The sequence below is a fragment of the Centroberyx gerrardi genome, chromosome 6 (assembly GCF_048128805.1).
Source record: "Centroberyx gerrardi isolate f3 chromosome 6, fCenGer3.hap1.cur.20231027, whole genome shotgun sequence".
NCBI classification, from domain to species: domain Eukaryota; kingdom Metazoa; phylum Chordata; class Actinopteri; order Beryciformes; family Berycidae; genus Centroberyx; species Centroberyx gerrardi.
The window spans coordinates 21,838,760-21,897,250 of record NC_136002.1 but is presented as its reverse complement, the minus strand read 5'-3'; the positions used below and the strand labels follow the sequence as shown (position 1 = coordinate 21,897,250).

General features: G+C 40.3%; 4 protein-coding genes across 4 annotated transcripts; all 4 read left to right on the top strand.

Moving 5' to 3' along the window:
* Window positions 1–9,123: 9,123 nt before the first annotated feature.
* LOC139930602 (extracellular calcium-sensing receptor-like) lies at window positions 9,124–13,892 on the top strand. Its single transcript, XM_078283933.1, has 8 exons — window positions 9,124–9,269; window positions 9,554–9,848; window positions 9,970–10,259; window positions 10,689–10,984; window positions 11,523–11,728; window positions 11,905–12,126; window positions 12,791–12,914; window positions 12,982–13,892. Exons 1-8 carry the CDS (start codon window positions 9,163–9,165, stop codon window positions 13,890–13,892), a joined length of 2,451 nt encoding a protein of 816 aa, XP_078140059.1. The 5' UTR covers window positions 9,124–9,162.
* Window positions 13,893–30,706: 16,814 nt separating this feature from the next.
* LOC139912309 (extracellular calcium-sensing receptor-like) lies at window positions 30,707–35,466 on the top strand. Its single transcript, XM_071900073.2, has 8 exons — window positions 30,707–30,852; window positions 31,137–31,431; window positions 31,553–31,842; window positions 32,249–32,544; window positions 33,072–33,277; window positions 33,454–33,675; window positions 34,348–34,471; window positions 34,556–35,466. Exons 1-8 carry the CDS (start codon window positions 30,794–30,796, stop codon window positions 35,464–35,466), a joined length of 2,403 nt encoding a protein of 800 aa, XP_071756174.2. The 5' UTR covers window positions 30,707–30,793.
* A 6,645-nt stretch (window positions 35,467–42,111) lies between these two features.
* On the top strand, window positions 42,112–46,894 carry LOC139912310 (extracellular calcium-sensing receptor-like). Its single transcript, XM_078283932.1, has 8 exons — window positions 42,112–42,257; window positions 42,553–42,847; window positions 42,965–43,254; window positions 43,676–43,971; window positions 44,509–44,714; window positions 44,891–45,112; window positions 45,793–45,916; window positions 45,984–46,894. Exons 1-8 carry the CDS (start codon window positions 42,151–42,153, stop codon window positions 46,892–46,894), a joined length of 2,451 nt encoding a protein of 816 aa, XP_078140058.1. The 5' UTR covers window positions 42,112–42,150.
* A 6,586-nt stretch (window positions 46,895–53,480) lies between these two features.
* LOC139930599 (extracellular calcium-sensing receptor-like) lies at window positions 53,481–58,126 on the top strand. The gene is made up of 8 exons (XM_078284027.1): window positions 53,481–53,629; window positions 53,966–54,260; window positions 54,371–54,660; window positions 55,091–55,395; window positions 55,877–56,082; window positions 56,260–56,481; window positions 57,011–57,134; window positions 57,213–58,126. The coding sequence occupies exons 1-8, from the start codon at window positions 53,523–53,525 to the stop codon at window positions 58,124–58,126; spliced, it is 2,463 nt and encodes an 820-aa protein (XP_078140153.1). The 5' UTR covers window positions 53,481–53,522.
* Window positions 58,127–58,491: the final 365 nt, after the last annotated feature.

Sequence of the window (58,491 nt, the reverse complement as noted above, 5' to 3'; positions counted from 1 at the left end):
GGACCCCGTGACAGTTCTGTGAGGACCATGACCCATTTCTGATCAATTAATGAGAATTAATAAGATTGACGGAGCATTTTTTTCCACGGGCACAGCTATAGACCTTAGGTGCAACTATAGACTTAGAAACTATATAACTCAGCTCATACGGTAATCGTTCAGTACGGTAATCGCTAGGATTGGTCACAGACCAATCACATGCGTCTACTTCACTGAACTCAGCCAATCAAAGCGATTGTTTACAGTGCATGGAGAGATTGCTAGGGAAACGCACAGAGAGCGAGAGAGAGACAAAAGCTACACAGAGAGAGATGACAGCATGTCTTGCTCCAAAATAAGAAAAGTAGATGCAGAAAATCAAGCTTTCAAGGATGAATGGACAGACCAATATGCCTTCATTCTCCCCGCAACGAGTTCTAAACCAGTTTGTCTCATATGTTCTGAAACCGTGGCAGTAATAGAAAGAGAAAAAGAGACATCAAAGTTCTGTTTGCACGATATCAAAAAGAGGCACTTTTTAGTTATTTTATTCTGAAGACTGTCTGGTTTTCTTTTACTTGAAACTAGAAACTCATTGTGATACTTTTATTTATGTTTAAGCTACTGATTTCTTTTCCACACATGTTCAATGTGTGTGCATGGGAAAAGTTCTTTAAGTTGCACAATAGTTGAACAATAAATGTTGTTGAAATGATATTGAAATGTACATGTTTATTTTATTTGATAGAAAGTCATACAACAACTACATATAGGCCTCCGAATCATAGCACAAGTTAGACATTATGATACTTCGGACCTTTGATGGAAAGAAATTTTAGTGACTGGACCTCCTTGAATTTTAGTTGAATACCCCTACTCTAAATGCATCACCTCTTCCTCAAGGGCTACCTGTTTTTTCTGTAGAGAGGTGTAAGAGATAAGGTGACCGTGCAAGGTGGCCTTAGCAGCATCTCACATAGTTGCAAGCGAGACAGGGGAATATTGATTGATCACCACCCCAAAACGTGCTTCCAAAGTTCGACTTACTGTCGCCATTAAGAAAAAAAAATGTCCCTGTCGGGTGCCCGACTTCACAGAGGCAGCAAACATAACCATAACATAACCTGATACTGGCTAATGAGGAACAAAAAAAAAAAATACATTCACATTAGCCTGTCAGGCAATTAGCCATTTAACTTTGGGTAGCCACAGTGGCATGGCCAGCCATTCTATCCAGTATTTCCTCCAATAAATCCAGATAGTGGTTCCACATTACAACAAGTCACTTCAGCGTTTCCATGAATGCGCTTGCAGATTCAGGGTCATCAAACAGGTGTAGTTTTCCGTCATGCAGGCACCAGAGCGGGGTTGGATATGCAAATCCCCGGTACATGTTCAGATGAGCCATAGCCTTCCCCACTGTATCAAACTCCTGTCTTTTCCGCAAGACCTCAGCAGATAGATCCGAGTAGAGTAGGTGTGATCCATTGTGAATTATATCATGCTTCTTCATCGCGGCTCTCAGAACAGTTTGTTTTTGGGGAGTAATGCAGAAAGCGCACCAATATGCTTCTAAGTGAGGTATTAGGGCCTGGAGCAGGGGCGAGGGATCTGTGGGCGCGTTCGATGTCCAAAGGAGGAAATTCTGCAGAGAGATCCAACCAGCCTGGTAGCATACCCTGGATAAATTTCAAAAGTGGGGTGCTACCCTTAGCATTTTCGGCTAGATTCACAATCTTAATGTTTTTGCGCCGACCGCGGTTCTCCAAGTCATCGACTTTCAGCTGTAACTGATCTATTGTTTTCTTCATGGCAGAGAGCTGGGTACTGTGAGAGTTATACCCATCATAGGTGGCAGAGATTCTGTTTTCTGCTTCATCCAACCTCTCTCTTTCCACCACCCTGCTAGTCAAGCTTGAAAGGGAGCCCTCCACAGAAGAGATCGAAGACTGTATTTCTTTCAGCAACCCATCTATTCCGTCCAGACGGGAACCCACCGATTCATTAATGCCATCCAAACCAGAACCCACTGCTTTGATTTCTGTTAAGATCTGCTCCACCATTAAAGCACTCATTTGCAGTGAGGGGCTCACGTCCACTTGGTCTTTGTCCTCGGTAGCACACGCAGGCGTTGGCAGAATTTTTTCTTGTCAGTCTGCGAATGGGTTGTTGAAAAAATTGGAAAATCGCTGTCTTTGTCACGCTGTGATTTTGGCATTGTTGTACTGCAATACAAATCGCTTTACAAAAACTTAACAGAGAAAAATGTAGCAATTATGTAAAAGTTTGGAGTGGAAAAGAGTTTCAAGCAGCTATCTTGCTTCTGGGTCACGTGACCTCCCCCGAGACAAGGTAGTTTAAAAAAAACAAAACAGGAAAAAGCTACTTCTCGGTCTAAGTTTGACAACAAGCTTTAGAAAAGTGGTGAAAACAACAACACAGCTGGCCTGCGTGTGTGGCTATTTGTTTATATCATTATGTCTTACGGAACAGTAAGACATGTACAATAAGAACTCATGGGATGTGAAGCAGTCCAACAAATTAACTGATTCCATTTCTAAATGGTGATGGTATGATATAGAAATGCTGACACACCGTTTGATAGGGTGAGTGTAGCTTAGCTACGAAGAACAAGACAAACGCAAACTGAAGCGGTCAGTATGTTCACAGTCCCAAAACATAGTCAAGGAGATAAGGTATTTCAGCTAAATTCATGCTTATTAGTTCACTCACCAGCTCCCCTCATAGATATGTAACAGAGCTGCCACCTGGTGAGCAAAGCATTGACTGGCCTTTAAGCTGGTTAAAAGACATTTTTAACTAAATGATTATATCAATGAAAATATCGAAGGATTGTGACTAAAATAAGTATATGAAATTAATTTAGTTAACATGTAAGAAAAATATTTAGACTGGAGATAGTAGGCCATTAGCTGAAAGTGAGCCACGAGTATCTCAAGCTCCTTTTGATCTACCAGATTTGCTGTTGAGTATTTTTGCATAATAGTCTATTTGACATTAAATTATTATATTAATTGAAGTCTTGGAGTACAGTGATTAAGCTAATTCAAAACATAAAAGGCAGAAATAGTGTATTGCCAGTAAAATAACATCCTGTACTCACAACAAAAAGGTCCAATTTTGGGATAAAAAGACCCACCCCTTTTGCTATGCTGGCTAAAGCCCTGTAATGCAGCTATATTTATATGTTAAAATATAAATATTTCAAACATTTCATAAATATGTAAAACCTTTTCACACATTTGTTACATTTTGGGGAAAAAAAACATCAACATTCATCAAATGTTAAAAATGAGTTTACATAATTGTTAAATGTTTAAAAAGTAGACATAAAACATTTATTTTTACTGCTATTTTCTAGGTCTTTTGACACACAATAATGTTGGGTTTTTAGAGCAAATGTCTGCTCCTCTTTTACCTAAATTTATATGCACTTCAAATTGTCTATGTCCTCTGCATGTGTGCATGTGTATGTATGTATGTTTTTTATATATGATGACGTGTATGTTCGTATTTTATTTTATTATTCATGAATAGCTCTTGGCCTTATGAAGTACATTGTATTGCTTTTTGTATGAAATGTGCTATGCAAAAAAAATTTGACTTGACTTGACAAGTTTTTCGACATAATAAAAGATGACAAAAGAAATCCAACATTTATTAAATGTGAAAAAACTTTTCACACATTTGTTAAATGCTGGAAAAAAATAAAACATATTTAATTGTGGAAAAACATATAACACATTTGTAACATTTTGTGAAAGAATTGATGATTTATTACATGTAAGAAAATTTTCATAAATGTCCAGAAATGGTTTAGACATTTATCAAATATTCTATTTTGCTGTAACATATTTAAAATTTCAATATCATATTTAATTCAGAAAAGTAATGAATCAGAGAAAATTAATGAATTTTGGCTAAAAAAAAGTTAGATCATTTATGATATTTGAAACCTGAAAATATATATAGTTTTTGTCACTTTTGTCACCCCATACTATAATCAGTACTTTGCATGGTTTTTGATAGTTTTCTATCAAAAACCACTGCATTTAAAGAGTAACTAAACCCCAATCCCAAATCTGTGGTGAAGCCTGACGCCTAATGGTGAAAAGTAGGGTACTGCACTGCTCATCTGCTATTGACTGATCTTTGTGCCAGGTGATGTCAGTCATTATTATAAAGTAATAATAATTCTCATAATAATAATATTGTTATTATCATTATTGTTATTACTGTTATTATTATTATTGTTATTACTAATGTTGTTGTTATTATTCTTGTTATTACTAGTGTTGTTGTTATTATAAAAAATAATAATCCTAATAATCCCAATCATCAGGGACGTGCAGAGAGTTCTTCAGGGGCAGGTGCTCAAATGAAAAAAAGGGGCATCTACAGTGTCAAACAGTCTGTGGAATAATCTCTGTTTTAGGAGTGCAGCAATGCGGTGTTGTTATAGTTCTTTACTTTACTCATCTGTTATATCTGCTTCCATCTCTAGTCTTTCTGTCCCACTGTCCTCTTCTGTCTCCCCCTCATCTCTCTGCATTTCTGTCTGGTTGTGCTAAATATGAAATAAATTTACATTTACATTACAACAAGAGAATCTGGGCTACTGGGCTAAGAAAGTCACTAGCAGCAGCATCAAGCTAGCTAGCAATAGTCAATTCGGTCCAAGTTTCAATTAGCTACATTGATTCATTGACAGCCTAGCCTACATGCTAAGAAATAATTGCAGGATATGCGATATATCGCCAGGTTCAACTAATGGCTGCAACTATATTTATTAAACTAACCGATACCTATCACAGTAGGTCTCCCTGGCTCGTTGTCCTCCTGTGATTCTGTTCATAGCGCAGCTCTGTCGGGCGGGGGGCGGGGGGGGATGTCCACATGTGAGAAGGACAGAGAAAGGGGCAATGCATGAAGTCGAAACACTGAACATGATGCTGTTGTTTTTTCTGAACGGATTACATTAGGCCTACTATAAATCAATGTCAAAGCAGAAAAGGAAATGCTTTTATCTTGCTGCTAGACATTTTGAGAATACTAATCTCATAGTTGCATGTTTTGTTGAATGTCTACTGATGCCTACTGAATCATTTCAAATTCTATATACTGAAAAAAAAAACAACCTAGTATACAATATAGTAGGTACCATAGCACAGGATTTGGACACATAAACAGGTAGAATGTAAATTGATATCTCACCTGCCATGGCTCCAGTCTCTGCAAAGTGGCACAGCTGTGTCTGCTGAAAGGCCCTCTGCCTGGCACACACTGCAGCATGTCATCAAGGGGATATGCCACGGCATACACAGCCTTGTACACATTGTACTCTGGCCTGAGGTCTGACACATCCGAAAAGCCAGTCTCCACATTCCTCACCTGAAGAAATTAGATGAAGATTAACACTAATTTTTGAGAAATTGTAAATATATAAAAAACAAGGTTAATAAAAACAATAGTATGCTGACAGTATGCTATTGATGTCATTTCAGAACACATTTTAAGGTCAAAGTCTCACTATGCTATTTCCATAGCTGTTGTTAGGGTCAATGTCAGGACGTATTCTTAACAGGAAGTCCCTGAGCCCTGGTATCTCTCCTCGACGGATGGCAATGCCCAGCGTGCCTCCCAGGTACGGCATGAGGCGGGGGGTCTGGAGCACAGTAGCTGCTGTCCAGGCTTCACTGGCCATCCACTGCAGACCTGTCACATTCTGCTTTATCACCTGTGGATTTTGTGCCAAATATATGAGTCCTGACTTCAGTGGCACTAATGTAATATCTGCTCAACTGAATTGTATAATGACTATGTAGTGTAGTATCTTGTTTATGTGATATAAGCACTGGTAATCCAGTGTTTTACAAGTTATTCAGAGGAAGGTGATGCACGTCAGTTGGAGTGGAGTGGAGTCTGCATATTTTGTCAAAGCTGTATTCACTAACAGTGGAGTTAGACAAATGGAAGTCAGTCTGTTAATGTAATCAGGATGATTATTTTTTCCAGCTGGCCCGCCCAAGTCCAGCCGAACCTCTTTTTCGCCATTGTCACGCCTAGGCTATGGAACAGTCTTCCTCTTGACATTAGATCTGTCAATAAGCAGCAGCTCAAGACCCATTTATACAGACAGGCCTTTGCTAATGTATGTTGTTGACTATACTTTCTTTTTAATGTTTTTAATTTGTGATGCACTTATGTGTGTTGCTTGTATTTTACTGTGTATGTCTTTTATGTTTTAACTTATGAAACACTTTGTGACACTCGTCTGGAAAGGTGGTATAGAAATAAAGTTTTATTTACTTACTTGTGCATCCTATTAAGATGATTGAGATGAAACTGTCCCTGTAACCGACAGGAAGAGGAAAGGGAGGAAGACACAGGGGAGAAAAAGGAGGAAGAGAACAATACCAAGATTAAGTACACACATAAAAATACATAGATGTCCTCATGATTGTTCTCCTCTGTTTATCCCTTTTCTAAGCCCAGTCATTTAATTTTATAGAAAGTGCTATGTCATCCCCTTTTCTGGCTTGCGTCATTGTTCTATCTTCCACACCACCCATCAGGGCAGAAGTCAGGGCAGAGCCTAAGAAATTAATATCAAATATTTCACCTAATATAAGCCATGAACTATATTATACATTTTGTAAATCACTTTAATGTTTGAGGTCTGAGTTGCATCACAGGCAACTTCTGTTTAGTGTTTCTCTTTGTTTTTTTCAAATGGCATAGACCTTTTCACATGTATGTTAAATTGTACATTACAATAGATACATTGCATGTATCACTGACCATTAAACCATCAATTTACCTTGTTTTGAAAGACAAATGTCTGCAGAACCAATGTCCATTTGGGCAGGTGCATACACTTATATGGAGAGCCTCTGCGACCTGTGGATAACAACAACCATCTGTTTGTGGCCCTAGATAGACCCATTTAAAATCACCAACTGCAGGGGCTTACATCCTTGATCATGTGGAGTTGTTCACTACCAAACATTCACTGAATTTACTATGATGTCCACTAGATGGTAGTAGCACACTGAGCCATTTAATAAGATTCTGTGTGTTCTTGAGGCATGTTTCACGAAGCGAGTTCAACATAGTCAGGCTATCTTTGCCTTAGCCGGATTCACAAAACCTAACATTGGCGATCCCGGATAACCGGTCTCACATAGCTGGTTATCAACTGGCTCTGTCAACCCAGGATTTACCTATCCAGATATGAGCGCATTCACATGAAAGAGGCGGAACATGAAAGAGGCATGGACAGATCCAGATCAGATGATTTATGATAAGATAAGATGAAAGTATTGATCCCCGTTGGGAGTCTAGATTGTTGCAGTGGGAAAAGTAGAATATGATTCAGCAGGGAAAAGAATATAGAACATAGGCCTAAGCACACAACTAGAATATAACAAAAAGCAATAGAAATAGTAGAAAATAAAATAATCAAACAATAAAAGCCATAGACAATAAATAGGCCTAATTATAGGATTATATAAGTCCTAATATATACTGCTGACATTTTCAACACGTTAAGCAGCCTAGACTATAAAAGTGGAATCAGAAAGAAATGGATTGTGCTCTTCTCTCAAGAAGAACAAACTAAATGTCAGCATTACAAAACATAATAGCGAAAAGTAACGTTGTTTCTGCTACCAAGGCTAGAGAGGATTACTGGAGGAACTGCCCCGGCATTAGGAGACAGTGGGAAAACTTTGTATTGATAAAATATGTTCAAGGTGTTTGTTTTGAGGAGATGAACTGTAAATCAAGCCTGATACCGAAGTTACTGGATGCTGGACTGCTGTGATCATGTTCACACCATCTTGAGAACCCCCTCTCTCCCTGGCTGCTTGCTTAAAGGATATTGGTCACATGCTATAAAGGGAATGGGAGAAATTAAAAAAAGGACAGCTGCACCCCCATGTCTCAAGAGGAATATAGAAGGAAACAGTTTGAGGATGATAGAGGATGTGAAATGGATGAAAACTACAACAGAGCGGGATGGAAAAACTGTGAAAAGGTGGAATGTTGAGAGAGTAAAACATCACTTCCTTGAACATCAGTTTGTTAACAATGTGAAGGCAACAGGGGAGAGGATGGAGGGGGTAAAGATCCTGTAACTGAACCCTCTGGAGTTTCCTCTTCCTCATTTGTGCTATCTGGATCTTTCTATTCTGTACAGCTGGCCTTGCCCGGGTTGCTGTAGCTTTTCTGGGAATTATGCAGATTAAGGATGAATTATACAACTGAGGTTTGCTATTCTGGCCTCCAGCTGTTATGTCTGCTTTCTCAAAAGTATTACATTATTCTGTTGAGGCCAAAAATTGTAACACTAAGCAGTATCTGATGCTGAAAATGTAAAGGGTTATTGTTTGTACATATCAGATGTTATTGTGCCACTGTATTTTTATTGGCTTTCTATTATTTTCATTTTGGAAGCAAAAGAAAGTTGAAATTGTTTGGAGCAAACCATTTTAAATATTTTACTAGATAAAGATGTTAATTGAACAAGTGTTGTGATTTATCCATAAAAATCAATTAAACCTCACAAACTAACAACCCTTGTTGTGCATTCACAAGGCTTAACTTGAGTGAAAACGTGTGAAAACCAAGTAATAAACATTGTCTATGTGTAAAAATAACTGCATAACGGGGTAATATCTGGTTTTTACGAAGAAGGGTTTACAAGGGGAGGCAAGGGACAAGGATACTGAGTGGAGAATATAACCCATAGTCCTAAAAGACTTGGACAGCAGCTACTAAGACAAAGACAAGACCACCAGGTATAGGGCCTCCTCTCTCTGATGGATAGTAAGCTGACGTACAGTGGAAGTGTGAAAAGCTATATAACCCAGTGGTAATGCATTCTGACCTGTGAGAGCTGCCTTATCCACACGTACACAGACTTCAGGGATGGGGATCTCCTCAAATTTTTTTATTGGGCTGGTGGTGGCTCTGGATTTGGTTGTGCTGCACTCAGCTCTTGCCTTGAATGGGTCTGGGGACAGCCTGAAACAAGGGACTGGGCTCATAGAGGCTCTGACTGGTGCTGGGGTCGGGCCTGGGGCTGCATCTGTGACAGGGGCTCCTGCTCACTCTGTCAAATGTAAGCTCCAGGGCAGCCCGCGTCTACCTGCATTCTCAATGGATGGTGACTTCGTTATTGGGGGTGTTTTCTCCATACACGACTACATGCACACAGTGAAGCATAACTACACCAGCATGCCTGAGCCCCTAAGGTGTGCAGGGAGGTTAGTAAGATGGAGAAGAAGTGGGGCATAAGAGGAAATGAGATTGTGCTGGGATAGAAATGTGTTTTATTATGCAACATATTATGTTGCAAATTTTTTTGATAAGTATTCTGAACCCTTTATGAAACAGTTGTGTTTTTTTAATTCAACAATCACAATTAGCCTGTCATTAAGAATTGTAGTTCTATTTTACATTGAATGTCTTTTACTCATTAACTTTGTGAATTTGCAATGTATTGTGCAAACTTCAGCTGTGACATGAGTGGTTCATTGTCTGTGTGCAGCATGAACTCCCGTGAACTGCGTTTCTCACGCGCAGTGATCTTTGCCATCGAGGAGATCAACAACAGCATGGAGCTGCTGCCTGGCATCAGGCTCGGTTACCAAATCCACGACTCGTGCGCCTCAGTTCCCGTGGCGGTACAAGTGGCGTTCCAGCTGACAAATGGCCTGCACCCGGTGTTTGACACCGGCGAAAAATGCTCGCAGTCGGGTATGGTAACGGCTATTGTCGGCGAGTCCGGATCCACACCATCCATCAGCATGTCGCGCGTCATCGGGCCCTTTAACATACCACAAGTAAATTTCTCCAATTGCTGATCAACTTAGGTGTCTGGATAATTAACACACTGCTGTTTTTCTCCCACCATGGCCATTACTGTTCTGTTAAATAATTGCACTAGGCCTGCTGTTTTCCTAGGTGAGCCACTTTGCCACTTGTGCGTGCTTGTCCGATAAGCAGCAGTACCCGAGTTTCTTCAGGACAATCCCGAGTGACCAGTTCCAGGCTGACGCTCTGGCCAAGCTTGTGAAACACTTTGGCTGGACCTGGATCGGTGCTGTCCGGTCCGACTCGGACTATGGGAATAACGGCATGGCGTCTTTTCTGCACGCAGCGCGCAAAGAGGGCATCTGCGTGGAATACTCGGAATCTTTCTATCGAACGCACCCACGCAGCAGGATTCGACGAGTGGCTGATGTTATCCGCAGGTTTATAGGCTACATCATTGATTCTGGTTGTGCTCCCTATGCTTAGTGATAGCCTATATTCCGAAAACCACAACATTAAAACATTTTAATCTTTAGGCTATTAGAGGAAAATTGAATGATCCTCTTGGGAAATTGAGTAGCCGAACTGCATGATATGAGCCCAACATTTCCATACTGGTTATCTGATACTGATGCTATTCCACAAACAAAAACACTAAAACGTTTAAGTATAAAGTCATTTTTAAACTGCCACTGATATATTCGAAACACCAAATCACAAGTCTCTCTAAGCCCTTGTTATGTTTTGTATCCTGACACATAAAAAACAAAACACTCAAACGTAAGTCGATGTAAATCTATTTTGAAGGTCTAGTTGCATTCCATTATTACATTTCAGGTTCATGTTGATATTAATCTGTCTCTTTCCAGGTCCACAGCCATGGTTGTTGTGGCATTTGCAGCCTCTGGAGACATGAGGATTCTGCTGGAGGAGTTGGCGCGGCAGCCCTCTCCACCTCGCCAGTGGATAGGCAGTGAAGCCTGGCTAACCGACCCAGACATGCTGAGGTTTAGCTTTTGTGTCGGGGCCATTGGATTTGGCATTCAGCAATCTGTCATCCCAGGTCTGAGAGAGTTCCTGCTGGATCTCACTCCAGCTGAGGTGGCTGGATCGCAGCAGCTTACTGAGTTCTGGGAGGGTGCATTCAACTGCCGGCTAGGAAAAAGTGAGAAAAGTTGTGTTGGTTTTTAACATGTAACAGGTTTTTACTCACAGTGCTGCTTTGTGGTTGGTGAGATTTGGTATTCAATACATTCTTGTCTTTTGGATTATCTACCCATCTGGGTTGAGTTTCCTGATAGTGAATGGTATTGGAAATGTATTAGCCACTTCAAGACCAACCCTTTGGTCATTACTCAATTCCTCCTAGAAGTTGTATGTTAATTGAGAGGAAAATCTCTCAATAATGAAGTAGTTGATAAGGTCGATGATAAGGTGAGGTGTGTGTTTCTGATTAATCACATTTCCTGACACTATGAATCCTCATGACAAGTTTAATTACCGGACTGACTTGGATAAGATTTTACATTACGTTACTTTACATTATTACCAATAAATGAGAACACTATAGAGCTACAAGTTGTTGCAAGGATGTTTGGACATATCTTTGATGAAAAAAAACTAAAAAAAACAATGAGATTTCATGATATTCTTAACATTGTCAAGGCTAAAAGAAACCTGTCCTTGTCTCTCTGTGTTTGTAGCTGCTGGCACAGGGGAGAGAGTGTGTGATGGAACTGAAGATATACAGAAGCTCCAGAGCCCGTACACTGACACATCTCAACTCCGAATCACTAACATGGTGTACAAGGCTGTTTACGCTATAGCACATGCCATCCACAATTTGGTGTGTCAGGAGTCAAACTCCACAACTCAATGTGACAGATTCACCAAGATAGAGCCCACACAGGTCAATCAAACAGAATAAATGAAGGCCTTATTATCTGTATAATTTAAAAGCATGCAAATTTAATTCACCTTTGATTACATAGAATGGTACATTTTTTACATTATTCACCTTCTCTGCTACTCACTGCCACCCCACCCCTTCCCCCCACTGTCTCTTCTTCCACTCTATCCATGCAGGTTCAAGGTCAGTTGAAGAGAGTTAATTTCTCTCGTAATGGTTACCCGGTCTCTTTTGATGCCAATGGGGATCCAGTAGCCACATATGAGCTGGTTAACTGGCAGAGAAGTGAGAGTGGCAGCATGGAGTTTGTGACAGTAGGACACTATGATGCATCTCTGCCAGCTGGACAGGAGTTCCGTATGTACAGGAACCTCACCTGGGCAGAGGGTGGCACACAGGTAAGGAGCATGAGGGCAATAACTTAAAGCATTATTCAACTTAGTTTTAACATTGGGGTTATTTGGCACTTGACCGCCATGAAAACCAGAATATAAACTACTCACCAAGATCGGACGCAGCTGGGACGAGTTTGTCGTGATCGGATTTTTACTGCCCATTCATTTGAATGAGGCCACGGAAATAGCCTGAAAACTTACATTTAACACATTGGTGAACAGCTTCAACAACAGATCATGCTTTTGTGATTTTCAATTGACTGCGGGTCCAACATTTTAGAAAATAATTTCACTGAATGACATTTTTATTATTATTTTTAAATACTAATTTTAATGTAAACCAAGAATAGAAATGCAAAATGAGGATGGACCCAGGATGCTTTGTTGTCTTAAAAGCGAGATATGCTGTTGAATCTGTTCACCAACATGTTAAATATAAGATTTCAGGCTATTTCCGTGGGCCTCATTAAAAAAAATCTGAATGCTACAAACTCATCCCAGCTGCATCGGATCTTGGTGAGTAGTTCATATTCTGGTTTTCATGGCAGTCAAATAACCCCCATGTTAAAACTAAATGGAACATATTCTGTTCTGACATTTGATTATTTTGTGATATCCTAAGAACAGTATAGCACACTGGCTATATCTACCTGTATGTATGTGCCAGGTGCCTGTGTCAGTGTGCAGTGAGAGCTGTCCCCCAGGAACTCGTAAAGTGCTGCAGAGAAGAAGACCTGTCTGCTGCTACGACTGTATACCATGTCCGGAGGGAGAGATTAGCAGTACTACAGGTAAAAGAAATTGTTTTTTCACAAATTTCTATAAGATGAAAACTAAGATCTGACTTTGTATCCTCAGATTCCCCAGACTGTTTCCCTTGCCCTGAGGAGTTCTGGCCCAATGCAGAGAGAAACGTATGTTTCCCCAAGCCTGTAGAGTTTCTCTCCTTCCATGAGGTCCTAGGAATCATCTTGGCTACATTCTCAGTTGGTGGTGCCTGCCTGGCCATTGTCACAGCGACTGTGTTCTTCCGTCACAGGGCATCTGCAATTGTCAGGGCCAACAACTCTGAGCTGAGCTTCCTGCTGCTCTTCTCCCTGACTCTATGTTTCCTATGTTCCTTAACTTTCATTGGCCCGCCCTCTGAGTGGTCCTGTATGCTGCGACACACAGCTTTTGGGATCGCCTTTGTCCTCTGTATATCTTGTGTTTTGGGGAAAACTCTAGTGGTTTTAATGGCCTTCAGGGCTACACTTCCAGGGAGTAATGTTATGAAATGGTTTGGCCCTGCACAGCAAAGAATGACCGTATTGTCTTTTACAATTATTCAAGCTTTGATATGTACTCTTTGGTTGGTCCTCAATCCCCCTTTCCCCATTAAAAACCTAACCACATACAAGGAGAGAATCATTCTAGAATGTGCATTAGGCTCAGCTATAGGGTTCTGGGCGGTTCTTGGGTACATAGGACTCCTGGCTGTCTTTTGCTTTGTGTTAGCTGTCCTAGCCCGGAAACTACCTGATAATTTTAATGAAGCCAAACTCATCACCTTCAGCATGCTGATATTCTGTGCAGTCTGGATCACGTTTATCCCTGCTTATGTCAGCTCCCCTGGGAAGTTCACTGTAGCTGTGGAGATATTTGCCATTCTGGCCTCCAGTTTTGGACTAATCCTGTGTATATTTGCTCCAAAGTGCTTTATCATATTGTTTAGGCCAGAGAAGAACACAAAGAAACATATGATGAGTAAAAATGAGGTTTGTAACTAGGTAAGATTGCAACAGAGCTCATGCTGTGCAATTGTAACAGTCAACAAATTTCTTATCCTAGGTAATTTAAAGACAACTACTGCAACTATTTTGTATGTCAGAACTTTTGTTACTGTGATATTTTGTGAATCCCTTAATGATCTATTATGTTGTCTTATTTTGACAACTATATTTGACAACCACATAATTTGTAACAAGATTATATATGACAATGCAAATGTTATTTTTTCATTATTTACATTACAAAAATGATCAATCGTTTAAATATCCCTGAAGTGTACTACTTGTTCAAAATTAGGCCTGTGCTGAAAATCTTTTGACATCCACAGGAGCCCCCTGTTGGGAGATCTAACTTAATTAAAGCCAAATAAAAATTAAAGCCAAAGAAAATGGTACTGATTTCCTTCTTGGCATTTTGCTGAAGTAACTGCTGTTTAAAGGAGATTTTACATATTGATCAAAAACAGGTAAAATAGTAAAATATGCAGTAAATGCAGGATTCATGCAAAATGGGTAAGTTCACTTATAGCATGTCACATATTGTACATAGTGTACCTAGAGGCACTGCTTATACAACAATGTGTTTTATTATCTTGTGAATACAATCATCTTATGTTGGTGTACAATGTTTTGCAGCACTGAGTGCATTGGGGTATTGGGGTGCTAAACATGACAATATATATATATATATATATATATATATATATATATATTGTCATGTTTAGCACATGACAATGTGCTAAACATGAATAATAGTTATAATAATCATAAACACGTCAAAATCAATAAAGTTAGTGACCCCACATTGATGACCCCTAGTTCCTCTAGGGATCATCAATGTCCATACCAAATTTGAAAAGATTCTTATAAAAACTTTTCAAGTTATAGCGTTCACATGGAGGATCTGCAGCGGACGCGGAGGCAGTCGGGTTGAATCCATAATATCCTCTAAAGTTATTTCGGGGATATAAATATACAGCATGTCCATGTCCATGCTATTTGGACCCACATCTCAGCAATGGTGCATTGTATTGTATTGAAATTTGTAAAAACAATTGTTCAGGCCATTGGGGAGATTTGTATGAAGTTTGAACTTTTGATGATAATTATTAATAAAATAGTTAATTTGTTATTGAGTTAATTTATTATTGAGTGTTAAAAAATATTTAAGGTACATACCCTTTATTATTGGGGAGACAATCCCTAGAGGATTATATCCATTAATTTTGGAGTGTTTAGGAGTAGCACACTAAGTTAATATATACAGGGTCAGGTCAGAGTCTCTCTAGGTACGACCACAGGGGTGACCATGTCCTCCAGAATTTGTACGATTTCTGATGCAAATCATAAGTCCGTTTTTCCAGGGGTAAGAAGGCTGAGGCCTGTGACAGCCACATTCTTGTAGAAGGTACTTGTGGAGTAGATCATAACAATAGTATACATTTTTTAGCTAGACAAGAATATTTAACAAGCAGTCTGTGTCTTTGTCAAAGATCATAACTGGGTCATAGCTCAGGAGATACAGGCTTGAACTCATAACAAATTGTTTACCTATAATATCTTGAATGATTGAGTGAACATCTTATCAATAACTTTGGATCTTGTCACAGGTCCAAAATGAGTGGATATAGGTACCTGCATGAGCTTTACATTTAAAGCATAGATTAGAAGAACCCTTAGAACCCTTGAGACCAACAGCAGAAATAAGACACTTCTCAATCTCCATTATCTCTAAATGTAATTTGTCCCCCCTCAGTAGAGACTGCAGAAATTTAAAGAAATCCCTGTTGGGTATATCAAAACCAGTTCTTATCTGTTCAAAGGATTTTAAATTATGCTGTGTAAAAAGACCTGAGAGATCCAGGAGTCCATTTGACACCCAGTTGCTACTAATTTGTGAAGAAAAATCAGGTTTGAGAGCAATGGGGGACCATAGTGAAATAATGGTTGGAATATTTAAATATTTGTTTTTTATATTTGCTAATAGCGTGTTGTATACAACCAGATTGCTAGTTAAAGACTCCAAAATTATAAATAAAAGAGAGTGATTTAAGCCGTCTTGGGTGGCAAGCATTCAATACTAACCCATAGTGAGTCATGTTTTTAATTTGAGCAGACCAATAGTAAAGCTGGAGTTTGGGCAAAGATGCTCCAACCAAGTCTTTTGGTTTAGTGAGCTTAGAAAACGTAATTCTCGGCTTTTTGTAATTCCATATATATCTGGAAATATGAGTGTTCAATCTTTTAAAAAAGGTAGAGGAAAGAAAGCATGGAAGACTCTGGAACAAGTAATTCAGCCTGTGGAGTATATTCATCCTAATAACATTAATTCTCCCAAAACGGGAGGTTGGTAAGGCAGACCACTTGACTAAGTCTTGTTTAATTTTCTTGATCAGGGGTGGATAGTTTACCTGGAATAATTCATTAAGGTCAGGGGTGACCGAAATGTCCGATACTTAAAGCCTTTCTCTGACATATGCAATGGAGATTGCAGTAGAATGTCAGCATTGGGGAGAATATTTAGAGGCATTGCCATAGAGTTACCTAAATTAGTTTTATAACCTGAAAGATTGCTGTAACAGACAATGGCATCCAAAACCGAGGGGACTGAAATTTCAAGATTTGTCAAATATAAAAGGACATCATCAGCATATAGCGAAATGCGATGGTCTTTCTCACCTACTATTACACCACAAATATTGCTGTTGGATCTGAGGGATTCGGCCAGGGGTTCAGTGATTAACAAAAATAAAAGTGGAGAATAGGGGGCAACCCTGTCTACAAGCCCTACTTACTGGGAATGTCTCAGAGAGCAAGCCATTTGTGGTGACTACTGCCAGAAGGCATAGATTGAATGGTCCCATACCTCTTCCTGACTAAACGGCGCATTTAGAGTCGAACTGTCTCCCTCCATGGCACTAGGCAGGATTATTCTATTTAAATAGGAGCAAATGTTGGACTCTAAACTAGTGCACTGTGGAGTGTAAACAGTCTTATAGAAGTCCCTGAAAGTATTATTTATGAGAAAAGGATCACAAGTGGTCGTGCCTTTGGGTGTCCTAATTGATTTTATCGACTGTTCGTTGCGTTCTTTTTTCAAATGTTAAGCAAGTAGGCAGCTTGAGTTATTACCAAATTCATGGTGTTTCTGGTTGGTAAAAGCAACAATTTTTTTATATGATGAGTATGATCCAGATTGAGCTTAGTGTTTGAATTAGTCAACAATTTCCAATTAGCTTCAGTGGGGAACTTTTTGTGTAGATGCTCTAAATCAGGCATCACTAACTGGTGGACTCTGGGCTGGATCCGAACCCCATGACAGTTCTGTGAGGACCATGACCCATTTCTGATCAATTAATGAGAATTACAGTTTTTTACGATTGCTAGCAACCTTTTATCAGTTCTGTAGTCACATTTTCATAACTCTTAACACAGTTAGCACAACATCGGTCTGTTGCGGGCCATACCATTAACACATTTCTTGTTCCTTTGACACAAAATGCATTCACTGAACACATTTTAAAAACTCTTGAATTTCTTTTACACACAAGCTCAACCAAGACCAAAACTATGGATTTTTGCTGCCAAATTTACAAATGCTTTCACACTGTATGTCAAAACAGATAACCTCATGTTCTAAACCTAACTTATAGGCTACAGTTGATGTGAACAGCAGTTCACATTGTACATTGAAACATGTACATTTTTATTGCTAGTGAGAAACAGCTGATTGAAGTTATGCAAATAGACCAATCACAGCTGAACACTGCCAGGGGTGGATAAGGCACGCCAAAAGATACTTCCCAAGGTGCATAGCCAGAGAAAATATAAGGAGTGATGTGGACGAGAACATGTGGCCAAATGCAGAAGACCGGGTAGATTAGAAAAGGACTGTGTATTTTTCTTTTTTTTTCTTCTGTGCCTTTTTCTGTTTGTATATTTTATTTTTACACCACTGTAACCAGCAGCTATATTGCAGATTTTTGTTGATCTCTTGCAGTAATTTCCTATAGCAAATAAAGCCTTTACTGCAGCAATTCTGTAACTTATTCCTTTTTCACATACTGTACAAGTAAAGATGAGTCATTTACTTCTGATATAGAATGTTTGCAAAACATTTACTACACTCAACAAAAGAAAAATGTAGAGTGACTTCAAAAGTAACTGCAGTGCGAAAAACAATTGATTATCAATATACTGTCTATTGTATAAGGGTAGAACTGACACATGTAAAGTAATGCATTTTCTGTAATACCATCTGCTGTTAGTATTTTGTATGTCATTGTGCTGTGATTGACTAAATGTTCCTGTTGGAAGAAAACGTGCTAGAGTTTTGAAAGAATTATTTGATTTTGAGACATGTTTGCAGTGTTTTGGTAGAGTTAGTGTATTTTGACAAAGTATTCTTGCATTTTGAAAATTAGTCTTGGTGTTTAGTTTACAATATGTGATTTTGAGCATAAAATTAACTGTTTTGCCAACTGTGTGTTGTAGGTGAGTTGGTGTGTGAAGAGTTTAGAAAAAGTATTATAAGTATTGAAAAACGCTTGCTAGCGATCGTAAAAAACTGTAATAAGATTGACGGAGTGTTTTTTTCCACGGGCACAGCTATAGACCTTAGGTGCAGCTATTTCAGCTCATACGGTAATCACAGACCAATCACATGCATCTACTTCACTGAACTCAGCCAATCAAAGCGATTGTTTACAGTGCATGGAGAGATCGCTAGGGAAACGCACAGAGAGCGAAAGAGAGATGAAAGCTACACAGAGAGAGATGACAGCATGGCTTGCTCCAAAATAAGAAAAGTAGATGAAAACCCTCTAGATCTTATACCCATCATTGGTGGCAGAGATTCTGTTTTCTGCTTCATCCAACCTCTTCTCTGTTTCCACCACCCTGCTAGTCAAGCTTGAAAGGGAGCCCTCCACAGAAGAGATCGAAGACTGTATTTCTTTCAGCAACCCATCTATTCCGTCCAGACGGGATCGAACCCACCGATTCATTAATGCCATCCAAACGAGAACCCACTGCTTTGATTTCAGCTAAGATCTGCTCCACCATTAAAGCACTCATTTGCAGTGAGGGGCTCAGGTCCACTTGGTCTTTTGGTGCATTCCATTGGAAGTCTGAGGTCGGTAGTTCAGAGTTGGAACTACCAACCTCCGATCTAAATGCGTTCCAACAGCCTTTGCCCATTAACGTTAACAGTAGCTATCTGACAGCTCTAGTTACGTTAGCAGGTGAGTTCATACAGCAAAGACTTCTATCTACTAACGTCAACTGAATTACGTTACAAATGGAAACTACAAAGTTGTTACGACACGTTTTCATAACACAAAAACTACATATCAAGTAAAATCAAGTTTTATTAAGTACAAGTTGATGCTGTGACGTCAGCTGTGTTTATGTCGGACAACTCGGGCGGAAATAATTTTGTCTGACTTTCCGACTGGGAACTCCGACTTGAACGACCGTTCCTTTGCACTTTTCCATGTTGGAAGTTGTTTTTCTCTGAGTTCTGAGTACAATGGAATGCAGCTTTAGTCCTCGGTAGCGCACGCAGGCATTGGCAGAACTTTTTTCTTGTCAGTCTGCGAATGGGTTGTTGAAAAAATTGGAAAATCGCTGTCTTTGTCACGCTGTGATTTTGGCATTGTTGTACTGCAATACAAATCGCTTTACAAAAACTTAACAGAGAAAAATGTAGCAATTATGTAAAAGTTTGGAGCGGAGAAAAGTTTCAAGCAGCCATCTTGCTTCTGGGTCACGTGACCTCCCCCAAGACAAGGTAGTTAAAAAAAAACAAAACAGGAAAAAGCTACTGCTCAGTCCAAGTTTGACAACAAGCTTTAGAAAAGTGGTGAAAACAACAACACAGCTGGCCTGCATGTGTGGCTATTTGTTTATATCATTAGGTCTCATGGAAATCTCCAGATAGCACACGTTAGTTTCAGGATTGGTTATAGGGTCTGAAATCACTTATTGTAGGTTTAACAAATGTGTACATTTTTTTTGCATTTGATTATGTTCAATTTCCCCCCCCCCCAAATTTAACATATGTGTTTTCAGTACAATAAGAACTCATGGGATGTGAAGCAGTCCAACAAATTAACTGATTCCATTTCTAAATGGTGATGGTATGATATAGAAATGCTGACACACCGTTTGATAGGGTGAGTGTAGCTTAGCTACGAAGAACAAGACAAACGCAAACTGAAGCGGTCAGTATGTTCACAGTCCCAAAACATAGTCAAGGAGATAAGGTATTTCAGCTAAATTTATGCTTATTAGTTAATGTTAGTTCACTCACCAGCTCCCCTCATAGATACGTAACAGAGCTGCCACCTGGTGAGCAAAGCATTAACTGGCCTTTAAGCTGGTTAAAAGACATTTTTAACTAAATGATTATATCAATGAAAATATCGAAGGATTGTGACTAAAATAAGTATATGAAATTAATTTAGTTAACATGTAAGAAAAATATTTAGACTGGAGATAGTAGGCCATTAGCTGAAAGTGAGCCACGAGTATCTCAAGCTCCTTTTGATCTACCAGATTTGCTGTTGTGTATTTTTGCATAATAATATTAATTGAAGTCTTGGAGTACAGTGATTAAGCTAATTCAAAACATAAAAGGCAGAAATAGTGTATTGCCAGTAAAATAACATCCTGTACTCACAACAAAAAGCTCCAATTTTGGGATAAAAAGACCCACCCCTTTTGCTATGCTGGCTAAAGCCCTGTAATGCAGCTATATTTATATGTTAAAATAAAAATATTTCAAACATTTCATAAATATGTAAAACCCTTTCACACATTTGTTACATTTTGGGGAAAAAAACACCAACATTTGTCATGTATATAGAAGTTGCCTGTAGTTACGTTGTACTTGATTTTGAGAACACAGAATAAAACACCACTTGAGTGAACTTCCAAATGGCTGGTGTCTCGTACCGTATATTACATGGTGTCAGAGTAAACAAATGAACGAAAAGGAAAGAGACAGGCGATGAAATATGGAGCAAATGAGACCTCCGAGCTCACTAAGTCTAGAAGGAAATCTAGGGGAAAACTGGAAAGTTTGGATCCAAAAATTCGAACTGTTTCTCGTCGCAAGCGGAATCGTGGAAAAGTCTGACAAAGTGAAATGTGCCACTTTCCTCCATGTGGCCGGGGATGACGCGATCAAGGTATTCAACACATTCAACTTCGATGACGATGTTGACGATTTTGAAACATTGAAAGAGTTGTTCCGCAAATATTGCGAGCCAAGAAAAAACCTGACATATCTGAGGCACATATTCTTTACAAGAGTGCAAGGACAATCGGAGTCTATTGATGCTTATGTGACTGATCTAAAGAACAAGGCAAAAGACTGTGAGTTTGAGCAACTTACTGAATCACTGATATGGGATAGAATAGTATGTGGAATCACCAATGACCAAGTTAGAGGAAGACTTCTGAGAGAACCAGAACTTACGCTGACCAAAGCAATAGACATTTGCAGGGCTAGTGAGTTAAGTCAGAGCCAGCTTAAAAGTCTCCAGGATGATGTTGAAGTTCCCGTTCATAAAGTCTATAAGCAAAAGAAGCAAGAAAAAAAGAAAGACAAAGACACCATAGCACAGACTGGAAAAGTGAGAAGTCAGGCAGATTGCACTAGATGCGGTTTCAAGCATGAGCCCAAAAGATGTCCTGCCTACGGGTAAGTGTGCAAAGCATGTCATAGGAAGAACCATTATGCGAAAATGTGCAATTCACGCACGCACACTGAGAACCGTAAAGTGCATGAGATAGCCAGGGAAGAGACAGAGAACCAAGAAATGTTCATTGGGACAATCCAGGCAGAAAAGCAGGAAACAAACAATGTTGCACAAGTTAATTCTGTGGATGCAAAGAAAGAAAAGTGGTATGAAAACTTGATAATCAACAAGAAAATATTGAAAGTCAAGCTGGATACTGGAGCTGAATGCAACGTGATTTCCATGAGAGATCTGAGAAAGCTGAGACTGGGCAATAAAGTGAGCAGATCACGCTCCAAGCTTGTTGCATATGCAGGCCACTGCATACCAGCTAAAGGCAAGATTAAGTTGACATGTCAGTGCAAAGATAAAAAGTATAACCTGGAGTTTGAAGTTATAAAGAAAAATGCACCAGCAATCCTGGGAGGGGAATCATGCATTGAAATGGGCCTTGTCAAGAGAGTGTATGAGCTCAACCCAGAGAGTGACATTTTGAGCGAGTATGAGGATTTATTCACTGGATTAGGCTGCGTCCCGGGAGTACACCACATAGAGACTAATCCAAGTGTCACACCAGTAGTACATGCACTCAGAAAAGTGCCAGTAGCACTAAAGGACCAAATCAAAACAGAACTGCAAAGAATGGAGGGCCTAGGAGTCATAACAAAACAGACAGGACCTACAGAATGGGTGAATAGTATGGTGACGGTAACAAAACCAAACAAACCCAACAAGGTGAGGATCTGCATCGATCCACAGGACCTGAACACAGCTATCAAAAGAGAACACTATCCACTGCGCATGGTAGAGGAAGTGATAGATGAAATGCCAAAGGCCAAACTATTCTCAGTCATGGATGCAAACCAAGGATTTTGGCAAATACAACTTGATGAAGAAAGCTCTCAACTATGTACATTTAATACACCATTTGGTAGATATAGGTTCAATAGACTGCCATTTGGTATCTCATCAGCGCCTGAAGTGTTCCAGAAGTGCATAGCCCGACACCTAGAAGGGCTAGATGGCATAGTCAATGTGATGGACGACATCCTACTATGGGGAGAGGACACAGTGCAGCATGACCGTCATCTGAGACAGCTGCTAGACCGGCTTAGGAGCATCAATCTGAAATTGAACAAAAATAAATGTAAAATCAGGATGACTGAAATCGGCTACATTGGACACGTGCTCAGTGAGAATGGACTCAAGCGATCCTGAAAAAATCAGAGCTATACAGGACATGCCAGCACCAGAGGACAAAGCTGCACTCCTGAGATTCATGGGGTTACTGCAGTACCTCTCTAAATTCATCCCCAACCTCTCAGACGTGAGTGCTCCACTGAGGAAGCTGCTAGAAGGAGATGTTCCATGGCACTGGGAGTCAGAGCAACAACAGTGCTTTGAGAGACTGAAAGCTCTCGTCAGCCGAGCACCGGTACTCAAGTACTATGATGTAGGTAAGCCAGTTACATTGTGTGTAGATGCAAGTTCCGAGGGCTTGGGAGCTGTAATCCTCCAAGATGGACAACCGGTAGCATATGGCTCCAGGTCTCTCACTGACTGTCAGAAACGCAACACCCAGATAGAAAAAGAGTTGCTTGCAATTGTGTATGGCTGTGAAAAATTCCATCAATATCTGTATGGAAGACATGTCCAGGTGGAGAGTGATCACAAGCTGCTGGAAGTCATATTTAAAAAGTCACTCCTCAGTGCCCCAGCCACATTACAGAGAATGTTCATGAGACTACAGAGGTACAGTCTTGAGGTGAAGGATAAGCCAGGCAAGGAGATGCATATAGCAGATGCTTTAAGCAGAGCATACCTGCAAGAGCACCAGGAGAAATTCCTTGAAGATGAGCTGGAAGTGTACTTCATCACTCATCAACTCCCTGTATCAGAGAAAAAACTACTGGAGTTCAAAGAAGCAATGAGAGAGGACGCTGAGTTGAAATCGATCATAAATGCAATTCAGAAGGGATGGCCAGACAAGCAGAGCCAGGTACCAGACAAGATCAAACAGTACTGGACATTTAGAGAGGAGCTATCATATTCAGATGGACTAGTATTCAAGAACTCAAAGTTGATAGTACCACACACACTGAGAAGTGAGAAAAAATTCATGAGTCACACATGGGTATTGTTAAGTGCAAAGAACGAGCCCGAGATGTACTCTTTTGGCCAGGCATGGCCAAGCAGATAGTAGAAGTCGTGGCACAGTGTGCTACATGCAACACACACAAAAACAACAATTCCAAAGAGCCACTTATGCCACATCCAGTGCCTGAAAGAGCATGGGCAAAGGTAGGCGTGGATTTGTTCCACTTCAACGATGCTGAGTACCTACTGTGTGTAGATTATTACTCCAAGTTCCCAGAGATCATAAAACTGGGCGGAACTACAAGCAAACATGTCATCATAGGACTCAAGTCGATCTTCGCAAGGCATGGAGTGCCAGATGAGTTGTTCTCAGACAATGGCAGACAACTGGTAAGCCAGGAGATGGTGGACTTTGCCACTGAGTGGGATTTCAAACACATCAAGTCCCACCTTTCCACAATCTAATGGCCAAGCTGAGAGGGCAGTTCAGACAATAAAAAACCTGCTGAGAAAAGCACAGGATAGCACTGGAGACCGGTACATTGCCCTGCTGGAATACAGGATCACACCATTGTGTGGAGTTGGCCTCTCACCTGCTCAAATGCTGATGGGGAGAAGGCTCACGACAAAGCTACCAGTGACAAAGACATTGTTACAGCCAGCACTCTATCAGCACACCAGGAATCACCTTGTGAGTAGACAACAGAGACAGAAACAATACTTCGACCAAGGAACCAGGACACTGTCTAACATCAAGGAAGGTGAAAACGTGAGGATAAGACAGGACAGCAAGTGGAAGCCAGCCATTGTGCTTAAGAAACATGACCAGCCAAGATCTTACATAGTCAAAACTCAAAAGAGTACAGGAGGAACCGCATACACCTGTTGAAGACAAGAGAGACTTCATTTCCAGAGACACATGAAGACACCACATCGGAGTTCCCATATCCTGTGGGAAAAGAAACTACACCAAGTGTCGATCTGGAAGACCCTACTCCAGCTTGTTCCACTGTTCCCCATAGTGCAAGAGTAGTGGCAGACAAGACTGAATCCACAAACAGCCCTGTGAAAAGGTCATGCTTTGGAAGGCCTATCAGAGTGCCAACGCGTTATCAGGACTGATTTAAAAAAACAAAAAAAACATTGATTGCCAATTGATTCTGTTTTGAGCTACATGTACCTAGTATTTACTAGTGTGTATATATATATATATATATATATATATATCTATATATATTGATATATCTATATATATAGATATATATAAAAAAACAAAACTCTACAGAAAGGGAGATGTCATGTATATAGAAGTTGACTAAGCCAACTTCTATATACATGACATCTCCCTTTCTGTAGAGTTTTTTTTTTTATATATATCTATATATATGGAGTTTGCCCAGCAGGTGGCACTGTAGCCTAGAAGGCCTGTAGTTACGTTGTACTTGATTTTGAGAACACAGAATAAAACACCACTTGAGTGAACTTCCAAATGGCTGGTGTCTCGTACCATATATTACAACATTCATAAAAATGAGTTTACATAATTGTTAAATGTTTAAAAAACTCCAGCATTTAACAAATGTGTTTAAAAGTAGACTTAAAACATTTATTTTTACTGCTGTTTTCTAGGTCTTTTGACACACAATAATGTTGGGTTTTTAGAGCAAATGTCTGCTCCTCTTTTACCTGAATTTATATGCACTTCAAATTGTCTATGTCCTCTGCATGTGTGCATGTGTTTGTATGTATGTTTTTATGTATGATGACGTGTATGTTCGTTTTTATTTTATTATACATGAATAGCTCTTGGCCTTATGAAGTACATTGTATTGCTTTTTGTATGAAATGTGCTATGCAAATAAAATTTGTCTTGACTTGAAAAGTTTTTCGACATAATAAAAGATGACAAAAGAAATCCAACATTTATTAAATGTGAAAAAACTTTTCACACATTTGTTAAATGCTGGAAAAAAACAAAAACATATTTAATTGTGGAAAAACATTTGTAACATTTTGTGAAAGAATTGACCGTTTATTAGATCTAAGAAAATTTTCATAAATGTCCAGAAATGGTTTAGACATTTATCAAATATTCTATTTTGCTGTAACATATTTAAAATTTCAATATCATATTTAATTCAGAAAAGTAATGAATCAAAGAAAATTTATGAATTTTGGCTAAAAATGTATGATATTAGTTAAATAATGGAAATTTGCACCTGAAAATATGTATAGTTTTTGTCACTTTTGACTATAGTCAGTACTTTGCATGGTTTTTGATGCATTTAACAATGTAACTAAACCCCAATCTCAAATCTGTGGTGAAGCCTGACACCTAATGGTGAAAAGTGTGCTCATCTGCTATTGGCTCTTCTTTGTGCCAGGTCAGTCATTATTATAAAATAATAATAATGATAATAATAATAATAATATTGTTATTATTATCATTCGTGTTATTACTGTTGTTATTATTATTATTGTTATTACTAGTGTTGTTATTATAAAAAAAAAAAGAATACTAATAATCCTAATCATAATAAACTATGGTGTGGCTTGGTCATGCCCTGCATGGAAGGAGAAGTGACCTTTTTGGATTAAAAATTCCAGAAGATTCTGTCTTCTTCAAGTGTGAGCTCTTCACCTGAATACCGGCAATTTGCTAGTCATGCTACATACATGTACTATCCTGCTCACATTTAATGTATGCAAAACTTGACAAGTCCAACATATTTTTTTTTATCCATACTGAAGTCGAAACACTGAACATGATGCTGTTGTTTTTTCTGACCAGATAACATTAGGCCTACAATAAATCAATGTCAAAGCAGAAAAGGAAATGCTTTTATCCTGCTGCTAGACATTTTGAGAATACTAATCTTATAGTTGCATGTTTTGTTGAATGTCTACTGATGCCTACTGAATCATTTCAAATTCTATATACTGAAAAAAACAACAACCTAGTATGCAGTATAGTAGGTACCATAGCACAGGATTTGGACACATAAACAGGTAGAATGTAAATTGATATCTCACCTGCCATGGCTCCAGTCTCTGCAAAGTGGCACAGCTGTGTCTGCTGAAAGGCCCTCTGCCTGGCACACACTGCAGCATGTCATCAAGGGGATATGCCACGGCATACACAGCCTTGTACACATTGTACTCTGGCCTGAGGTCTGACATATCCGAAAAGCCAGTCTCCACATTCCTCACCTGAAGAAATGAGATGAAGATTAACACTAATTATGAGAAATTGTAAATATATAAAAAACAAGGTTAATAAAAACAATAGTATGCTGACAGTATGCTATTGATGTCATTTCAGAACACATTTTAAGGTCAAAGTCTCACTATGCTATTTCCATAGCTGTTGTTAGGGTCATTGTCAGGACGTATTCTTAACAGGAAGTCCCTGAGCCCTGGTATCTCTCCTCGACGGATGGCAATGCCCAGCGTGCCTCCCAGGTACGGCATGAGGCGGGGGGTCTGGAGCACAGCAGCTGCTGTCCAGGCTTCACTGGCCATCCACTGCAGACCTGTCACATTCTGCTTTACCACCTGTGGATTGTATTTTGCCAAATATAAGTCCAGACATTAGTGGCACTAATGTAATATCTGCTCAACTGAATTGTATAATGACTATGTAGTGTAGTATCTTGTTTATGTGATATAAGCACTGGTAATCCAGTGTTTTACAAGTTATTCAGAGGAAGGTGATGCACGTCACTTGGAGTGGAGTGGAGTCTGCATATTTTGTCAAAGCTGTATTTACTAACAGTGGAGTTAGAGAAATGGAAGTCAGTCTGTTAATGTAATCAGGATGATTATTTTTTCCAGCTGGCCTGCCCAAGTCCAGCCGAACCTCTTTTTCGCCATTGTCACGCCTAGGCTATGGAACAGTCTTCCTCTTGACATTAGATCCACCAATACTGTGGAGAGTTTTAAGCGGCAGCTCAAGACCCATTTATACAGACAGGCCTTTGCTAATGTATGTTGTTGCTGTCACTGTATCCTTTTAATGTTTTTAATTTGTGATGCACTTATGTGTGTTGCTTGTATTTTACTGTGTATGTCTTTTATGTTTTAACTTATGAAACACTTTGTGACACTCGTCTGGAAAGGTGGTATAGAAATAAAGTTTTATTTACTTACTTGTGCATCCTATTAAGATGATTGAGATGAAACTGTCCCTGTAACCGACAGGAAGAGGAAAGGGAGGAAGACACAGGGGAGAAAAAGGAGGAAGAGAACAATACCAAGATTAAGTACACACATAAAAATACATAGATGTCCTCATGATTGTTCTCCTCTGTTTATCCCTTTTCTAAGCCCAGTCATTTAATTTTATAGAAAGTGCTATGTCATCCCCTTTTCTGGCTTGCGTCATTGTTCTATCTTCCACACCACCCATCAGGGCAGAAGTCAGGGCAGAGCCTAAGAAATTAATATCAAATATTTCACCTAATATAAGCCATGAACTATATTATACATTTTGTAAATCACTTTAATGTTTGAGGTCTGAGTTGCATCACAGGCAACTTCTGTTTAGTGTTTCTCTTTGTTTTTTTCAAATGGCATAGACTTTTTCACATGTATGTTAAATTGTACATTACAATAGATACATTGCATGTATCACTGACCATTAAACCATCAATTTACCTTGTTTTGAAAGACAAATGTCTGCAGAACCAATGTCCATTTGGGCAGGTGCATACACTTATATGGAGAGCCTCTGCGACCTGTGGATAACAACAACCATCTGTTTGTGGCCCTAGATAGACCCATTTAAAATCACCCCCTGCAGGGGCTTACATCCTTGATCATGTGGAGTTGTTCACTACCAAACATTCACTGAATTTACTATGATGTCCACTAGATGGTAGTAGCACACTGAGCCATTTAATGAGATTCTGTGTGTTCTTGAGGCATGTTTCACGAAGCGAGTTCAACATAGTCAGGCTATCTTTGCCTTAGCCGGATTCACAAAACCTAACATTGGCGATCCCGGATAACCGGTCTCACATAGCTGGTTATCAACTGGCTCTGTCAACCCAGGATTTACCTATCCAGATATGAGCGCATTCACATGAAAGAGGCGGAACATGAAAGAGGCATGGACAGATCCAGATCAGATGATTTATGATAAGATAAGATGAAAGTATTGATCCCCGTTGGGAGTTTAGATTGTTGCAGTGGGAAAAGTAGAATATGATTCAGCAGGGAAAAGAATATAGAACATAGGCCTAAGCACACAACTAGAATATAACGAAAAGCAATAGAAATAGTAGAAAATAAAATAATCAAACAATAAAAGCCATAGACAATAAATAGGCCTAATTATAAGATTATATAAGCCCTAATATATACTGCTGACATTTTCAACATGTTAAGCAGCCTAGACTATAAAAGTGGAATCAGAAAGAAATGGATTGTGCTCTTCTCTCAAGAAGAACAAACTAAATGTCAGCATTACAAAACATAATAGCGAAAAGTAACGTTGTTTCTGCTACCAAGGCTAGAGAGGATTACTGGAGGAACTGCCCCGTCATTAGGAGACAGTGGGAAAACTTTGTATTGATAAAATATGTTCAAGGTGTTTGTTTTGAGGAGATGAACTGTAAATCAAGCCTGATACCGAAGTTACTGGATGCTGGACTCCTGTGATCATGTTCACACCATCTTGAGAACCCCCTCTCTCCCTGGCTGCTTGCTTAAAGGATATTGGTCACATGCTATAAAGGGAATGGGAGAAATTAAAAAAGGACAGCTGCACCCCCATGTCTCAAGAGGAATATAGAAGGAAACAGTTTGAGGATGATAGAGCATGTGAAATGGATGAAAACTACAACAGAGCGGGATGGAAAAACTGTGAAAAGGTGGAATGTTGAGAGAGTAAAACATCACTTCCTTGAACATCAGTTTGTTAACAATGTGAAGGCAACAGGGGAGAGGATGGAGGGGGTAAAGATCCTGTAACTGAACCCTCTGGAGTTTCCTCTTCCTCATTTGTGCTATCTGGATCTTTCTATTCTGTACAGCTGGCCTTGCCCGGGTTGCTGTAGCTTTTCTGGGAATTATGCAGATTAAGGATGAATTATACAACTGAGGTTTGCTATTCTGGCCTCCAGCTGCTATGTCTGCTTTCTCAAAAGTATTACATTATTCTGTTGAGGCCAAAAATTGTAACACTAAGCAGTATCTGATGCTGAAAATGTAATGGGTTATTGTTTGTCCATATCAGATGTTATTGTGCCACTGTATTTTTATTGGATTTCTATTATTTTCATTTTGGAAGCAAAAGAAAGTTGAAATTGTTTGGAGCAAACCATTTTAAATATTTTACTAGATAAAGATGTTAATTGAACAAGTGTTGTGATTTATCCATAAAAATCAATTAAACCTCACAAACTAACAACCCTTGTTGTGCATTCACAAGGCTTAACTTGAGTGAAAACGTGTGAAAACCAAGTAATAAACATTGTCTATGTGTAAAAATAACTGCTTAGCGGGGTAATATCTGGTTTTTACGAAGAAGGGTTTACAAGGGGAGGCTAGGGACAAGGATACTGAGTGGAGAATATAACCCATAGTCCTAAAAGACTTGGACAGCAGCTACTAAGACACAGACAAGACCACCAGGTATAGGGCCTCCTCTCTCTGATGGATAGTAAGCTGACGTACAGTGGAAGGAGGGAAGTATTTGTGTGAAAAGCTATATAACCCAGTGGTAATGCATTCTGACCTGTGAGAGCTGCCTTATCCACACGTACACACACTTCAGGGATGGGGATCTCCTCAACTCTTTTTATTGGGCTGGTGGTGGCTCTGGGTTTAGTTGTGCTGCATTCAGCTCTTGCCTTGAATGGGTCTGGGGACAGCCTGAAACAAGGGGCTGAGCTCATAGAGGCTCTGACTGGTGCTGGGGTCGGGCCTGGGGCTGCATCTGTGACAGGGGCTCCTGCTCACTCTGTCAAATGTAAGCTCCAGGGCAGCCTGCGTCTACCTGCATTCTCAGTGGATGGTGACTTCGTTATTGGGGGTGTTTTCTCCATACACGACTACATGCACACAGTGAAGCATAACTACACCAGCATGCCTGAGCCCCTAAGGTGTGCAGGGAGGTTAGTAAGATGGAGAAGAAGTGGGGCATAAGAGGAAATGAGATTGTGCTGGGATAGAAATGTGTTTTATTATGCAACATATTATGTTGCAAACTTTTTTGATAAGTATTCTGAACCCTTTATGAAACAGTTGTGTTCTTTTAATTCAACAATCACAATTAGCCTGTCATTAAGAATTGTAGTTCTATTTTACATTGAATGTCTGTTACTAATTAACTTTGTGAATTTGCAATGTATTGTGCAAACTTCAGCTGTGACATGAGTGGTTCATTGTCTGTGTGCAGCATGGACTCCCGTGAACTGCGCTTCTCACGCGCAATGATCTTTGCCATCGAGGAGATCAACAACAGCATGGAGCTGCTGCCTGGCATCAGGCTCGGTTACCAAATCCACGACTCGTGCGCCTCAGTTCCCGTGGCGGTACAAGTGGCGTTCCAACTGACAAATGGCCTGCACCCGGTGTTTGACACCGGCGAAAAATGCTCGCAGTCGGGTATGGTAACGGCTATTGTCGGCGAGTCCGGATCCACGCCATCCATCAGCATGTCGCGCGTCATCGGGCCCTTTAACATACCACAAGTAAATTTCTCCAATTGCTGATCAACTTAGGTGTTTGAATAATTAACACACTGCTGCTTTTCTCCCACCATGGCCATGACTGTTCTGTTAAATAATTGCACTAGGCCTGCTGTTTTCCTAGGTGAGCCACTTTGCCACTTGTGCGTGCTTGTCCGATAAGCAGCAGTACCCGACCTTCTTCAGGACAATCCCGAGTGACCAGTTCCAGGCTGACGCTCTGGCCAAGCTTGTGAAACACTTTGGCTGGACCTGGATCGGTGCTGTCCGGTCCGACTCGGACTATGGGAATAACGGCATGGCGTCTTTTCTGCACGCAGCGCGCAAAGAGGGCATCTGCGTGGAATACTCGGAATCTTTCTATCGAACGCACCCACGCAGCAGGATTCGACGAGTGGCTGATGTTATCCGCAGGTTTATAGGCTACATCATTGATTCTGGTTGTGCTCCCTATGCTTAGTGATAGCCTATATTCCGAAAACCACAACATTAAAACATTTTAATCTTTAGGCTGTTAGAGGAAACTTGAATGATCCTCTTGGGAAATTGAGTAGCCGAACTGGATGATATGAGCCCAACATTTCCATACTGGTTATCACTATGCTTTATCACGTTTAAGTATAAACTCATTTTTAAGCTGCCACTGATATATTCCAAACACCAAAACACAACTCTCTCTAAGCCCTTGTTATGTTTTGTATCCTGACACATAAAAAACAAAACACTCAAACGTAAGTCGATGTAAATCTATTTTGAAGATCTAGTTGCATTCCATTATTACATTTCAGGTTCATGTTGATATTAATCTGTCTCTTTCCAGGTCCACAGCCATGGTTGTTGTGGCATTTGCAGCCTCTGGAGACATGAGGATCCTGCTGGAGGAGTTGGCGCGGCAGCCCTCTCCACCTCGCCAGTGGATAGGCAGTGAAGCCTGGCTAACCGACCCGGACATGCTGAGGTTTAGCTTTTGTGTCGGGGCCATTGGATTTGGCATTCAGCAATCTGTCATCCCAGGTCTGAGAGAGTTCCTGCTGGATCTCACTCCAGCTGAGGTGGCTGGATCGCAGCAGCTTACTGAGTTCTGGGAGAGTGCATTCAACTGCCGGCTAGGAAAAAGTGAGAAAAGTTTTTTAACATGCTGTTATTACTCATAGTGCTGATTTGTGGTTGGTGAGATTGGGTATTTAATACATTCTTGTCTTTTTGATTATCTCCACATCTGGGTTGAGTTTCCTGATAGTGAATGGTATTGGAAATGTATTAGCCACTTCAAGACCAACCCTTTGGTCATTACTCAATTCCTCCTAGAAGTTGTATGTTAATTGAGAGGAAAATCTCTCAATAATGAAGTAATTAATAAGGTCGATGATAAGGTGAGGTGTGTGTTTCTGATTAATCACATTTCCTGACACTATGGACCCTCATGACAAGTTTAATTACCGGACTGACTTGGATGAGATTTTACATTACGTTACTTTACATTATTACCAATAAATGAGAACACTATAGAGCTACAAGTTGTTGCAAGGAATGTTTGGACATATCTTTGATGAAAAAACAACAACAAAAAAAACGAGATTTCATGATATTTTTAGCATTGTCAAGGCTAAAAGAAACCTGTCCTTGTCTCTCTGTGTTTGTAGGTGCTGGCACAGGGGAGAGAGTGTGTGATGGAACTGAAGATATACAGAAGCTCCAGAGCCCGTACACCGACACATCTCAACTCCGAATCACTAACATGGTGTACAAGGCTGTTTACGCTATAGCACATGCCATCCACAATTTGGTGTGTCAGGAGTCAAACTCCACAACTCAATGTGACAGATTCACCAAGATAGAGCCCACACAGGTCAATCAAATGGAATAAATGAAGGCCTTATTATCTGTATAATTTAAAAGCATGCAAATTTAATTCACCTTTGATTACATAGAATGGTACATTTTTTACATTATTCACCTTCTCTGCTACTCACTGCCACCCCACCCCTTCCCCCCACTGTCTCTCCTTCCGCTCTATCCATGCAGGTTCAAGGTCAGTTGAAGAGAGTTAATTTCTCTCGTAATGGTTACCCGGTCTCTTTTGATGCCAATGGAGATCCAGTGGCCACATATGAGCTGGTTAACTGGCAGAGAAGTGAGAGTGGCAGCATGGAGTTTGTGACAGTAGGACACTATGATGCATCTCTGCCAGCTGGCCAGGAGTTCCATATGAACAGGAACCTCACCTGGGCAGAGGGTGGCACACAGGTAAGGAGCCTGAGGGCAATTATTTAAAGCAATATTCAACTTAGTTTTAACATGGGGGTTATTTGGCACTTGACCGCCATGAAAACCAGAATATAAACTACTCACCAAGATCGGACGCAGCTGGGACGAGTTTGTCGTGATCAGATTTTTTCTTCCCATTCATTTGAATGAGGCCACGGAAATAGCCTGAAAACTTACATTTAACACATTGGTGAACAGCTTCAACAACAGATCATGCTTTTGTGATTTTCAATTGACTGCGGGTCCAACATTTTAGAAAATAATTTCACTGAATGACATTTTTATTATTATTTTTAAATACTAATTTTAATGTAAACCAAGAATAGAAATGCAAAATGAGGATGGACCCAGGATGCTTTGTTGTCTTAACAATACAACGATATGCTGTTGAATCTGTTCACCAATGTTAAATATAAGATTTCAGGCTATTTCCGTGGGCCTCATTAAAAAAAATCTGAATGCTACAAACTCATCCCAGCTGCATCGGATCTTGGTGAGTAGTTCATATTCTGGTTTTCATGGCGGTCAAGTGCCAAATAACCCCCATGTTAAAACTAAGTGGAACATATTCTGTTCTGACATTTGATTATTTTGTGATATCCTAAGAACAGTATAGCACACTGGCTATATCTACCTGTATGTATGTGCCAGGTGCCTGTGTCAGTGTGCAGTGAGAGCTGTCTCCCAGGAACTCGTAAAGTGCTGCAGAGAAGAAGACCTGTCTGCTGCTACGACTGTATACCATGTCCAGAGGGAGAGATTAGCAGTACTATAGGTAAAAGAAATTGTTTTTTCACAAATTTCTAGATGAAAATTAAGACTGATGAAACACTTTTTCTCTCTGACTTTGTATCCTCAGATTCCCCAGACTGTTTCTCTTGCCCTGAGGAGTTCTGGCCCAATGCAGAGAGAAACGTATGTTTCCCCAAGCCTGTAGAGTTTCTCTCCTTCCATGAGGTCCTAGGAATCATCTTGGCTACATTCTCAGTTGGTGGTGCCTGCCTGGCCATTGTCACAGCGACTGTGTTCTTCCGTCACAGGGCATCTGCAATTGTCAGGGCCAACAACTCTGAGCTGAGTTTTCTGCTGCTCTTCGCCCTGACTCTATGTTTCCTATGTTCCTTAACTTTCATTGGCCCGCCCTCTGAGTGGTCCTGTATGCTGCGACACACAGCTTTTGGGATCGCCTTTGTCCTCTGTATATCTTGTGTTTTGGGGAAAACTATTGTGGTGTTAATGGCCTTCAGGGCTACACTTCCAGGGAGTAATGTTATGAAATGGTTTGGCCCTGCACAGCAAAGAATGACTGTATTGTCTTTTACAATTATTCAAGCTTTGATATGCACTCTTTGGTTGGTTCTCAATCCCCCTTTCCCCATTAAAAACCTAACCACATACAAGGAGAGAATCATTCTAGAATGTGCATTAGGCTCAGCTATAGGGTTCTGGGCGGTTCTTGGGTACATAGGGCTCCTGGCTGTCTTTTGCTTTGTGTTAGCTGTCCTAGCCCGGAAACTACCTGATAATTTTAATGAAGCCAAACTCATCACCTTCAGCATGCTGATATTCTGTGCAGTCTGGATCACGTTTATCCCTGCTTATGTCAGCTCCCCTGGGAAGTTCACTGTAGCTGTGGAGATATTTGCCATTCTGGCCTCCAGTTTTGGACTAATCCTGTGTATATTTGCTCCAAAGTGCTTTATCATATTGTTTAGGCCAGAGAAGAACACAAAGAAACATATGATGAGTAAAAATGAGGTTTGTAACTAGGTAAGATTGCAACAGAGCTCATACTGTGCAATTGTAACATAGTCAACACATTTCTTATCCTAGGTAATTTAAAGACAACAACTGCAACTATTTTGTACGTCAGAACTTTTGTTACTGTGATATTTTGTGAATCCCTTACTGATCTATTATGTTGTCTTATTTTGAATCAACTATATTTGACAACCACATAATTTGTAACAAGATTATATGTGACAATGTTATTTTTTCATTATTTACATTACAAAAATGATCAATCGTTTAAATATCCCTGAAGTGTACTACTTCTTTTGACATCCACAGGAGCCCCCTGTTGGGAGATCTAACTTAATTAAAGCCAAATAAAAATTAAAGCCAAATAAAATGGTACTGATTTCCTTCTTGGCATTTTGCTGAAGTAACTGCTGTTTAAAGGAGATTTTACATATTGATCAAAAACAGGTAAAATAGTAAAATATGCAGTAAATGCAGGATTCATGCAAAATGGGTAAGTTCACTTATAGCATGTCACATATTGTACATAGTGTACCTAGAGGCACTGCTTATACAACAATGTGTTTTATTATCTTGTGAATACAATCATCTTATGTTGGTGTACAATGTTTTGCAGCACTGAGTGCACTGGGGTGCTAAACATGACAATATATATGTATATTTATATCCCCGAAATAACTTTTGGGGATATTATGGATTCACCGCGACTGCCTCCGCGTCCGCTGCAGATCCTCCATGTGAACGCGATAACTTGGAACAGTTTTTTATAAGAATCTTTTCAAATTTGGTATGAACATTGATGATCCCTAGAGGAACTAGGGGTCATCAATGTGGGGTCACTAACTCTATTGATTTTGACGTGTTTATGAGTGGGTTAGTATTTATTGAGTGTTTAGGAGTAGCACACTAAGTTAATATATACAGGGTCAGGTCAGAGTCTCTCTAGGTACGACCACAGGGGTGACCATGTCCTCCAGAATTTGTACAATTTCTGATGCAAATCATAAGTCCGTTTTTCCAGGGGTAAGAAGGCTGAGGCCTGTGACAGCCACATTCTTGTAGAAGGTACTTGTGGAGTAGATCATAACAATAGTATACATTTTTTAGCTAGACAAGAATATTTAACAAGCAGTCTGTGTCTTTGTCAAAGATCATAACTGGGTCATAGCTCAGGAGATACAGGCTTGAACTCATAACAAATTGTTTACCTATAATATCTTGAATGATTGAGTGAACATCTTATCAATAACTTTGGATCTTGTCACAGGTCCAAAATGAGTGGATATAGGTACCTGCATGAGCTTTACATTTAAAGCACAGATTAGAAGAACCCTTAGAACCCTTGAGACCAACAGCAGAAATAAGACACTTCTCAATCTCCATTATCTCTAAATGTAATTTGTCCCCCCTCAGTAGAGACTGCAGAAATTTAAAGAAATCCCTGTTGGGTATATCAAAACCAGTTCTTATCTGTTCAAAGGATTTTAAATTATGCTTTGTAAAAAGACCTGAGAGATCCAGGAGTCCATTTGACACCCAGTTGCTACTAATTTGTGAAGAAAAATCAGGTTTGAGAGCAATGGTTGGAATATTTAAATATTTGTTTTTTATATTTGCTAATAGCGTGTTGTATACAACCAGATTGCTAGTTAAAGACTCCAAAATTATAAATAAAAGAGAGTGATTTAAGCCGTCTTGGGTGGCAAGCATTCAATACTAACCCATAGTGAGTCGTGTTTTTAATTTGAGCAGACCAATAGTAAAGCAGGAGCTTGGGCAAAGATGCTCCAACCAAGTCTTTTGGTTTAGCTTAGAAAACGTAATTCTCGGCTTTTTGTAATTCCATATATATCTGGAAATCTTTTAAAAAAGGTAGAGGAAAGAAAGCATGGAAGACTCTGGAACAAGTAATTCAGCCTGTGGAGTATATTCATCCTAATAACATTAATTCTCCCAAAACGGGAGGTTGGTAAGGCAGACCACTTGACTAAGTCTTGTTTAATTTTCTTAATCAGGGGTGGGTATGTTTACCTGGAATAATTCATTAAGGTCAGGGGTGACCGAAATGTCCGATACTTAAAGCCTTTCTCTGACATATGCAATGGAGATTGCAATAGAATGTCAGCATTGGGGAGAATATTTAGAGGCATTGCCATAGAGTTACCTAAATTAGTTTTATAACCTGAAAGATTGCTGTAACAGACAATGGCATCCAAAACCGAGGGGACTGAAATTTCAAGATTTGTCAAATATAAAAGGACATCATCAGCATATAGCGAAATGCGATGGTCTTTCTCACCTACTATTACACCACAAATATTGCTGTTGGATCTGAGGGATTCGGCCAGGGGTTCAGTGATTAACAAAAATAAAAGTGGAGAATAGGGGGCAACCCTGTCTACAAGCCCTACTTACTGGGAATGTCTCAGAGAGCAAGCCATTTGTGGTGACTACTGCCAGAAGGCATAGATTGAATGGTTTCCCATACCTCTTCCTGACTAAACGGCGCATTGAGAGTCGAACGGTCTCCCTCCATGGCACAAGGCAGGATTATTCTATTTAAATAGGAGCAAATGTTGGACTCTAAACCAGTGCACTGTGGAGTGTAAAGACTCTTATAGAAGTCCCTGAAAGTATTATTTACTAGAAGAGGATCACAAGTGGTCGTGCCTTTGGGTGTCCTAATTGATTTTATCGACTGGTCGTTACATTCTTTTTTCAAATGTTAAGCAAGTAGGCGGCTTGATTTATTACCAAATTCATGGTGTTTCTGGTTGGTAAAAGCAACAATTTTTTTATATGACGAGTATAATCCAGATTGAGCTTAGTGTTTGCATTAGTCAACAATTTCCAATTAGCTTCAGTGGGGAACTTTTTGTGTAGATAAATCAGGCATCACTAACTGGTGGACTCCGGGCCGGATCCGGACCCCGTGACAGTTCTGTGAGGACCACGACCCATTTCTGATCAATTAATGAGAATTAATGAGAATTAATAAGATTGACGGAGCATTTTTTTTCCACGGGCGCAGCTATAGACCTTAGGTGCAGCTATTTCAGCTCATAGGGTAATAGTTCATTACGGTAATCACAGACCAATCACATGCGTCTACTTCACTGAACTCAGCCAATCAAAGCGATTGTTTACAGTGCATGGAGAGATCGCTAGGGAAATGCACAGAGAGCGAGAGAGAGATGAAAGCTACACAGAGAGAGATGACAGCATGTCTTGCTCCAAAATAAGAAAAGTAGATGAAAACCCTCTAGATCTTATACCCATCATCGGTGGCAGAGATTCTGTTTTCTGCTTCATCCAACCTCTTCTCTGTTTCCACCACCCTGCTAGTCAAGCTTGAAAGGGAGCCCTCCACAGAAGAGATCAAAGACTGTATTTCTTTCAGCAACCCATCTATTCCATCCAGACGGGATCGAACCCACCGATTCATTAATGCCATCCAAACGAGAACCCACTGCTTTGATTTCAGCTAAGATCTGCTCCACCATTAAAGCACTCATTTGCAGTGAGGGGCTCGTGTCCACTTGGTCTTTTGGTGCATTCCATTGGAAGTCGGAGGTCGGTAGTTCAGAGTTGGAACTACCATGGACGCAACAGCCTTTGCCCATTAACGTTAACGGCAGTTAGCAGGCGAGTTCATACAGCAAAGACTTCCATCTACTAACAAAGCGCAAGTCAACTGACTTACAAGTTACAAATGGAAACTACAAAGTTGTTACAACACGTTTTCATAACACAAAAACTACATATCAAGTAAAATCAAGTTTTATTAAGTACAAGTTGATGTTGTGACGTCAGCTGTGTTTATGTCGGACAACTCGGGCGGAAATAATTTTGTCCGACTTTCCGACTGGGAACTCCGACTTGAACGACCGTTCCTTTGCACTTTTCCATGTTGGAAGTCATTTTTCTCCGAGTTCTGAGTACAATGGAATGCAGCTTTAGTCCTCGGTAGCGCACGCAGGCATTGGCAGAACTTTTTTCTTGTCAGTCTGCGAATGGGTTGTTGAAAAAATTGGAAAATCGCTGTATTTGTCACGCTGTGATTTTGGCATTGTTGTACTGCAACACAAATCGCTTTACAAAAACTTAACAGAGAAAAATGTAGCAATTATGTAAAAGTTTGGAGCGGAGAAAAGTTTCAAGCAGCCATCTTGCTTCTGGGTCACGTGACCTCCCCCAAGACAAGGTAGTTAAAAAAAAAAAAATCAGGAAAAAGCTACTGCTCAGTCCAAGTTTGACAACAAGCTTTAGAAAAGTGGTGAAAACAACAACACAGCTGGCCTGCGTGTGTGGATATTTGTTTATATCATTAGGTCTCATGGAAATCTCCAGATAGCACACGTTAGTTTCAGGATTGGTTATAGGATCTGAAATCACTTATTGTAGGTTTAACAAATGTGTACATTTTTTTTCGCATTTGATAAATGTTCAATTGTTTTCCCCCCAAATTTAACATATGTGTTTTCAGTACAATAAGAACTCATGGGATGTGAAGCAGTCCAACAAATTAACTGATTCCATTTCTAAATGGTGATGGTATGATATAGAAATGCTGACACACCGTTTGATAGGGTGAGTGTAGCTTAGCTACGAAGAACAAGACAAACGCAAACTGAAGCGGTCAGTATGTTCACAGTCCCAAAACATAGTCAAGGAGATAAGGTATTTCAGCTAAATTTATGCTTATTAGTTAATGTTAGTTCACTCACCAGCTCCCCTCATAGATACGTAACAGAGCTGCCACCTGGTGAGCAAAGCATTAACTGGCCTTTAAGCTGGTTAAAAGACATTTTTAACTAAATGATTATATCAATGAAAATATCGAAGGATTGTGACTAAAATAAGTATATGAAGTTAACATGTAAGAAAAATATTTAGACTGGCAGGGAAAAGAATATAGAATATAGGCCTAAGCACACAACTAGAATATTTAACAAAAAGCAATAGAAATAGTAGACAATAAAATAATCAAACAATAAAAGCCATAGACAATAAATAGGCCTAATTATAGGATTATATAAGCCCTAATATATACTGCTGACATTTTCAACACGTTAAGTAGCCTAGACTATAAAAGTGGGTATCAGAAAGAAATGGATTGTACTCTTCTCTCAAGAAGAACAAACTAAATGTCAGCATTACAAAACATAATAGCGAAAAGTAACGTTGTTTCTGCTACCAAGGCTAGAGAGGATTACTGGAGGAACTGCCCCGGCATTAGGAGACAGTGGGAAAACTTTTTATTAATAAAATATGTTCAAGGTGTTTCAGGAGATGAACTGTAAATCAAGCCTGATACCGAAGTTACTGGATGCTGGACTCCTGTGATCATGTTCACACCATCTTGAGAACCCCCTCTCTCCCTGGCTGCTTGCTTAAAGGATATTGGTCACATGCTATAAAGGGAATGGGAGAAATTAAAAAAGGACAGCTGCACCCCCATGTCTCAAGAGGAATATAGAAGGAAACAGTTTGAGGATGATAGAGCATGTGAAATGGATGAAAACTACAACAGAGCGGGATGGAAAAACTGTGAAAAGGTGGAATGTTGAGAGAGTAAAACATCACTTCCTTGAACATCAGTTTGTTAACAATGTGAAGGCAACAGGGGAGAGGATGGAGGGGGTAAAGATCCTGTAACTGAACCCTCTGGAGTTTCCTCTTCCTCATTTGTGCTATCTGGGTCTTTCTATTCTGTACAGCTGGCCTTGCCCGGGTTGCTGTAGCTTTTCTGGGAATTATGCAGATTAAGGATGAATTATACAAATGAGGTTTGCTATTCTGGCCTCCAGCTGTTATGTCTGCTTTCTCAAAAGTATTACATTATTCTGTTGAGGCCAACAATTGTAACACTAAGCAGTATCTGATGCTGAAAATGTAAGGGGTTATTGTTTGTACATATCAGATGTTATTGTGCCACTGTATTTTTATTGGATTTCTATTATTTTCATTTTGGAAGCAAAAGAAAGTTGAAATTGTTTGGAGCAAACCATTTTAAGTATTTTACTAGATAAAGATGTTAATTGAACAAGTGTTGTGATTTATCCATAAAAATCAATTAAACCTCACAAACTAACAACCCTTGTTGTGCATTCACAAGGCTTAACTTGAGTGAAAACGAGTGAAAACCAAATAATAAACATTGTCTATGTGTAAAAATAACTGCATAATGGGGTAATATCTGTTTTTTACAAAGAAGGGTTTACAAGGGGAGGCAAGGGACAAGGGTATTGAGTGGAGAATATAACCCATAGTCCTAAAAGACTTGGACAGCAGCTACTAAGACAAAGACAAGACCGCCAGGTATAGGGCCTCCTCTCTCTGGATAGTAAGCTGACGTACAGTGGAAGGAGGGAAGTATTTGTGTGAAAAGCTATATAACCCAGTGGTAATGCATTCTGACCTGTGAGAGCTGCCTTATCCACACGTACACACACTTCAGGGATGGGGATCTCCTCAACTCTTTTTATTGGGCTGACGATGTCTCTGGGTTTGGCTGTGCTGCACTCAGCTCTTGCCTTGAATGGGTCTGGGGACAGCCTGAAACAAGGGACTGGGCTCATAGAGGCTCTGACTGGTGCTGGGGTCGGGCCTGGGGCTGCATCTGTGACAGGGGCTCCTGCTCACTCTGTCAAATGTAAGCTCCAGGGCAGCCCGCGTCTACCTGCATTCTCAATGGATGGTGACTTCGTTATTGGGGGTGTTTTCTCCATACACTACTACATGCACACAGTGAAGCATAACTACACCAGCATGCCTGAGCCCCTAAGGTGTGCAGGGAGGTTAGTAAGATGGAGAAGAAGTGGGGCATAAGAGGAAATGAGATTGTGCTGGGATAGAAATGTGTTTTATTATGTGCTTGCCGGCTTATTGCAAACCTTTTTAAATATTCTGAACCCTTTATGAAAGAGTTGTGGGGAGTTGTGTTTTTTGTTATTATTTAACAATCACAATTAGCCTGTCATAGATGCAAGAATTGTAGTTCTATTTTACATTGAATGTCTGTTATTAATTAACATTATGAAATGGCAATGTATTGCGCAATACATTGCCGTTCATGTGCCTGTCTGTGTGCAGCATGAACTCCCGTGATCTGCGCTTCTCACGCGCAATGATCTTTGCCATCGAGGAGATCAACAACAGCATGGAGCTGCTGCCTGGCATCAGGCTCGGTTATCAAATCCACGACACGTGCGCCTCAGTTCCCGTGGCGGTGCAAGTGGCGTTCCAGCTGACAAATGGCCTGCACCCGGTGTTTGACACCGGCGAAAAATGCTCGCAGTCGGGTATGGTAACGGCTATTGTCGGCGAGTCCGGATCCACGCCATCCATCAGCATATCGCGCGTCATCGGGCCCTTTAACATACCACAAGTAAATTTCTCCAATTGCTGATCAACTTAGGTGTTTGGATAATTAACACACTGCTGTTTTTCTCCCACCATGGCCATGACTGTTCTGTTAAATAATTGCACAATACTGTTTTCCTAGGTGAGCCACTTTGCCACTTGTGCGTGCTTGTCCGATAAGCAGCAGTACCCGAGTTTCTTCAGGACAATCCCGAGTGACCAGTTCCAGGCTGACGCTCTGGCCAAGCTTGTGAAACACTTTGGCTGGACCTGGATCGGTGCTGTCCGGTCCGACTCGGACTATGGGAATAACGGCATGGCGTCTTTTCTGCACGCAGCGCGCAAAGAGGGCATCTGCGTGGAATACTCGGAATCTTTCTATCGAACGCACCCACGCAGCAGGATTCGACGAGTGGCTGATGTTATCCGCAGGTTTATAGGCTACATCACTGATTCTGGTTGTGCTCCCTATGCTTAGTGATAGCCTATATTCCGAAAACCACAACATTAAAACATTTTAATCTTTAGGCTGTTAGAGGAAACTTGAATGATCCTCTTGGGAAATTGAGTAGCCGAACTGGATGATGAGCCCAACATTTCCATACTGGTTATCACTATGCTTATCTGATACTGATGCTATTCCACAAAGAAGTATAAACTCATTTTTAAGCTGCCACTGATATATTCCAAACATCAAAACACAAGTCTCTCTAAGCCCTTGTTATGTTTTGTATCCTGACACATAAAAAACAAAACACTCAAACGTAAATCGATGTAAATCTATTTTGAAGATCTAGTTGCATTCCATTATTACATTTCAGGTTCATGTTGATATTAATCTGTCTCTTTCCAGGTCCACAGCCATGGTTGTTGTGGCATTTACAGCCTCTGGAGACATGAGGATCCTGCTGGAGGAGTTGGCGCGGCAGCCCTCTCCACCTCGCCAGTGGATAGGCAGTGAAGGCTGGCTAACCGACCGGGACATGCTGAGGTTCAGCTTTTGTGTCGGGGCCATTGGATTTGGCATTCAGCAATCTGTCATCCCAGGTCTGAGAGAGTTCCTGCTGGATCTCACTCCAGCTGAGGTGGCTGGATCGCAGCAGCTTACTGAGTTCTGGGAGGGTGCATTCAACTGCCGGCTAGGAAAAAGTGAGAAAAGTTGTGTTGGTTTTTAACATGTAACAGGTTTTTACTCACAGTGCTGCTTTGTGGTTGGTGAGATTGGGTATTTAATACATTCTTGTCTTTTTGATTATCTACACATCTGGGTTGAGTTTCCTGATAGTGAATGGTATTGGAAATGTATTAGCCACTTCAAGACCAACCCTTTGGTCATTACTCAATTCCTCCTAGAAGTTGTATGTTAATTGAGAGGAAAATCTCTCAATAATGAAGTAATTAATAAGGTCGATGATAAGGTGAGGTGTGTGTTTCTGATTAATCACATTTCCTGACACTATGGACCCTCATGACAAGTTTAATTACCGGACTGACTTGGATGAGATTTTACATTACGTTACTTTACATTATTACCAATAAATGAGAACACTATAGAGCTACAAGTTGTTGCAAGGAATGTTTGGACATATCTTTGATGAAAAAAAAAAACAAAAAAACGAGATTTCATGATATTTTTAGCATTGTCAAGGCTAAAAGAAACCTGTCCTTGTCTCTCTGTGTTTGTAGGTGCTGGCACAGGGGAGAGAGTGTGTGATGGAACTGAAGATATACAGAAGCTCCAGAGCCCGTACACCGACACATCTCAACTCCGAATCACTAACATGGTGTACAAGGCTGTTTACGCTATAGCACATGCCATCCACAATTTGGTGTGTCAGGAGTCAAACTCCACAACTCAATGTGACAGATTCACCAAGATAGAGCCCACACAGGTCAATCAAACGGAATAAATGAAGGCCTTATTATCTGTATAATTTAAAAGCATGCAAATTTAATTCACCTTTGATTACATAGAATGGTACATTTTTTACATTATTCACCTTCTCTGCTACTCACTGCCACCCCACCCCTTCCCCCCACTGTCTCTCCTTCCGCTCTATCCATGCAGGTTCAAGGTCAGTTGAAGAGAGTTAATTTCTCTCGTAATGGTTACCCGGTCTCTTTTGATGCCAATGGGGATCCAGTGGCCACATATGAGCTGGTTAACTGGCAGAGAAGTGAGAGTGGCAGCATGGAGTTTGTGACAGTAGGACACTATGATGCATCTCTGCCAGCTGGCCAGGAGTTCCATATGAACAGGAACCTCACCTGGGCAGAGGGTGGCACACAGGTAAGGAGCCTGAGGGCAATTATTTAAAGCAATATTCAACTTAGTTTTAACATGGGGGTTATTTGGCACTTGACCGCCATGAAAACCAGAATATAAACTACTCACCAAGATCGGACGCAGCTGGGACGAGTTTGTCGTGATCAGATTTTTTCTTCCCATTCATTTGAATGAGGCCACGGAAATAGCCTGAAAACTTACATTTAACACATTGGTGAACAGCTTCAACAACAGATCATGCTTTTGTGATTTTCAATTGACTGCGGGTCCAACATTTTAGAAAATAATTTCACTGAATGACATTTTTATTATTATTTTTAAATACTAATTTTAATGTAAACCAAGAATAGAAATGCAAAATGAGGATGGACCCAGGATGCTTTGTTGTCTTAAAAGCGGGACATGTTGTTGAATCTGTTCACCAATGTTAAATATAAGATTTCAGGCTATTTTTGTGGGCCTCATTAAAAAAAATCTGAATGCTACAAACTCATCCCAGCTGCATCAGATCTTGGTAAGTAGTTTATATTCTGGTTTTCATGGCGGTCAAGTGCCAAATAACTCCCATGTTAAAACTAAGTGGAATATTCCTTTAACATATTCTGTTCTGACATTTGATTATTTTGTGATATCCTAAGAACAGTATAGCACACTGGCTATATCTACCTGTATGTATGTGCCAGGTGCCTGTGTCAGTGTGCAGTGAGAGCTGTCCCCCAGGAACTCGTAAAGTGCTGCAGAGAAGAAGACCTGTCTGCTGCTACGACTGTATACCATGTCCGGAGGGAGAGATTAGCAGTACTACAGGTAAAAGAAATTGTTTTTTCACAAATTTCTACAAGATGAAAAGTAACATCTGATTTTGTATCCTCAGATTCCCCAGACTGTTTCCCTTGCCCTGAGGAGTTCTGGCCCAATGCAGAGAGAAACATATGTTTCCCCAAGCCTGTAGAGTTTCTCTCCTTCCATGAGGTCCTAGGAATCATCTTGGCTACATTCTCAGTTGGTGGTGCCTGCCTGGCCATTGTCACAGCGACTGTGTTCTTCCGTCACAGGGCATCTGCAATTGTCAGGGCCAACAACTCTGAGCTGAGTTTTCTGCTGCTCTTCGCCCTGACTCTATGTTTCCTATGTTCCTTAACTTTCATTGGCCCGCCCTCTGAGTGGTCCTGTATGCTGCGACACACAGCTTTTGGGATCGCCTTTGTCCTCTGTATATCTTGTCTTTTGGGGAAAACTCTAGTGGTTTTAATGGCCTTCAGGGCTACACTTCCAGGGAGTAATGCTATGAAATGGTTTGGCCCTGCACAGCAAAGAATGACCGTATTGTCTTTTACAATTATTCAAGCTTTGATATGCACTCTTTGGTTGGTTCTCAATCCCCCTTTCCCCATTAAAAACCTAACCACATACAAGGAGAGAATCATTCTAGAATGTGCATTAGGCTCAGCTATAGGGTTCTGGGCGGTTCTTGGGTACATAGGACTCCTGGCTGTCTTTTGCTTTGTGTTAGCTGTCCTAGCCCGGAAACTACCTGATAATTTTAATGAAGCCAAACTCATCACCTTCAGCATGCTGATATTCTGTGCAGTCTGGATCACGTTTATCCCTGCTTATGTCAGCTCCCCTGGGAAGTTCACTGTAGCTGTGGAGATATTTGCCATTCTGGCCTCCAGTTTTGGACTAATCCTGTGTATATTTGCTCCAAAGTGCTTTATCATATTGTTTAGGCCAGAGAAGAACACAAAGAAACACATGATGAGTAAAAATGAGGTTTGTAACTAGGTAAGATTGCAACAGAGCTCATGCTGTGCAATTGTAACATAGTCAACACATTTCTTATCCTAGGTAATTTAAAGACAACTGCTGCAATTATTTTGTATGTCAGAACTTTTGTTACTGTGATATTTTGTGATTTGTGAATCCCTTACTGATCTATTATGTTGTCTTATTTTGACAACTATATTTGACAACCACATAATTTGTAACAAGATTATATGTGACAATGGAAATGTTATTTTTTCATTATTTACATTACAAAAATGATCAATCGTTTAAATATCCCTGAAGTGTACTACTTGTTCAAAATTAGGCCTGTGCTGAAAATCTTTTGACATCCACAGGAGCCCCCTGTTGGGAGATCTAACTTAATTAAAGCCAAATAAAATGGTACTGATTTCCTTCTTGGCATTTTGCTGAAGTAACTGCTGTTAAAGGAGATTTTACATATTGATCAAAAACAGGTAAAATAGTAAAATATGCAGTAAATGCAGGATTCATGCAAAATGGGTGAGCTCGCTTATAGCATGTCATATATTGTACATAGTGTACCTAGAGGCACTGCTTATACAACAATGTGTTTTATTATCTTGTGAATACAATCATCTTATGTTGGTGTACAATATTTTGCAGCACTGAGTGCACTGGGGTGCTAAACATGACAATATATATGTATATTTATATCCCCGAAATAACTTTTGGGGATATTATGGATTCACTGCGACTGCCTCCGCGTCCGCTGCAGATCCTCCATGTGAACGCGATAACTTGGAACAGTTTTTTATAAGAATCTTTTCAAATTTGGTATGAACATTGATGATCCCTAGAGGAACTAGGGGTCATCAATGTGGGGTCACTAACTCTATTGATTTTGACGTGTTTATGAGTGGGTTAGTATTTATTGAGTGTTTAGGAGTAGCACACTAAGTTAATATATACAGGGTCAGGTCAAAGTCTCTCTAGGTACGACCACAGGGGTGACCATGTCCTCCAGAATTTGTACAATTTCTGATGCAAATCATAAGTCCGTTTTTCCAGGGGTAAGAAGGCTGAGGCCTGTGACAGCCACATTCTTGTAGAAGGTACTTGTGGAGTAGATCATAACAATAGTATACATTTTTTAGCTAGACAAGAATATTTAACAAGCAGTCTGTGTCTTTGTCAAAGATCATAACTGGGTCATAGCTCAGGAGATACAGGCTTGAACTCATAACAAATTGTTTACCTATAATATCTTGAATGATTGAGTGAACATCTTATCAATAACTTTGGATCTTGTCACAGGTCCAAAATGAGTGGATATAGGTGCCTGCATGAGCTTTACATTTAAAGCACAGATTAGAAGAACCCTTAGAACCCTTGAGACCAACAGCAGAAATAAGACACTTCTCAATCTCCATTATCTCTAAATGTAATTTGTCCCCCCTCAGTAGAGACTGCAGAAATCTGTTCAAAGGATTTTAAATTATGCTGTGTAAAAAGACCTGAGAGATCCAGGAGTCCATTTGACACCCAGTTGCTACTAATTTGTGAAGAAAAATCAGGTTTGAGAGCAATGGTTGGAATATTTAAATATTTGTTTTTTATATTTGCTAATAGCGTGTTGTATACAACCAGATTGCTAGTTAAAGACTCCAAAATTATAAATAAAAGAGAGTGATTTAAGCCGTCTTGGGTGGCAAGCATTCAATACTAACCCATAGTGAGTCATGTTTTTAATTTGAGCAGACCAATAGTAAAGCTGGAGCTTGGGCAAAGATGCTCCAACCAAGTCTTTTGGTTTAGTGAGCTTAGAAAATGTAATTCTCGGCTTTTTGTAATTCCATATATATCTGGAAATCTTTTAAAAAAGGTAGAGGAAAGAAAGCATGGAAGACTCTGGAACAAGTAATTCAGCCTGTGGAGTATATTCATCCTAATAACATTAATTCTCCCAAAACGGGAGGTTGGTAAGGCAGACCACTTGAATAAGTCTTGTTTAATTTTCTTGATCAGGGGTGGGTATGTTTACCTGGAATAATTCATTAAGGTCAGGGGTGACCGAAATGTCCGATACTTAAAGCCTTTCTCTGACATATGCAATGGAGATTGCAGTAGAATGTCAGCATTGGGGAGAATATTTAGAGGCATTGCCATAGAGTTACCTAAATTAGTTTTATAACCTGAAAGATTGCTGTAACAGACAATGGCATCCAAAACCGAGGGGACTGAAATTTCAAGATTTGTCAAATATAAAAGGACATCATCAGCATATAGCGAAATGCGATGGTCTTTCTCACCTACAATTACACCACAAATATTGCTGTTGGATCTGAGGGATTTGGCCAGGGGTTCAGTGATTAACAAAAATAAAAGTGGAGAATAGGGGGCAACCCTGTCTACAAGCCCTACTTACTGGGAATGTCTCAGAGAGCAAGCCATTTGTGGTGACTACTGCCAGAAGGCATAGATTGAATGGTTTCCCATACCTCTTCCTGACTAAACGGCGCATTGAGAGTCGAACGGTCTCCCTCCATGGCACAAGGCAGGATTATTCTATTTAAATAGGAGCAAATGTTGGACTCTAAACCAGTGCACTGTGGAGTGTAAAGACTCTTATAGAAGTCCCTGAAAGTATTATTTACTAGAAGAGGATCACAAGTGGTCGTGCCTTTGGGTGTCCTAATTGATTTTATCGACTGGTTGTTACATTCTTTTTTCAAATGTTAAGCAAGTAGGCGGCTTGATTTATTACCAAATTCATGGTGTTTCTGTTTGGTAAAAGCAACAATTTTTGTATATGATGAGTATAATCCAGATTGAGCTTAGTGTTTGCATTAGTCAACAATTTCCAATTAGCTTCAGTGGGGAACTTTTTGTGTAGATAAATCAGGCATCACTAACTGGTGGACTCCGGGCCGGATCCGGACCCCGTGACAGTTCTGTGAGGACCACGACCCATTTCTGATCAATTAATGAGAATTAATGAGAATTAATAAGATTGACGGAGCGTTTTTTTCCACGGGCGCAGCTATAGACCTTAGGTGCAGCTATTTCAGCTCATAGGGTAATAGTTCATTACGGTAATCACAGACCAATCACATGCGTCTACTTCACTGAACTCAGCCAATCAAAGCGATTGCATGGAGAGATCGCTAGGGAAACGCACAGAGAGCGAGAGAGAGATGAAAGCTACACAGAGAGAGATGACAGCATGTCTTGCTCCAAAATAAGAAAAGTAGATGAAAACCCTCTAGATCTTATACCCATCATCGGTGGCAGAGATTCTGTTTTCTGCTTCATCCAACCTCTTCTCTGTTTCCACCACCCTGCTAGTCAAGCTTGAAAGGGAGCCCTCCACAGAAGAGATCGAAGACTGTATTTCTTTCAGCAACCCATCTATTCCATCCAGGCGGGAAACCACCGATTCATCAATCAAGGCTTTAATTTCTGTTAAGATCTGCTCCACCATTAAAGCACTCATTTGCAGTGAGGGGCTCGCGTCCACTTGGTCTTTTGGTGCATTCCATTGGAAGTCGGAGGTCGGTAGTTCAGAGTTGGAACTACCATGGACGCAACAGCCTTTGCCCATTAACGTTAACGGCAGTTAGCAGGCGAGTTCATACAGCAAAGACTTCCATCTACTAACAAAGTGCAAGTCAACTGAATTACGTTAGAAATGGAAACTACAAAGTTGTTACAACACGTTTTCATAACACAAAAACTACATATCAAGTAAAATCAAGTTTTATTAAGTACAATTTGATGCTGTGACGTCAGCTGTGTTTATGCCGGACAACTCGGGCGGAAATAATTTTGTCCGACTTTCCGACTGGGAACTCCGACTTGAACGACCGTTCCTTTGCACTTTTCCATGTTGGAAGTCGTTTTTCTCCGAGTTCTGAGTACAATGGAATGCAGCTTTAGTCCTCGGTAGCGCACGCAGGCATTGGCAGAACTTTTTTCTTGTCAGTCTGCGAATGGGTTGTTGAAAAAATTGGAAAATCGCTGTCTTTGTCACGCTGTGATTTTGGCATTGTTGTACTGCAATACAAATCGCTTTACAAAAACTTAACAGAGAAAAATGTAGCAATTATGTAAAAGTTTGGAGCAGAGAAAAGTTTCAAGCAGCCATCTTGCTTCTGGGTCACGTGACCTCCCCCAAGACAAGGTAGTTAAAAAAAAAAAAAAATCAGGAAAAAGCTACTGCTCAGTCCAAGTTTGACAACAAGCTTTAGTAAAGTGGTGAAAACAACAACACAGCTGGCCTGCGTGTGTGGCTATTTGTTTATATCATTAGGTCTCATGGAAATCTCCAGATAGCACACGTTAGTTTCAGGATTGGTTATAGGATCTGAAATCACTTATTGTAGGTTTAACAAATGTGTACATTTTTTTTCGCATTTGATAAATGTTCAATTGTTTTCCCCCCAAATTTAACATATGTGTTTTCAGTACAATAAGAACTCATGGGATGTGAAGCAGTCCAACAAATTAACTGATTCCATTTCTAAATGGTGATGGTATGATATAGAAATGCTGACACACCGTTTGATAGGGTGAGTGTAGCTTAGCTACGAAGAACAAGACAAACGCAAACTGAAGCGGTCAGTATGTTCACAGTCCCAAAACATAGTCAAGGAGATAAGGTATTTCAGCTAAATTCATGCTTATTAGTTCACTCACCAGCTCCCCTCATAGATACGTAACAGAGCTGCCACCTGGTGAGCAAAGCATTAACTGGCTTTAAGCTGGTTAAAAGACATTTTTAACTAAATGATTATATCAATGAAAATATCGAAGGATTGTGACTAAAATAAGTATATGAAGTTAACATGTAAGAAAAATATTTAGACTGGCAGGGAAAAGAATATAGAATATAGGCCTAAGCACACAACTAGAATATATAACAAAAAGCAATAGAAATAGTAGAAAATAAAATAATCAAACAATAAAAGCCATAGACAATAAATAGGCCTAATTATAGGATTATATAAGCCCTAATATATACTGCTGACATTTTCAACACGTTAAGTAGCCTAGACTATAAAAGTGGGTATCGGAAAGAAATGGATTGTGCTCTTCTCTCAAGAAGAACAAACTAAATGTCAGCATTACAAAACATAATAGCGAAAAGTAACGTTGTTTCTGCTACCAAGGCTAGAGAGGATTACTGGAGGAACTGCCCCGGCATTAGGAGACAGTGGGAAAACTTTTTATTAATAAAATATGTTCAAGGTGTTTCAGGAGATGAACTGTAAATCAAGCCTGATACCGAAGTTACTGGATGCTGGACTCCTGTGATCATGTTCACACCATCTTGAGAACCCCCTCTCTCCCTGGCTGCTTGCTTAAAGGATATTGGTCACATGCTATAAAGGGAATGGGAGAAATTAAAAAAGGACAGCTGCACCCCCATGTCTCAAGAGGAATATAGAAGGAAACAGTTTGAGGATGATAGAGCATGTGAAATGGATGAAAACTACAACAGAGCGGGATGGAAAAACTGTGAAAAGGTGGAATGTTGAGAGAGTAAAACATCACTTCCTTGAACATCAGTTTGTTAACAATGTGAAGGCAACAGGGGAGAGGATGGAGGGGGTAAAGATCCTGTAACTGAACCCTCTGGAGTTTCCTCTTCCTCATTTGTGCTATCTGGGTCTTTCTATTCTGTACAGCTGGCCTTGCCCGGGTTGCTGTATCTTTTCTGGGAATTATGCAGATTAAGGATGAATTATACAACTGAGGTTTGCTATTCTGGCCTCCAGCTGTTATGTCTGCTTTCTCAAAAGTATTACATTATTCTGTTGAGGCCAACAATTGTACCACTAAGCAGTATCTGATGCTGAAAATGTAAGGGGTTATTGTTTGTACATATCAGATGTTATTGTGCCACTGTATTTTTATTGGATTTCTATTATTTTCATTTTGGAAGCAAAAGAAAGTTGACATTGTTTGGAGCAAACCATTTAAAATATTTTACTAGATAAAAATGTTAATTGTTAAAAGTGTTGTGATTTATCCATAAAAATCAATTAAACCTCACAAACTAACAACCCTTGTTGTGCATTCACAAGGCTTAACTTGAGTGAAAAAGTGTGAAAACCAAGTAATAAACATTGTCTAGGTGTAAAAATAACTGCATAATGGGGTAATATCTGGTTTTTACGAAGAAGGGTTTACAAGGGGAGGCAAGGGACAAGGATATTGAGTGGAGAATATAACCCATAGTCCTAAAAGACTTGGACAGCAGCTATTAAGACAAAGACAAGACCACCAGGTATAGGGCCTCCTCTCTCTGATGGATAGTAAGCTGACGTACAGTGGAAGGAGGGAAGTATTTGTGTGAAAAGCTATATAACCCAGTGGTAATGCATTCTGACCTGTGAGAGCTGCCTTATCCACACGTACACAGACTTCAGGGATGGGGATCTCCTCAACTCTTTTTATTGGGCTGACGGTGTCTCTGTGTTTGGCTGTGCTGCACTCAGCTCTTGCCTTGAATGGGTCTGGGGACAGCCTGAAACAAGGGACTGGGCTCATAGAGGCTCTGACTGGTGCTGGGGTCGGGCCTGGGGCTGCATCTGTGACAGGGGCTCCTGCTCACTCTGTCAAATGTAAGCTCCAGGGCAGCCCGCGTCTACCTGCATTCTCAATGGATGGTGACTTCGTTATTGGGGGTGTTTTCTCCATACACTACTACATGCACACAGTGAAGCATAACTACACCAGCATGCCTGAGCCCCTAAGGTGTACAGGGAGGTTAGTAAGATGGAGAAGAAGTGGGGCATAAGAGGAAATGAGATTGTGCTGGGATAGAAATGTGTTTTATTATGTGCTTGCCGGCTTATTGCAAACCTTTTTAAATATTCTGAACCCTTTATGAAAGAGTTGTGGGGAGTTGTGTTTTTTTGTTTTATTTAACAATCACAATTAGCCTGTCATAGATGCAAGAATTGTAGTTCTATTTTACATTGAATGTCTGTTATTAATTAACATTATGAATTGGCAATGTATTGTGCAAACTTCAGATGTGCACTCATGTCACAGCTGAAGTTTGCACAATACATTGCCGTTCATGTGCCTGTCTGTGTGCAGCATGAACTTCCGTGAACTGCGTTTCTCACGCGTAATGGTCTTTGCCATCGAGGAGATCAACAACAGCATGGAGCTGCTGCCTGGCATCAGGCTCGGTTACCAAATCCACGACTCGTGCGCTTCAGTTCCCTTGGCGGTACAAGTGGCGTTCCAGCTGACAAATGGCCTGCACCCGGTGTTTGACACCGGCGAAAAGTGCTCGCAGTCGGGTATGGTAACGGCTATTGTCGGCGAGTCCGGATCCACGCCATCCATCAGCATGTCGCGCATCATCGGGCCCTTTAACATACCACAGGTAAATTCAAATTGCTGACCAATTTAGGTGTTTGGATAATTCACAGTGCTGATTTTCTCCCACAATGGCCATGACTGTTCTATTAAATAATTGCACTGCTGTTTTCCTAGGTGAGCCACTTTGCCACTTGTGCGTGCTTGTCCGATAAGCAGCAGTACCCGACCTTCTTCAGGACAATCCCGAGTGACCAGTTCCAGGCTGACGCTCTGGCCAAGCTTGTGAAACACTTTGGCTGGACCTGGATCGGTGCTGTCCGGTCCGACTCGGACTATGGGAATAACGGCATGGCGTCTTTTCTGCACGCAGCGCGCAAAGAGGGCATCTGCGTGGAATACTCGGAATCTTTCCATCGAACGCACCCACGCAGCAGGATTCGACGAGTGGCTGATGTTATCCGCAGGTTTATAGGCTACATCATTGATTCTGATTGTGCTCCCTATGCTTAGTGATAGCATATTCCACAAAGCACCATATTAAAACGTTTTAGTCTTTAGGCTATTAGAGGAAACTTTAATGATCCTCTTGGGAAATTGAGTAACCAAACTGATGATTATGAGCCCAGCTTTTTTATACTGGTTTTGTTCACTGTTATTCCACAAACAAAAACACTAAAATGTTTAAGTCGATATAAACTCATTTTTAAGCTGCCACTGATAGCCTATATTCCAAACGCAACCTCTCTAAACCCTTTTTATTTTATGTTTTGTATCCTGACACATAAAAAACAAAACACTCAAACGTTTAAGTCGATGTAAATCTATTTTAAAGGTCTAGTTGCATTCCATTATTACATTTCAGGTTTATGTTGATGTTATTCTGTCTCTTTCCAGATCCACAGCCATGGTTGTTGTGGCATTTACAGCCTCTGGAGACATGAGGATCCTGCTGGAGGAGTTGGCGCGGCAGCCCTCTCCACCTCGCCAGTGGATAGGCAGTGAGTCCTGGGTAACCGACCGGGACATGCTGAGGTTCAGCTTTTGTGCCGGGGCCATTGGATTTGGCATTCAGCAATCTGTCATCCCAGGTCTGAGAGACTTCCTGCTGGATCTCACTCCAGCTGAGGTGGCTGGATCGCAGCAGCTTACTGAGTTCTGGGAGAGTGCATTCAACTGCCGGCTAGGAAAAAGTGAGAAAAGTTGTATTGACTTTTAACATGCTGTTATTACTCACAGTGCTGCTTTGTGGTTGGTAAGGTTGGGTATTTAAAACATTCTTGTCTTTTGGATTATCTACCCATCTGGGTTGAGTGTCCTGATAGTGTGTAGTAGTGTATAGTAGTGTATGGTATTGTAACTGTATTAGCCACTTCAAGACCAACCCTTTGGTCATTACTCAATTCCTCCTAGAAGCTGTATGGAGGAAAATCTGTCAATAATGAAGTAATTGATAAAGTGAAGATGAGGCGTGCCTCTCTGATTAATCACATTTCCTGATACTATGACTGGAGTGACTTAGATAAGATTTTACATTAAATTATTACCAATAAATGAGAACACTATAGAGCTACAAGTTGTTGCAAGGACTGTTGGAGATATCTTTGAAAAAAAAGAAGAAAACTGATTTCATGATATTCTTAGCATTGTCAAGGCTAAAAGTCCCCGTCTCTCTGTTTGTAGGTACTGACACAGGGGACAGTGTGTGTGATGGAACTGAAGATATGCAGAAGCTCCAGAGCCCGTACACCGACACATCTCAGCTCCGAATCGATAACATGGTGTACAAGGCTGTTTACGCTATAGCACATGCCATCCACAGTTTAGTGTGTCATGAGACAAACTCTACAACTCAATGTGACAGATTCACCAGGATAGAGCCCACACAGGTCAATCAAACGGAATAAATGAAGGCCTTATTATCTGTATAATTTAAAAACATGCTAATTTAATTCACCTTTGATGACATAGAATGTTACATTTTTTACATTATTCACCTTCTCTGCTACTCACTGCCACCTCCACCCCTTCCCCCCACTGTCTCTTCTTCCACTCTATCCATGCAGGTTCAAGGTCAGTTGAAGAGAGTTAATTTCTCTCGTAATGGTTACCCGGTCTCATTTGATGCCAATGGGGATCCTGTGGCCACATATGAGCTGGTTAACTGGCAGAAAAGTGAGAGTGGCAGCATGGAGTTTGTGACAGTAGGACACTATGATGCATCTCTGCCAGCTGGCCAGGAGTTCCATATGAACAGGAACCTCACCTGGGCAGAGGGTGGCACACAGGTAAGGAGCCTGAGCCCAATTATTTAAAGCAATATTCAACTTAGTTTTAACATGGGGGTTGTTTGGCACTTGACCGCCATGAAAACCAGAATATAAACTACTTGCCAAGATCGAATGCAGCTGGAACGAGTTTGTAGTGTTCGGATTTTTACTTCCCATTTTTTTGAAAGAGGCCACGAAAATAGCCTAACACGTTGGTGAACAGATTCGACAACAGATCCCGCTATTTTGATTTTCAATTGACTACGGGTCCAACATTTTAGAACATAATTTCGCTGAATGGTATTTTTATTGATAGAAGAGAACATAGCGGAGGGATACCATTTAGGAGAGATAGTTCCTGTTTGGGAGACTGGATCTGCTTTTATTTTTAAATAAAAATTTTAATGTAAACCAAGAATAGAAATGCAAAATGACGACAGACCCAGGATGCTTTGTTGAACATATTCTATTCTGAAATTTGATTATTTTGTGATATCCTAAGAACAGTATAGCACACGGGCTATATATGCCTGTATGTATGTGCCAGGTGCCTGTGTCAGTGTGCAGTGAGAGCTGTCCCCCAGGAACTCGTAAAGTGCTGCAGAGAAGAAGACCTGTCTGCTGCTACGACTGTATACCATGTCCGGAGGGAGAGATTAGCAGTACTACAGGTAAAAGAAATTGTTTTCTTACAAATTTCTATAAGATAAAAACTAAGACTGATGAAACTCTCTGATTCATACCCTCAGATTCCCCAGACTGTTTCCCTTGCCCTGAGGAGTTCTGGCCCAATGCAGAGAGAAACGTATGTTTCCCCAAGCCTGTAGAGTTTCTCTCCTTCCATGAGGTCCTAGGAATCATCTTGGCTACATTCTCAGTTGGTGGTGCCTGCCTGGCCATTGTCACAGCGACTGTGTTCTTCCGTCACAGGGCATCTGCAATTGTCAGGGCCAACAACTCTGAGCTGAGTTTTCTGCTGCTCTTCGCCCTGACTCTATGTTTCCTATGTTCCTTAACTTTCATTGGCCCGCCCTCTGAGTGGTCCTGTATGCTGCGACACACAGCTTTTGGGATCGCCTTTGTCCTCTGCATATCTTGTGTTCTGGGGAAAACTATTGTGGTGTTAATGGCCTTCAGGGCTACACTTCCAGGGAGTAATGTTATGAAATGGTTTGGCCCTAGACAGCAAAGAATGACTGTAGTGTCTTTCACATTTATTCAAGCTTTGATATGCACTCTTTGGTTGGTTCTCAATCCCCCTTTCCCCATTAAAAACCTAACCACATACAAGGAGAGAATCATTCTAGAATGTGCATTAGGCTCAGCTATAGGGTTCTGGGCGGTTCTTGGGTACATAGGGCTCCTGGCTGTCTTTTGCTTTGTGTTAGCTGTCCTAGCCCGGAAACTACCTGATAATTTTAATGAGGCCAAACTCATCACCTTCAGCATGCTGATATTCTGTGCAGTCTGGATCACGTTTATCCCTGCTTATGTCAGCTCCCCTGGGAAGTTCACTGTAGCTGTGGAGATATTTGCCATTCTGGCCTCCAGTTTTGGACTAATCCTGTGTATATTTGCTCCAAAGTGCTTTATCATATTGTTTAGGCAAGAGAAGAACACAAAGAAACACATGATGTGTAAAAATTACTCCAAGGACCTCTGAGGTTTGAAACTAGGTAAGAAGCAATGGAGAGCTTATGCTGTGCAATTGTAAAATTGTCAACAAATTTCTTATCCTAAGTAATTTAAAGACTTGTATAAGTGCAACCATTTTGCATGTCAGAACTTTTGTTACTGTGATATTTTGTGAATCCCTTACTGATCTATTATGTTGTCTTATTTTGAATCAACTATATTTGACCACCACGTAATTTATAATATAGATACAAGATTATACATGACAATACAAGTGTTATTTTTTCATTATTTACATTACAAAAATGATTAATCGTTTAAATTAAGTGTACTCCTTGTTTAAAGTTAGGCCTGTGCTGAAAATCTGTTGACATCCACTGGAGACCCCTTGTT

Bases quoted from the DNA above. Each gene is read 5' to 3' on its own strand.
- LOC139912309 (XM_071900073.2), top strand. From the start codon at position 30,794: ATGCACACAGTGAAGCATAACTACACCAGCATGCCTGAGCCCCTAAGG. The intron at 31,432-31,552 runs GTAAATTTCTCC...CTGTTTTCCTAG, and splicing joins GGCCCTTTAACATACCACAA to GTGAGCCACTTTGCCACTTG. The intron at 33,278-33,453 runs GTCAATCAAATG...CTATCCATGCAG, and splicing joins CCAAGATAGAGCCCACACAG to GTTCAAGGTCAGTTGAAGAG.
- LOC139930599 (XM_078284027.1), top strand. From the start codon at position 53,523: ATGGATGGTGACTTCGTTATTGGGGGTGTTTTCTCCATACACTACTAC. The intron at 53,630-53,965 runs GTTAGTAAGATG...GTCTGTGTGCAG, and splicing joins CCCCTAAGGTGTACAGGGAG to CATGAACTTCCGTGAACTGC. The intron at 56,083-56,259 runs GTCAATCAAACG...CTATCCATGCAG, and splicing joins CCAGGATAGAGCCCACACAG to GTTCAAGGTCAGTTGAAGAG.
- LOC139912310 (XM_078283932.1), top strand. From the start codon at position 42,151: ATGGATGGTGACTTCGTTATTGGGGGTGTTTTCTCCATACACTACTAC. The intron at 42,258-42,552 runs GTTAGTAAGATG...GTCTGTGTGCAG, and splicing joins CCCCTAAGGTGTGCAGGGAG to CATGAACTCCCGTGATCTGC. The intron at 45,113-45,792 runs GTAAGGAGCCTG...TGTATGTGCCAG, and splicing joins GGGCAGAGGGTGGCACACAG to GTGCCTGTGTCAGTGTGCAG.
- LOC139930602 (XM_078283933.1), top strand. From the start codon at position 9,163: ATGGATGGTGACTTCGTTATTGGGGGTGTTTTCTCCATACACGACTAC. The intron at 9,270-9,553 runs GTTAGTAAGATG...GTCTGTGTGCAG, and splicing joins CCCCTAAGGTGTGCAGGGAG to CATGAACTCCCGTGAACTGC. The intron at 11,729-11,904 runs GTCAATCAAACA...CTATCCATGCAG, and splicing joins CCAAGATAGAGCCCACACAG to GTTCAAGGTCAGTTGAAGAG.